This window comes from Ostrea edulis, chromosome 1 (genome assembly GCF_947568905.1).
Source record: "Ostrea edulis chromosome 1, xbOstEdul1.1, whole genome shotgun sequence".
In the NCBI taxonomy this organism is placed as follows: domain Eukaryota; kingdom Metazoa; phylum Mollusca; class Bivalvia; order Ostreida; family Ostreidae; genus Ostrea; species Ostrea edulis.
In genome coordinates this window covers 95,092,653-95,164,741 of record NC_079164.1, presented here as the reverse complement: position 1 = coordinate 95,164,741, position 72,089 = coordinate 95,092,653, and the positions used below count along the sequence as shown (strand labels likewise).

Below are 72,089 nucleotides of genomic sequence, written 5' to 3'. Positions count from 1 at the left end.
TATTATTGTTTACGGGGTTTTCAATAGAAATGGATATTGATCCAAATTTATTATATATATCGCATCTCAAGTATACTTTAGGTAAAATGTGTCATTTAAAAGTTAAAATTTGTGATTGTACAAAATGAAGATGATTTAAATTACAAAATTAACGTTTCACTGGTTTGTTTGTTAACATAAAAAAGACTCGAGTCTTTTTACATAACACAGAATCAAAGCTAAAATATTGCTCTTATCCTTGCATTCAGACGGTCCAAATTTTGGTTGTCAACATTAAAGGAACTATATTTTTAATTTTTAACATCAGAAATGAAAAACATTTCTGTCGAAAAACGTGAACCAGTCCCTTTTTAAAAATGCATTTTGATTTCTAATCATGTTGAATCTTGAACTGTGTGAGATGAAATCACGTAACTACATGTAAATCTGACTGATTTCTGTTGTCAATTTTTGAATTAAAAAAATGTTATTGGGAGGCGGGGGATTATATGTTATGGTTTTCGAAAGACTAGGGTTTTTAAATAATATTTTTAATTTGTATGAAATGGAAACGTAAAATTATACGGAAACTTTGGAAGACATATAAGCCAGCGATACGTGCAATATCTAGCACCCCATGATTCAGCTATATCGTAAAAGATGAATCTGTAATGCGCGATGGATACCACCGCAAAAATTCGGTTGAAAACAGATTCATTAAAAACAAACTAAATGTTTTCCCTTAAATGTTTTATTTTTATAAGGAATGCCTAACGACCTTCCCAAGTAAATAAGATCTATCATACTAACTTTATTGGGTATTTCGAAATGAATAAAAAAAATGTATATCTTTTCAGTTTGAAAACCTATATGAAAATCCTATTTGGAAATATTTTTGAATCAATAATAAGTGAAAGGAATTTTTCTTCTTCTATTTTTGAAAGAATTGACGCAAATCAATCCACAACGAAGAATATTCAGTGCAAGTGAAGAGTTGATGTGTGAACATATGTTAAATATAATGTGTAAAATAATATACATAATTTACTTACGTGCTGATGCATCTTTGACCTTTGGGAACAAATAAATTTCCATCACAGTAAATCGGTGAATGAAAGAGATGATCCATTTCAGCTAGACTTGCTCAAGTCTCTATGTTGTTTTTATTACTTTATCATTTCGTTCAAATTTTTCTGTGTTTCAGAAGTCTAAATATCTGCTCTCTACCATACTTAATGTCATCAAACATAGAAGAGGGGCATATTGGTTTGCACCTGTCGGTCGGTCGGTAGACCACATGTTGTCCGCTCAATATCTTGAGAATCATTCACTTGATGATAATGATATTTCATATGTGGGTTGGTTATGAGTAGAAAAGGACCCCTATTGTTTTTCATGTCCAAAGGTCAAGGGTCAATCTACTCTGGACATAGGAATATAATTTCCGCTCAATATCTTGAGAACCCTTTGCTTGAAAGACATCAACCTTGGCACACTGGTACATCCTAAGGAGTAGATGACCCCTGTTGATTTTGAGGTCATATGGTCGAGGGTCAAACTGGGCATAGGAATATACTGACCATTCAATGTCTAGATAACCCTTTGCTTAACAGACATCAAACTTGGTACACAAGTACATCTTCAGAAGAAAATGACCCCTATTGATTTTGAGGTCACATGGTCAAAGGTCAAGGGTCAAACTATACATGGGAATATACTGTCTGCTCAGTATCTTGAGAACCCTTTGCTTGACAGACATCAAACTTAGTACACTGGTATATCTTCAGGAGAAGATGACTCCTATTGATTTTGAGGTCACATGGTCAAAGGTCAAGGGTCAAACTAGACATGGGAATATACTGTCTGCTCAGTATCTTGTGAACCCTTTTCTTGACAGACATCAAACTTGGTACACTGATACATCTTCAGGAGAAGATGACCCCTATGGAGTTTGAGGTCACATGGTTAAAGGTCAAGGGTCACACTGGACATAGGAATATACTGTCCATTCAATATCTTGAGAACCCTTTGCTTGACAGACATCAAACCTGGTACACTGGTACATCTTCTGGAGTTGATGACCCCTATTGATTTTTAGGTCACATGGTCAATCCACTCTTGACATAGGAAGATATTGTCTGCTCAATATTTTGAATTGATGATACTATTCTCAATTAAATGATGTGTGTGTGTAACCCTTTTCAATTTTGCACCATGGGGGGGGGGGGGGGGGTATATATATGTTTTATAAACATCTCTTGTGTTTTTATCATTTGAAGGACTTCTTTAAGTTTACTGATGCAGTATAAAAACTAATTGCATAAGTTGGAAAAGCAGAAAAGAATGTACAAAAAATGGTGAATTTTGCAAAGTTATTCCAAGGATCATCAAAGACAGAATATTTTGTATTAATTGAAAGATATTACTTGCACATTGACATAAATCCAGACACCCATACTAATAAAGTTTGCCTTAAGTGTGCAAGAAAATTCAATAAGGTGAATGAAAGTGTTTTGAAACTTAAGACAAACTATAAGTGAACAATAGGAAGTCTGTTGCAATCCTATGGACATGGAACATCTAAGAGATTAGTGTCTCGTTGAATTTTAAATCACTTATAGATAACTGATTTAATTCTTATGATATGGCTTTAGAAGATTAGATATTTCTGTGTTCATTTTAATTCAGAGAAGTTTTAATTGTTCAACTTTGTAACATTTTGGAAATCCCTATAGCCATACATCACCTGTCAACTTATCAGCGATTCTGCAGCACCACACTGCAGTATTGTAATATGATCCCTTTACCGACCGTATTCTGGTCGGTGATTTTGCAGGGTTTATAAGTCTCTATGTTTGGCATTATTAAAAGTATTAGAGAGAACAATAGAGACTTGAGCAAGTCTACATTTCAGCTTACAGGGCCTTTAAATAAACAAACAACAAACAGGTTTCCACGTATTGCCTAATTGCCAATCAAGTTTTCCTGCATTGTTACTGAGAAATTGTAAACATTCGACAAAAACACCTCTATACTGTAGGCAGTATGAAAGTATGATTTAGAGCGCGGAGAGAGAGAGAGAGAGAGAGAGAGAGAGAGAGAGAGAGAGAGAGAGAGAGAGAGAACACAAATATAACAATCCTCATTCCAGCTCATAACTTTAAAGTTTAGGGGTCAGCTGATCATATATCCGAGTCTCATCAGATCTCTGTAATTGAAAAAGCTGCCTGTGTTTTTGGTCATTGGGTACTCAAGACTTCGGACGCATGAATTGAAGTAGGATATTGCCGTGTTTATGTAAGATTTTCTATTATCTACATGTAACCGAACAGCAATGTAAATCGGTCTTAATACATGAAATGCACCAATCAAAAGACGTTTTTACAGGATTTCAAATTTTGGGTGATGTTTCTCCATTGAATTTTCAAGTAAAGATTTGTGAATAAAGCAATAATAAACTTGGTTTCATAGATTTTGTCCCCTTCTAAATATGGTATATGATGATAGATTCCCCCCCCCCCCCACACACACATTTTAGGTACAAAAACACTGGTGAATTAATTGTAAATATTTATTCTGATGGTTTATATCGCTCAACACAACTTGATAATATCATGCAGAGTTTTTATTGCAATTTATTGTGGGTTAGTTTTAAAGAGTCCCCCCCCCCCCATTTAGAAATGAGAAAATTTTCATTTCATGTGATTGTGTGTGGTGGCCTACATTTTTGTTGAAATAGATTATGATAAACGATGTTTTTAAGCATATTTTACAAGAACCTTCCTTGAGAACTTTTGTATCTATTCTCCGTTGCAAAAACATATACATATATTTCCAATGTCAATTAATTTGGCAGTAATTTTAGCACAGTTCTATATTTTAAATAATCTCGGTGAATCATCGCCCATGTTGATGTACTTTCATGTAAATCTAGAATTTTAATATCTATGCATTCTCTCACTAGAGGGCGTATTACGCTGCGCTACAACACCTCTGTCAACGTCTGAATGTCAAGATTCTTGGCAAAACTTATTTCTACCTATTGCATGATAAAGTATGATTTTACAAGTTTTAGTGTTAAGCTTAAAATCTTACAGTAAGTTCACAAAAACAACGAATTCCATGGTTATTCTAGTATTATTGGATGAATGAATATTTATATAAAACCTTTTAATTCGCTCAGTTGTTTCATATTTACCAGCTTCTGCATTTATAAAATTCAGACAAGTGTTTGATTTGCTTAGATATGATCATTACAGTTTGATATGCTAAGTTAGTTTTAGTACGTTTTGATATGATTTTTAGACGTTGACAGAGGTATTAGTGGAGCGTAGCGGGAACAATAACTCTGGGTAGAGATTGATATTGAGTCAGGTATCTTAAATGTTACTAGCTGCGATTTCTCCATTTAAAACACAAAGAAATAGATTTGGAAATGAACAATAGAAAACCAATTGTCGCGCAAATGTTTTTCAAGATTTCATTTGAAATGATTACTCTCCAGTTTTGATTATTTAAATAAAAATATCGATATTCCTGAAATGAATATTCCAAAAATATTTTTATACTGTGACACGTTCAACATACATGTTCGAATGTTTTTAATAGAACTAGAACATATACATGTAGATACATGAATATAGGCAAAGAAAGTGTGATTTTAATGCTCGTTTGTCAATTTGTTATTGGTGATTTCTGAACGGTAGAAATTACAATCACCTGTACTATCACAGGCTGTCATATTGTATTTTAACTTTTCACTTAAAAAAAAACAAACCTAAGCTGACATTTTAGTTACAGTTTATGATTTTACTACCAGATGAACGCGGAAACTCGGAAGACGATGTGCTCTCTCTCTGGTGCATCAAATGAACTGAAGCTATAGGGTGCGTTATGCATCTGTGCCTGATAAAAAAAATCACGTGGTACCGGCTTTCTCTTGTACAGTCCCTGTGTATTGCCCGGTACCAAATACTTAGAAGTAACATCATTCATCTTCTTCTACTAAAGGTGCACTGCAGCGGTGATTAATTATTGATAGAGGTAGCATCTGTAATTTATCATAATTTATGCTAATTTCTTGGAAAGTTTACTCTGAAGTTTAATAAATACCCGTACATCGCAATTAAGGCGTTTAAAGGCAAGTGGAAATACGAAAAGGTATGTACATTATGCAACTGTATCAATGTGGGTTTTTTCTTCAAACAATTATCATGCCAAACTAATGAAACAAGAATAAATATCTTTCAAAATATAGCATTTAGTTATGTTTACTCTGTTTTTCCTTAAATTAAAACATGCTTTCTAATTAAAAAAAAAAACACCTAAAAGTTCATAACTCATAAATTTTTAAAATATTAAAATAAGTAATTTAGATATGAGAAAAGTCTTTTATTTTTCGAAGAAAAAAAATATACCTCAAGCCTTTTCATATTACCTATCCACCAACGCATCAGAACATGTGACCAGCGACATGAATAACACGGAATTGTTAAGTTTTCGGGAAGACCCGTCACTTCGTCAGGAGGATAGACTATTTACATAGACGCAAAATCCACATTAATTCAATTAAAGTATATAATAGGGACCATTTTACAAAAGTTTTTGCGATGAAAGACCAAAAATACTTTTTCCAATTCATTCAATGAGTCCTTTGTTTTCATGTGGCAAATGTAGAAAAATGAAGAGAGAAGTTGCATAGAACCACATGATCACATTTTTGACCAATGAAATCAAAGCATTTCCCAACAATTCTTATTTTTATAAATCGAAGTTTCGCCGGGTGTTGGGGGGGGGGGGGTACTTTCGACTCTTCCTTTCATCAGGCATTTTTCTCTTCATACGATATAAAAAATGATAATATTAATCATTGTTCAATGATGTTGAAATCTGGAACCAATTTAACATTGACCCACGGTATGCAATATTTATTATTATAGTTTCTAGATTTGACTACTATCAGCATGGCTAATTGAATAAACTCTGAACAACAGCTGGTCGATTTTTAAATCTTGTGAAATTCACTAAACACGATTTGGAGATGTTAAATAGATTTTGAAACTTTGTGTAAGATTACAGTAATGTATGAATATGTAAGGTTCTTTACACACAAATTATAATTTCGGGTTTCCTCTGCAAATTTACAAACGATAAAAGTAACAATTAAAGACGCAACTAAAGTTGGAAGAGGGGTGTGATGTCACTTGTGTGACCCTGCACCAAGACCATTTGCCCTATATCTGGCTGAATGATAAAAAATCTAGAAATATTTGTTCAGACCATTATTTGTTACGGAGAAACAATGACGTCACAACTCGTTTGGCTCCCCTTTTCCATGTTGCATACTACCCATAGTTCTCTGCGTCTCACAAGTGCGTGCAAACAAAATCTGACTGAAGTTTGCCCATGTTGTTGCTACGGCATTATTGTTTGCTTCATATGCATTCCATATTTTCTTTACAATCGTTCATCAAATTACATCAAGTGCGTTTTACTAGATTAAGGTGCATGTACCTCTACCCTCACGTGACTTTGCCTTATTATGGGTCCAAACGAGAAATATTATATCAATTTCCATTTACTATATTTTAATTTTAACTTCATCATTAACAAAGGAAAATGCATGTGTGGCCACCTTATTAAAGATGTCAGACAAAACAGATGTGCTGTATATGTAAACATAAGAAAATCGCACATTTTTGTCAAACTGTAAAAGGCACATAAAAACTGGTTAAAATGATAAAATTAACAGTTTATATATATATATATATATATATATATATATATATATATATATATATATCAATTGTAGACGTACAATAGACACCTACAGCTGGCGACGTCTCAATGAGTGAAGCATTCTCGACGGGATGTGAAACCAAAAAAAAAAAAAAAAAAAAAAAAAAAAAAAATAAATAAATAAAATAAAATAATAATAATAAAAAAAACAAACCACCAATCAACATACGAGTTATTGTCCTTATTGTAGATAATTAATTATTGATGAAAAATATAAACTCAGTATCAAATACATTACTAATTTTTTTATTATACTCGGTGAATTCCTGCAAAAGATATATTTTCTAGCCTGCATATAAAGTTTAATGAAATAAAGATTTTGCAAAATCTAAAATAAACAAAAAACATATGCCGTCACATGAGGATAGAGTTATCTTATATCTATATTTTATATTGTTTAACGTCCCACTCGAAAATGTTTCACTTATATGGAGACGTCACTACTGCCGGTGAAGGGCTGCAAAATTTAGGCCTATGCTCGGCGCATACGGCCTTTGAGCAGGGAGGGATCTTTATCATGCCACACCTGCTGTGACACGGGGCCTCGGTTTTTGTGCTCTCATCCGAAGGACCGCCCCATTTAGTCGCCTCTTACGACAAGCAAGGCGTACTAAGGACCTATTCTAACCCAGATCCCCATGGGATTAAATAATTACAGGGCATGAAAATAATTTCTACTTATTATATACGATGAAAAAATTGAAGATAGCGAGCAGTGATCAATTAAACAAAATTGAAAGTAGGACAAACACGGGTCACTAGAACACCAGAGGTGAGATCGGAGTAAGCACCCCCTGTTGACCGGTCACACCCACCGCAAGTCCAATAACTTGAGTAGACAAACGGTTGGTTGTTGTCAAAATCAATCAGTATTCACGTTCTTTTATACTTCATGTCCTACAGGTACATACAAGATGAGTGAAACTTGCCTTGTGTGGGAATCCTCATACAATTTATGAATTTTATTGTTATTAGTAAATATATCCATCAAATTGTCATTTACACCCCCAAAAGCTCAGTTTTTTTTTAATGGACCATGTCTTTTCTCAGGGTTAGCTCATAACGTAAAACAATAGGAGATACATTCTGGACACAACGTCACATCTTCTGGTTCTTTACACATGCATTTTGGGTTTTTTGTAGTTAAACTTAAGGATGTCGATGAGGAGTTGTTCTGCCTTGTTTGTTGTTGTCTGTGTAGGAGTGTTTAGATCGTCTTTTGCTTTGTTGAAACCAATTCCGTTTCCGGCGACTCTACAAGAATGCTACGAATTCCGGTCTTACAACATGACACCGTCCGCTGAAGTGGCTTTAGAAATACAAAACTTTTGTTACCGGAATTACAAGTACAAACAAATAGCTGACGGGAAAATTTGGTCCGGTCCAAATATCACAAAAGAGGGGCTGAACTACATAGACAGTTTATTTCGACGACTCTTTATCGAAGCCAGACAAGTCCAAACATTCAAATTGAAGTCTAAACGTCAAAAACGACAAGCAAGATTTCCAGGAAGATACAGACAGGAAGTGCGAAGTCCAGGTGCATTCCGGCGTTTTGCTGACTGTCTTGGGAGATTGAATAATGATCGAAATGTGAGTGTTACATTTTAAGATCGTTTGCTTGTTGTTGGTTTTTTCCCCATTCAAAATCAATATACCCGTGTTTGAACATCACAGGCTGTAAATTTTGACCTAAGCAAGGCGCTCAAAGCTGTAGAAGTGTGTTTTTTTTTAATTAAATTGTGTTAAATTCTACCCCGACATGGAGCCCCCGCTTTTAACGTCATATCCGGAAGACCTGTGACTTTAGCTTCTATAATTTCATTGCGCACATCCCCAATTTCATAGGTGCTCGGGTCATGAATAATGTAAATAAAGTCTATAGAGCTGTAGAAAAAATTTGAATTATGATTGTAAATTTCATAAACGTTTGAAAATTGACTTCACCCACCGTATGAAAAAGAAACAAGGCTTGGAACTAGTTAGTCCCCTTCCGTGCCCCACGAGGAGTAAATCACCAAGAAACCGACTAATTTACCACCTATTCAACTTCGTTGAAAAGTGTCCAATTAAAAAAATTCAAATAAAATCATGCATAACCATCTACTACCGAAATTCGCCTCATTTCTATTATTTCCAACAAGATTTTCAAAATTCGCTTTACCAATCATGGAAGTTGAATCATCACTGAAATGATATCGACCGTTCCGGATTGATCCGATAGTTTCGAGTGAAGCGCGGCCTATGGAAATGAAATTTATCAATTTTCAAAACGTTGTTTTCTTCAAAATCGTCAAAAACATTGACGGATGATATATTTCACCATTCATGAAATCATTGAAAGTTCTACAGGGTCAAACTCTCATACAGAGTTGTCGATCCTTACAGTGAGCACTGTAGGGATCGACAACTCTGTATGAGAAATTGCTACAGGGTGTGTCCTATTTACCTTTTACTACTACATTTTTGTTGATTGTCTTTTTTCTCAGCGTGTTGAGTAGCCTAATGTTGATTGGGGTTTTTCTCTCAGCGTGTTGAGGGGCCTACTGTTGAGTGTCTTTTTTCTCAACGTGTTGAGGAACCTAATATTGATTGTTTTTTTGTCTCAGCGTGTTGAGGGACCTAATGTTGATTGGTTGTTTTTTTTCAGCGTGTTGAATAGCCTAATGTTGAGTGTATTTTTTCTCAGCATGTTGGGGAGCCTAATGGTGATTGTTTTTTTTTTCTCAGCGTGTTGAGGGGTCTACTGTTGGCCGTAATAGATATCAGACACTGGCCGCCTACCACACTGGTGTGGTATTGAGATACGCTCACGGCGGACCTGCTTTTCTGCCGTGGCATAGAATTTACCTGTTACTGTGAGTCATTTTTTTGTTAATATTTGAGCATCAGTCCAGGTATTCTTCCCCAAGTGAATGATCGTAAAAGTACAGCGATGTTTACATCGGAACAGTAAACATAGCGTCTTTAACTTGTAACGCTTCATCATCATATTCTGAAATATTATTGTTAAAACAATTGATAATAAGATAAATTAGATTTCAAGTCTTCATTGTAAATTGTGTGTAGAGAGAAATCTATTAGATAAGCACTGATATTAAAGTATTCGTGCCACTGACGCCTTTCCTGATTTAACACAGCTTGGAAACAGCTTGTGGCGCCCCGATTCCATACTGGGATTCCACTTTAGATCACGACATGGTGGACCCTACAATGTCTATCCTTTGGAGTGAACAGTATTACGGTAATGGTGATGGAGAAGTGTTGAACGGGCCTTTCCAGAATTTCCGGGTTGTACCTTCACGTCCTCTTACACGAGACATAGGAACAGGCATGTATTGAAAAATGATTCGTGTAAAGTTTCTCTCTCTTATCTCTGTATTTGTGTGATGGAACGAGGTGAGGAGAGGAGGGATCGGATTTGAACCATGACTCTTTATTCATTCCCTATCACTTTGCATTTGTTAATCATATTTGTACATCTTTAGGTAATGGTGCCTTGTTTACCAAAGAAGGGTTAGAATTGGTTTTAAGTCGAAGAAGATTTGGAGAGATCTCGGAACCAAAACGTGGACAAGATTACATATACAGCTTGGAGGGTCATCATAATGGTGCACATACCTGGGTAGGAGGTCACCTGTCTCTGGATAGTACAGCAGCTTTTGATCCCGTGTTTTTCATGCACCATGCTTACATTGACGCTGTTTGGGCAGTTTTCAGAGAACAACAGATACAAAATGGCATTAACCCGGAGCGAGATTATCCCCGACAAACACCTCCTGGACATGATGCATATGACTTTGTGGACTTCAGACCATATCTAAGAGTTGTTAGAAACATTGATGGTATGTCTAACTATTTTGCAGATCTCGTGAGATACGAGCCGTTCCCAACTTGTGAAAACAATTGCAATCGTAGCCCCCATATCTATTGTAGTCGACGACGTGCTCGCTGTATATCAGAAGAGCGTCCACGGACAAGAGCAATGGGTACAAGAGCATTTGGAGCAAGAGCAATGAGAGAAAGAGTATCGCCCGGCATGGAAGAAAACTCATTTGCGGGTGCAGAGGCCCTAGCTGTTCCATCAGATGCACGGATGCGAGCTGTATCTAAAGGTCCAATTCAGGGAGGTTCCAAGTTCCGCGCATCGCCATTCAGAGACACTCGCAACCGGAATGAAACCATTGGCAACGCTCCAGTCGCATCCGCCTTGTCAGCTTTCAGTGCCCGTGTGAGAGAGGCAAGAGTTCGACGTGACACCTCTGTACAGCTTAAAAACGTCACCAATACACACACTATCACTCATAAGCAGTCCATCTCTTCCCTTGAACGATCTTTTACAAATACATTTATCCTTGATGGAGAAGTCGATCTGAAACGGTGGGTCTATGCACCTGTTCGCATTGTGTACAAACGATCATTCGATATTCAAGGACATGATCCAACCTCACACACACATAAACACCTAGATTCCGCTTGTCATGCAGTTCAGTCTGGTGCAACTAAAGTGTTTGTTGGTTCCGATGGTTTGGATTATTCAGGAACTTACAAGGAATATGGCATAGTCGACGAACGACAACCTGTTTCCGTCATAACAACAGCTATTGGGGTTAAGAACCCGGATTATGGTGAAGGAAGAGTTTTGCTCACTTCGTATGATTCCTGTGGGAGAGCATGTCGACCTCTGTGTCTGACATCCGTTGATGGAAGACAAACTTATAAGCAGTGTTCTGGGACATTCAAAATATCTTCAGCTCTACCGAAGATGTATAGCGAAACCTACCGAGATGCTGTGGCCTTAAGTGATTGGGAGACCCGAAATGTTTTGGAACTTGAATCTTTCGATGTGACTCCTATTGTAACATTTATATGTGATAACGTAAACTCATGGCCATGGGATTATCAAAATCTATAATAATGATAATAATAATAATAAACGATATATTGCAATAAAACAACGAAAGTCTATTTCTGTGTGGTTTTTCATTCACTTGCGGTGCAAGTTCAGGTTAAAACCTTATCCGAAAGATGCAGAACTTTCACTTGCAGTCAAGGAATTCACCCGGTTGTAGCGAATGCTAGAGCACACTACAAAATGCCTTATATGCTTTTAAATTAAACAAAATCCATTAATTCCGGACTTGCTTTAAACATTCTTTATAAACAATATGAACTGATTTCTATGTAATAGACCAAGAACATGATTGTAACATTTATTGGCCAGTCTAATTGTCCCCTCCCTTCTCCTTACACTCGAGCACAAAGAGAAGCTGAAGGGGTGGTTTTAATTAGAGTCTTTATTTGGTGTCCCCTTCCATTAATGGTCCCGTGGGGTTCCGGGATAGAATAGGTCCTCAGTACCCCCTTGCTTGTCGTAAGAGGCGACTAAAAGGGGCGGTAATTCGGATGAGACCGCAAAAAACCGAGGTCCCGTGTCTCAGCAGGTGTGGCACGATAGAGATCCCCCTGACCAAAGTCCGTAAGCCCCGAGCATAGGCCTAAATTTTGCAGCCCTTCACCGGCAATGGTGACGTCTCCTTATGAGTGAAATATTCTCGAGAGGGACGTTAAACAATATACAGTCGATCAATCAACCTTCCACTATTGTTCTTGGGATCCGGGTTAGAATAGGTCTTCAGTACCCCTTGCTTGTCGAAAGATGCGGTCCTTCGGATGAAACCACAAAATCCGAGGTCCCGTGTCACAGTAGGTGTGGCACGATAAAGATTCCTCCCTGCTCAAAGGCCACAAGCGTCGAGAATAGACCTAGATTTTGCAGCCCTTCACCGAAAATGTTGGCGTCTCCATATGACTGAAAACTTCTTAAGCGGGACGTTTAACAATACACAACCAACCTTGCCAGCGACATTGATTTTTCACGTGTTACCTACGAAACCACGGTCTTTCTACAAGGTACTATTCCTAGAAGTCTATTTAGATTTAGACTAAATATGTTGTGTCGAGCCAATGAAAGTTCATGCAGTTTTTCCTTGAAAGGTGAAGATATCGAATAGTGATCAATCTCATAACTCCTATAAGCAATACAAAATAGAGAGTTGACTAAATACGGACTTTGAATTTGATCATTGCAAAGCAGCGAGATATAGGCTCTTTATACAAATATTCTTCCTGTAAGTTTGTTGGAATTATAAAAAAAAAATAGTATCTGACAATTTCGACGGATTATTATTTGGTTTTGTTTTTGTTTTGAACATATTTTATTGATGAAATCAAAAGGATTGGGAACAAGTTCTAACAACATTTATTGATTAATTATTTGGTATTATCAAAATACTAGTCTATTCTATGATTTTCTAATACGTATTTATGAAGAATTTACGTTTGAGCTGTGTGTGCGTAAGCGTGCGGAAAAAGTATAATTTATCTAGGATTTTGTGTTCGGCGGGTGTGAACAGTCGACAGGGGATGATTACTCCTCTTACGCATCTCTGGTACATCCAGGGTTCCGTATACACTCAACTCTCTATCTTGTATTGCTCATAGGAGTTATGAGATTGATCACTGTTCGTTATTTTAACCTTTATAGGAGTTATGAGATTGATCACTGTTCGTTTTCTTCACCTTTTATAGGAGTTATGAGATTGATCACTGTTCGTTATCTTCACCTTTTATAGGAGTTCGTTATCTTTACCTTTCCATGTAGTCGTTTCACACGTCCATCGCTCAAAGTGGTGTTTCTCTCTACCCCGCTCCCTGTCTCAGTGTTCGCACGTAGAACTACCATTGTAGTATAGATTTATTCCTGATTAAGTGTTGATATAAGTTATGTGACAATCAGTTATTGATAAAGGTGTTACATACTCGTTTGAACTTTCCTTTGTGGTGACGTTCGTCGCCATATTTCCGGGTAATTGATCATGTCAAAGTCACGTAATTCACCACCGTGGAAAGGATTGCCGAGGGAATCGTTTATGTATCTTTCCAACAGCCATACAAATAATGATCCTAATTTGTGAAGATAATGTGCAAGCACCCTGAAGCATGTCTTGTGTGTGGTGGTGCACTTCGCTTTTTCGGTACAATCTCTGTAAACACAAAGTGGCTCAAGTGAACATTGTTGTATATTGGCCCGACAATAAATGTCTGTGAGGGGATAACTTACACAATTTTGTTTTCGACTGCAGCTAACTGAACTGAAATTAAAATTGCGGTATACGGTCTTAAGTAAGCGTTAGGAAAAATACACAAAATTATGAATTATAACTGACAGTGTCTGAAAACACATTTTAAAAAAATATACGAAAATAACCAGGTTTCCCCTATCTTTAAATACGAAGGGCGCGGCTTCCGGTTTCTCTCGTTTTTTCTGTCATACATGGTGGAATGATGTGGAATATACGCAGATATATTAAATTACGCATCTACATGTGTGAGGTCGCTGGGACTATGAATAATTCATAAGTGTACAGAATTCCCTGGGACGTATTTTTGGTAGCCTACAACGTGTAGTGGTGCGACCTTTCAGTTCCGCACTCTCAATGATACATCATTATTAACGGTTAAATATGCAAACTAATGATTCTTTCTGTTGTGTCCGTAAATGATGGAACAAATTTTTTACATGCCTCCTTAAATGATTTCTCCAGCGATGTACTTCCCACTCACAATTACCGACAATTTATGTGTTTACTTTTGTTATTTTGACTAATACATATGGCGTCTTTTCGATATTTACATGGTTAACAGCATAAATAATTTTATTCATTAAGATATCGATATAAACACGGGGAAATGTAAATGAAAGCATTCATTAAAGAGTTTGTGCTTTTTTATATGCGCTGTTTACTTTATCATTACAGATACTAGAAACCAATTTGAAATCACTGCGTAGTAATATACATGGCGGCGTCCGCCGACACAATAAAGACTAGGCCCATAGATAAGTATCATCACACACTTTAGGTTGAATGTTTATAGTAAACATAATTTTTGAAAATGGATATTGTAAATAAACCAGAATTTGTCGGCAGCCTGATGTTTGGGAGAACTAATTGTCGGCAGCCTGTTGTTTGGAGAACTAATTGTCGGCAGCCTGTTGATTGGAGAACTAATTATCGATAGCCTGTGGTTTGGAGGACTAATTATCGGCGGTCTGTTGTATGGGGTACTAATTGTCGGCTTGTGGGCACACGACTTACGGCGGCTAAACAGACGTAGTACTTCGTGTCTTCGCAAACTGATTTATATTTCATTTGATTGATTGACTGTTTTCCGCCACACTCAACAACTTTTCAGTTATCTGGTGGCGCCCAGTTATTACTGGTGGAAGAGAGAATCCAGATACAATGTACCTGGGAAGAGACTACCGACCTTCCGAAAGTAAACTGGTAAACTTTCTCACTTACCGGCGCGAGCGGGATTCGAACCCGCGCCGACCAGAGGTGAGAGCGCGATGCTCTAACCACTCGGCCACGGAGCCACCCCTCCCCCTTCCCGCTATTTCATTTGATCACATGTACTAGGTTTTGAAATTATACTTGGTAGAGCAGAATTCAGTTATAAATAAATGTATTTATTTATTTTTACAATATTCAGTGCGTGTTTTCATTATTTTATGCAATTGATAGATTACCTAAAATGTATAAATAATTGATTTTAACGCCCACTAGGTATCTTGAACTAGACTGTCTACTCGCCTATATTTTTATATATGGTTTTTGATCAGTATGTTTTCCTAGTTCGCCTCATTCAACTTAATGTCGAGTGCCGAGAAGTTCCGATTGATCCATTTCCATTTCCGGCATTATTCCCCGCCCTTCTTCCCAACTTCGGATAATGGCATCAGGAATAGCGGAGAAAGGATATCGTCGAATTCCAGTCATTGTAAATGTCTAGATGAACTTTTTATTCTAAAACAACGAAAACAAATGAGACTTTGATTTTTTCGTTCAAGAACTCATTTTTGTGTAAACGTTAGTGATGATGATTCCATTTGACAGGCGTAAAGGTTTACATGATTCACGGAATGTATATTTCAACCGATTTTGTACAAAAGTCATCGTTTTTCATCAGAGTTGTCGTCCGTTTTTGGAAAAACTTGAGTTCTCCCAATAGAGTAATTCAAGAAATCAACAGATTTTGTCATTTATATCTCCGGGAGTGGAACAAATTATTGCTTCTTTTATCGTTTAGTACATTTTTCTAAACAAGATACCACGATTTACCTTAAATTTGAAAATTTTAGGGGGGGGGGGGGCGCCGGCTGCGGCCCCCTTAAATCCGCTGCTGATGATAGACTGAATTAAGAAAACACGACAAATTGATAGAAAACGAATCATTGCAGTTAACAGCAAGTTTCCATATTCATATATGTAACTAGATGAACTCCCGCACAAGCATGAGTGGGAAATCACAATTAAATAATATTGCATTGAGGCAGGACTTTATGCGTGTTTGAATTGTTGCGAACGATATCTTTAAGAACAATTTTTGAATAATTGCGCGCATTAGTTATTTATATTTATTGATATCACATACAGTAAATATAACTTGATTATTACGAAGTCACTTGGAGCTCCAAATTAAATGATCTCACTTCGTGTTGAAAATTAGATAATGATTTTACGAATACAATCATAATCAGTCATGCCGATAGTTGACCAAAGACAAAATGAACGATCGTTCATAATTTCAAAATTTATTGCTAATGTGTTTAGTAATGGTAGTTTTTGTCCAGTGCGACAATTTAAGGGTAAAATTTTGAATACACTTCGTTTCTTCTCGTCAAACGCAATAATTGAAAACGTAATGCACTATATGAATGCAGGGACGGATCGAGGAATTTTTTAAAGGGGGGGGGGGGGTTCTACCAGTAATTTTGGTTTTCAAAGAGAGGGGAGGGTCCACCTTCAAAATGCGTGATTTTTTCACCCTTTTCTAGAACGGGGGGAGGTGTCCGACCCCCAGACCCCCCGCCCCCTCTCTGGATCTGCCACTGGAATGACAAACAGAAAAACTGCTATATTGTAAACAGTGGCTTGATTTCTTGGACATTGTCAGGTAGTGTACAATCTAATTTCGGTAAAATGTTTTTAGCTATAATGTACAAACTTCCCAAAATACTCCCGGACCATTCGATATCTGACATAATGGATAGTTTTCGACTTATTACTTACTTTTAAAATCTGTGTCATCACAAAACATGCTCAACCAAAATAAAAAAATCTTTTGTTTGTACATACATATATCAGTAACGCTTAATGGGTTATCACAAAAAGCTAGTCGTAACAGTGACTTCTATAATCACGGAAAAATGAAGAACATCGAAAATATCAGATGAATATCGTGTTTAAAAATCTATCAATGTGTAAGATCTTTGGTCTCGGGAGGGGGTCCTTCGTTGAATGAGATGTATATAAGTATTATGATTATTAATCTTCATAAAATGATAAATATGTGCCTACCGGTAGTCAAAACTATTGTAATTATGCATACACCTACATAATTCTATGTTGATAATTTTGTACAGCAATCGGCTTGCCGGAGAGGCTCGAGGATGTGCGATTGGTTGCCTCATTCTGGGCACTTTGTTCTGGAAATTTCCATAAGGCTGATTCAAGACTAAAATCAAAATTGCCATAAAGAAAATGGAATTTTACACTAACACGTAAAATTACAGTATCAATTTCCTGTACGTATATGCATGGTATCGATATCAACCAGTTGCGGAAGGACGAGTTCAGATATACTTTTATGCATCGGCCTTTTGAATGATCTTGAGGGTTTCCGAAGCGAGTGTCCTAACTATGCGTGTGGGGACCGCAATCGATGTAGAGGGGTGAAATAGAATGATATGGCTATGTTACGACTGTTCAAGGTGAAGGTCGTATTTGCCACGTATAGCTTTGTCCCATATCATTATCTTTGCCAGGGCTTCTTCAACATCTGCTTTCAGATGTTGCAACATACAGAAAGATGGAGATTCCAAATGATTTCAAAAGAGGGGACTTGATATCGTGTAAGCATAGAAAAGTCAACCATCTGTATTTTCTGAATGAATAAATATGATTGAATACATAACATTTGAGCAAAGGTACAGTACAATTACTAAGAACCAGACGTGTTGAAGATACTTGTAGTATGGAATTTGCACTACTTTTACTACATGTATGTATAAATACGCATTGGAACTAACTGCATCACTCAAACAAAAACACATATTTATGTTTACTAACAAATCACTGTCAATGATTTACGGACGACAAACCTACTTCTTTTTATTTAATAGAGACTCCACTGAAACATTGATATATGAGAGAATGGCCTTTGGTGAGTTAAATCAATCAAAAGAATATAAAGGTTTCTGGGACGGATCTACGGTAGCGTATCGAAAGGTGATAAATTGCCCCAGTTTACGAAATAAAGATCTTACATCTTCTACAGAGATTTCAATTGTATTTCAGCATGTCACTCACCAGCCATTCATCATCGAAATGGAAGGAAAATATGATCTGTCGCGGGCATCAATGTTTGAGGACTCGTTGCACAGTTGTATTTTTTTTTTTTTTTTTTTTTTTTTTACACTTAAACACTAAGATGTACACGTATTAAGAAAATTATAAACTCTTTCATGCATTGTATCAACTGAGTTCTTTGTTTAACATTGCGTATATGTATTATCTTCTCTATGTTGTTTTGTGCAATATCAGAATAAATTGAATTGAAGAAATCATATACATTTTCACTGTGTCAAGAAATCACGTTTTTGAATAAAGCTGAAAAAGTTGGAATTGGCGTTGATGTGTCGTTAAATGACCGGTCATCATTCAAAAGGGCTTTGTTACGGACAGTGTTTGGTTTTAGATGATTTTCTAAAAATGGTATTCCTAAACCCTTTCACAAGTTAAGAACAGAATGGTCTATTTTTTAGTTACAGGAACAACTTATGATATGTACGTGTGTATGCGTGTGAAGATGTACCAATATGATGAATGTAATATGGTTCAAATTAAATTAATAAATACATTATCATACACTTTGGACAGAAAAAAAATATTTCTGAAATTGAGGCAAATAAACATTCACTTAAGAATTACCAGCATAATGGGTTTCGATTTTCTTGACATCAAAATAAAGCTAAACAGTTTCCTGGCTAACTGTAAAACTTTAAAGACGTTTTAATCATGTCATACACTTTATGATGGGCGTAAAAAAATTGTCGCATCTTTGTTGGTATAGGCCTAAATTAGCCCTTCGAAGATGTAAGACATTATAATTTTACCACCATATTTGACCGTTTCTTGAAATTTTGCGCCAGAAATGCAATCGAACATCAGGTTTAGTTGCAGATCGAGTCTGAGTATTGTTCCGGTTTTTTATTTTGATGGAGTTGTTCCCCTTCAACGTAAGAATTTAATGTTACGACCAGTTTTCCGGACTTTTTCCCCTGATATAGAAGTAATTTTTTGTATACATAGGTACATATATATTGATAAGTTACAGATCGAGACTGAGTTCCAATGTAATTAAATTATTTTAATGAAATTAAATAAATAATTACAGTAAATTGATTTTAGGAAAATGAAATATATAAGTCAAATTCTTAGCACTGTGGCCCAATTTGGGGCCAAATCAGTAATGTTTATTTTACATCCGCATTGGAAAAACCTTGTGTACAGTCCGATACATGACAAATCCATCAGAAGGTGAAATCTCATTGTTTTTACCCACCAAAACTTTCATCATTATTTGTATGACTTTTAAAGTTTATTTTAAACATCATTTTCCACGTCTGCACATCAGACACAGGTCTAATTAACGATAATAAAAAGAAATTGAAAAGAGGCAGGCGTATGTCTCATATTTTAGCTGGTGGTTCCGTGAAAAGTTTTTGACACGAAAAATACTGAAAATTTCCAATTTATGACCTTATAAAACCCACGGTGCTTGTATTCTAGATTAGATGCGCGCAGAATGGGGTAAGAAGGTAGACTGCTGATGTCTGGCTGTTCAAGATTGTGTCATGTTCTGATTTTAGATTGACAAAGAAAATTTTAATTTTGTAATTATGAATTTTGCTAAGTTTTAAAATACGGAATGAGAGTCGTTCTGTTGCTCAGATAATAGGCGTCAGTTTTAAAGATGCAATCAAAAATTTTAATCAGACACTCAAACATTTTCACTTTAGGATTATGAAGGACTTTTGGAGAGAGTTCGTCTTGCCTGTGTTTATATGTCTCACCATTGTTAAACTGTCGTCTGCTCTGTTAGAACCATCTCCGTATCCAGCCACTTTACGAGAATGTTACAACTTCCGGTCCTACAACATGACGCCATCTGACGAGATCGCCTTACAAATACAGAATTATTGTTATAAGCAATATCAGTTCAAGCAGATTGCGGAGGGTAAAGTTTTCTCGACCCCAAACATCACAGAAGAGGGTATGAATTATATAAACAGTTTGTTCCGACAGTTATTCGGTGAGTCAAGCGAAATTGTCAAGAACGAGAAGTTAAAACGCCAAAAAAGACAAACAATGCCGGTGAGAATTAGACGAGAAGTGAGAAGCCCTGGAGCCTTCGCGCCATTTGCCCGGTGTATAAGAAATCTCTACAATAGAGTAAATTGATTATTTTCATTTCTTTCTTATAATTTCTAGATATGACTTTTTGTACCGTTAAATGTTTTGCCAGTATCGTATAAAATTGTAGGAGTACTGAGGTATTGTAAAGAAACTGTCATGAGCAAGGTTTTCTTATAAGCATGTGCATTTGTACCTTAATATCTTTAACTTCGTGAATTTAATTCTTATCGTTTTGATATGGTTACATTGCAACTTGCCGAGTGAATTTGTGTTTTTAACATACATTTAAAGATGATTACGGATTATTCGAACCACTACTCTGTCTCGATCCCGTCGCGGGTTTGATATTTAAAATATCCAACTTTAATGTCTGCGTTAATTTGAGCAAGCACACGTAATTGAAAAAAATAGTGAGATTAGATACGTATTCGTCATTTTTGTAAAGGAGACAGGCGGAGAAAAAGTTTACTTCACAATTGTCGAAAAATTACTCGAAGTGAGGGGGGGGGGGGGGGGATTGTTTATCATTCAGTGCATTCCGTACACGAGTTTAATTCATGGGTTTTATTTTCACTACTATTTACAACAGAAGTATCCATTATAAAACTGATCAGCCAATAAATCAAAAGCTCGCAGACACCAAGCAAGTTTTTGTGCAAAATCTTTGATTCTAGGACAGAGCGAAATATTCTAAGACTTCACCATGTCTTTTAAAGGGGGTATTTCTTCTAAGTAACGGCACCAATTCAAGAATCTGTTTGCAATTTAAGTCTTTGTTCTATTATAGTACTAATGCTGTTGGTTCTATGAAAATGCAATCACTACATGTTTTTTATGATAAGCAAGACCGTTCTATTATTCTAAGAAGAGAAAGACTTTTTATGATAAGAAAGACCGTTCTATTATTCTAAAAAGAGAAAGAAGACTTATTTTGAACCTCCTTGGTTGAGTATATGTATAGAAAGGACCTGGAAAGGAAGTCGTGTGTTTGGTACCCCGATATTCTCTATATCAGACAGATATCTGCATCAGAAATGTATCCTCTTTATCTATCATTAATTTGTATACAAAAGTTGCCAACAGGTAAGTAACGCATATTTTATTTTCGTAACTTTTTTTCCTGAAATTCCATATTACTAGTAAATTAATGTATTAATTTTTCAGTTGATTTCATTTTTGTTTATGCTTACACTCTTTCAATATGGCGGTATCCGTATGTATCTACATGCATATACATGTATATCAAGCTTTTGAGAAATACAGAATGGCGGTATCGAACTATGAAAATCAAGTAATACAATATGTGTGATGAAAAGGTGTATTCTTTATTCACTAAGAGATATTGCAATACATGTATCAACACTTCGCTGAAGTTGCGTCCCTTGTCGGTCATCTCGCGGTTAAAAACGGTGTTTCCCTACGCTGGCCTTTATAATTTTCTTATCTGTAGCTTTGACATCAATCTAATTAAAATTAGACTTGTAAATCCGCTCCTCTACGATACGCTTCAATGCAAAATCTAACAACTCCCCGTACGAGATCATCTCAGTATAACCCAAGATGTTGACCAACCAGAGCGTCGCCTAGATTTTCGATACACCCTAATTCTATCGGGACTATGTACATTTTCTGAAGCGCCCCGATAAATCCGAGTAGACAACATAGTTGCCTCGATGAGCAGTTTATAGGGTTAATGATTTACCGAATCCTTACGATCAAGGAGACATTTGCAAATTTTCCAGCTGTTGAGGCTTCGACTGTATGTTTGGGTACTGAGGACCTATTCTAACCCGGATCCCCACGGGATTGGCTTTGATTGTATGTTTAGCGAATCCGTAACCTTCGCAATAGGCGTAGCCATTTTTAAATGCCGACCGATAATCATATAGGGCCCCTGACACACACTTTCTCATTGGTCGATCCGTGACGTCAATGGTCAATTTTCATTGGTTATATATTTTGAACATAGTTCATGCTGAGATGACCTCGTATGGGAAATCGCTAGATCTTGTATTGAAGCGTATCGTTGAGGAGCGGATTTACAAGTCTAATTTTAATGAGGATGCTTTGACATTTGTTATATTCCCACCATTGCCCCAGAGTGAGGCAACCTATTAACTTGTATGGAACTTGATAATTACATGTAGCTAAATTTATTGTCACATATTTGGTAAGGAACTTGTTTTTTTCACACCGATCGACCTTTGGCTGACCCCGCAAAGAAACGGAACTCGCTGTAAAGTGTAAATACCTGTATATACAATACTAATGCCCTAGCTACAAACAGGCATAAAATGACTCTTTTTAGATGATGTACTCGCTACAAACAGGCATAAAATAACTCTCTTTAGATAATGTACTCGCTACAAACAGACTTGAAATAACTCTTTTTAGATGATGCACTCGCTACAAACAAGAATAAAATAACTCTTTTTAGATGATGCACTCGCTACAAACAGGAATGAAATAACTCGTTTTAGATGATGTACTCGCTACAAACGGGAATGAAATAACTCTCTTTAGATGATGTACTCGCTACAAACAGGAATGAAATAACTCTTTTTAGATAGTCCAAAGGAATCCCCCACTGAATGCCTACCAGGTGATAGCTGCGTTACACACGGGTCCAGTGTTACGATCAGCACATGGCGGAGCGGCATTCCTACCATGGCACAGGATATACCTGTTACTGTAAGTAAAGGACATAAATGACAGTGAAGGACATTAGATGACAGTGAAGAACATTAGATGACAGTGAAGAACATAAGATGATAGTGAAGAACATTAGATGACAGTGAACGACATTAAATGACAGTGAAGGACATTAGATGACACTGAAGAACATTAGATGACAGTGAAGGACATTAAATGATAGTGAAGAACATTAGATGACAGTGAAGAACATTAGATGACAGTTAACAACATTAGATGATAGTGAAGAACATTAAATGACAGTGAAGGACATTAAATGACAGTGAAGAACATTAGAGGACAATGAAGGACATTAAATGACAATGAAGGACATTAGATGACAGTGAAGGACATTAAATGACAATGAAGGACATTAAATGATAGTGAAGGACATTATATGACAGTGAAGGACATTAGATGACAGTGAAGAACATTAAATGACAGTGAAGGACATTAGATATTAGATGATAGTAAACGACATGAGATGACAGTGAAGGACATTAAATGATAGTGAAGGACATTAAATGATAGTGAAGGACATTAGATGACAGTGAAGAACATTAAATGACAGTGTAGGACATTAGATGACAGTGAAGGACATTAGATGATAGTGAAGGACATTAAATGATAGTGAAGTATATTAGATATAGTGAAGGACATTAAATGACAGTGAAGGACATTATATGATAGTGAAGGACATTAGATGACAGTGAAGAACATTAGATGATAGTGAAGGACATTAGATGATAGTGAAGAACATTAGATGATAGTGAAGGACATTAAATGACAGTGTAGAACATTAGATTATAGTGAAGGACATTAAATGACAGTGAAGGACATTAGATACCAGTGAAGGACATTAGATGACAGTGAAGGACATTAGATGACAGTGAAGAACATTAGGTGATAGTGGAGGACATTAGATGATAGTGAAGAACATTAGATGATAGTGAAGAACATTAGATGATAGTGAAGAACATTAAATGACAGTGAAGGACATTAGATGACAGTGAAGAACAGTAGATGATAGTGAAGAACATTAAATGACAGTTAAGAACATTAGATGACAGTGAAGAACATTAAATGACAGTTAAGAACATTAGATGACAGTGAAGAACATTAGATGATAGTGAAGAAAATTAAATGACAGTGAAGGACATTAAATGACAGTGAAGGACATTAGATGACACTGAAGGACATTAGATGACAGTGAAGGACATTAAATGATAGTGAAGGACATCAAATGACAGTGAAGGACATTATTATGTGTAATATGTGATTATTTGGTTAAAAAAAGATAATGATTTAAATTATGAGATTTTCAGAACATGCTCTACTAAATTCATTTCAAAAGCGTCATCGTAGAGTTCATCAATGATGATAGATCCATCGAAAAGATAAAATTCCTATTTTTGCATGGAAACAGCCCATAATTCCTATTCTAGCATGGGAACAGCTTGTACACTGTAATTGCTAATTTAACATGGAAACAGCCCGTAATTGCTACTTTAGCTTGGAACCAACCTGTAATTGATACTTTAGCTTGGAAACAACCTGTAATTGCTATTTTAGCATGTAAACAACCTGTAATTGCTATTTTGGCGTGGAAACAGCCTGTTATTGCTATTTTAGGGTGAAAACAACCTGTACTTGTTATATTTCAGCATAGAAACAGTCTGTAATTGCTATATTTTAGCGTGGAAACAGCCTGTAATTCCTAAATTAGCGTAAAAACAGCTTGTAATTGCTATTGTGGCGTGGAAACAACCTTTAATTGATATTTTAGCGTGGAAAGAGCTTGTATTTCATTTTCTAGCGTGGAGACAGTCTGTAATTGCTATTTTAGCATGGATATAGCATGTAATTGCTATTTTAACTTGGACACAGCCTGTAATTGCTATTTTAGCATGGAAACAGCCTGTTATTGCTATTTTAGCGTGAAAACAACCTGTACTTGCTATATTTCAGCATGGAAACAGTCTGTAATTGCTATATTTTAGCGTGGAAACAGCCTGTAATTCCTAAATTAGCGTGAATTCACAACAGCTTGTAATTGCTATTGTGGCGTGGAAACAACCCGTAATTGATATTTTAGCGAGGAAAGAGCTTGTATTTCATTTTCTAGCGTGGAAACAGCTTGTAATTAATATCTTAGCGTTGAAAAAGTCTGTAATTGCTATCTGAGCTTGAAACAGCCTGTAATTGATATTTTAAATTGGAAACAACTTGTGATTGCTATTTCAGCAAGTAAATAGCCTGTAATTGCTATTTTTCGCGTGGAAACAGCTTTTAATTGCTATTTTAGCATGGAAACAGCCTGTTACTGCTATTTTGGCATGGAAACAGTTTATAGTTGATATTTTAACATGGAAACAGCCTGTAATTGCGATATTCTACCGTGGAAACATCCTGTTATTGCTATATGTGTGGAGATAGCCTGTAACTGTTATTTTCTAGTTTGGAAACAGCCTGTTATTGCTATTATGGTGTGGAAACAGGCGGAAACAGCTTGTAATTTCTATTTTATCGTGAATACAGCTTGTAATTTCTATTTGACTGCGGATAACTCCGTTTACCTGATCAGAATATAGGGCTCACGGCGGGTGTGACCGGTCAACTGGGGATGTTTACTCCTCCTAGGCACCTGATCCCACCTCTGGTGTGTCCAGGGGTCCGTGTTTGCCCAACTATCTATTTTGTAGTGCTTATAGGAGTTATGAGATTGATCCCTGTTCGTTATCTTCACCTTGTAATTATTATCTTAGCGTGGAAACAATCTTTAATTGCTATCTTAGCGTAGAGACAAACTGTAATTGATATTTTACCATGCAAGCAACCTGAACTTGCTATATTTTAGCGTGGAAAGAGCTTGTAATTGATATTCTAGAGTGGAAACAGCTTGGAATTAATATCTTAGCGTGGAAACAGCTTGGAATTAATATCTTAGCGTGGAAACAGTCTGTAATTGATATCTTAGCGTGGAAACAGCTTGTAATTGCTATTTTAGCGTGCAAACAGTTTGTAATTACTATTATAGATTGGAAACAGCCTGTAATGGTATCCCGGTTCCTTTCTGGGACTCAACTGTGGACAACGACATGGCCGATCCTACCTCGTCAGTTCTGTGGAGTGAACAATTCTTCGGAAATGGTGATGGGTTGGTTATGACAGGACCTTTTCAAAATTTTCAGAGTGTTATTTCTGGAGACATAATATCAAGAGATCTCGCAACAGGTTCGTCAGTATATTACTCTCAGTAGACTGGCTTTGAATAGATAAGATTAAAAGTTGGGCACACATGGTGGGATCAGGTGAGTAAGAGAAGTATTCATCCCCTATCCACTGATCACACCCACTGTGAGCCCTATATCTTGATTAGGTAAACCGAGTAATCCGTAGTCAAACTCAGTGTATAAAGAACGGCCTGACAGTCGGTATGAAACAAGTCAGACAGCATTTGACTCAATGATAGGTTGTATTGGCAAACTAGATTGTTATAACGACCATATAATTTGCGAAATGCTGACTTTGAACGAGACTTTTGAAACCCCTGCACCATCAACTTGTTTATCAGTAGCCTGCCTTGATTTAAAAACTGATCATAAGCAGAACAAGCTCTTGTGTATTGAATCAGTTGAAAGATATAAACACTATATGCAGGTGGTGATGGAATGTTGCTACAAAAATATGGGAAGTTGACGATGGAGAAGCTGAAATCATCCAATTTATCATAAAGTTGAGTTGTTAGTTTGCCGTCAGTATCTATTTTCAGTAAAATATCCAAGTATGAAGAAGTGGAGGACTCTGTGATTTCTTTTATTTCGAGTTCACGGGATATATCTAATCGACATATGATTGAAAACTATTATTGTTGATAAGATAAAACGGTGTCGATATATCTAAATGTCGCATTTAAGGCCACAACAAGAGATTTTTTTCTTCTCAGGTAGAAGCATCCGAATTTATAAGAAAATGAATTCTTTATTTTCTAAAATACTAGTATAAACTACCGGTATCACCATTACTTCAACAGGAAAGATATGCTATACTTATTTGTTATTTTGATTTTTGTTTAAGACACATAATATCTAAAGTTTGTTGGGTCATGATTTAAAAAAAATGTTTTCCAGGTCCCACTTCTTTGTTTACCAAGCGAGGTCTCGCAGCTGTACTAAGTCGCGTACGGTATGAAGACATTGTAGAACCAAAGCAAGGCCCTGCTTACATGTACAGTTTAGAGGGACATCATAATGGTCCCCACGGCTGGGTAGGGGGCCATCTTTCAATGCCATGGGTAGCTGCCTTCGATCCTGTCTTTTTCATGCATCATGCTTACATTGACGCCGTGTGGGAACTATTCAGAAGACGGCAACAGCAGCTGGGAAGAGACCCTGAACAGGACTACCCACCATTCAATCCTCCGGGGCATGGCCCTTACGACCTCATATCCTTTCCACCATTTGTAACAATGAGGAATATCGATGCAATGTCTCAATCCATTGCAAGATTAGTAAGATATGAACCTTTCCCATCTTGTGAAAACAATTGTAATTCTAGCCCTGTTTTGTCATGTGAGACGATAAGAGGTGTTTGTATATCACGGGGGCGTCCTACATCAACATTGCAACCAGGAATTGCGGCCTTCCCAGGTTTAGCCAGTCAACCAGGTCAACTGGCCGCCAGCCAAAATGCTCCCTCGGAATCTCGACTTCGAGCAGAAGCACGTGGTCCTATACGTGGAGGAGGAAGATTCCGCGCATCACCGATTAGCGATCCACGTAATCGACCCAGTACTATTGGAAGTGCTCCTGTTGCACCTGAGTTACAGGCAGTCAGTACCCAAGTAAGGTCAGGGGGAATACGGAGTCGACGGGATGTCTCTCATGTACAGCAGAATACCCATAATACAGCTGACAATGTACATGGTCAGACTATTTCCTCACTGGAGCGATCATACACGAATACTTTCGTCATAGACGGGGTAATCGATGCGAATCGATGGGCTAACGTCCCTGTTCGCGTGTTATATACAAGATCTTCAACTCCCGACGGCAACGACCCCACCTCCCATACTAACACGACACAGGAAAAACCAGAGGCCTGTCGTGGAGTTCGCTCTGGGGCTTCAAAAGTCTTCATAGCCTCCAATGGTCTGAGTTACTCTGGAACCTACAAAGAATATGCTATTGTAGATGAAAGACTACCGGTTTCCATAACAACTACAGCTGTGGGTATAAAGAATCCGGATTACGGTGAAGGAGATGTTTTACTTACTGCCTATGACTCCTGTGGACGGTCGTGTCGACCTCTCTGTCTAACATCGCTCCAAGGGAAACAAAAATTTAAGCCTTGTTCCGGAACATTCAAGATCTCGTCTGCAACTCCAAAAATGTTTAAACCCAAATTCTTAGATGTGTATGGTTTAGTTGATGCCGATTCCCTTCAAATATATTCAACAATCACCTTTGTGTGTGAAAATGACAAAACTTGGCCATGGGAATATTAAGTGTTTAATTAAAAGGTACATTAGAATTTCTATTTGTTAGATACTCCAAATCTAAGTATATTTTAAATTGTTCGACTACTCTACTTTCTTAAAGAAAATGTTAAACTATTTGATTTCAAACATTATCCATATGTGTAATTATTCATTAATAATAAAATAGCTGCAATCATGATCTTCTGGTATTCCAAATATGGTAATATGGAAGTGTGTTTTGGATATACTAGTACACATGTATTGATTGCGTACACGTGACGCATCACACATTTGGAATGCGTGCATTCATCTATATTTTGGAGTAGCGTTTACTCACAATAGTTTGCACACGAGATTTGTCGTTTTGTGATCGTTTGATTCTACATCTGGGCAGCAGCAGATGAATTTCTTCTCACAAAGGAGAACGACAGGTTTTAGAACGTCAGACTGAATCGACGAGGGACGCAAAAATAGCTTACACCGTTTTCCCTTTATTTGTAGTTATAATAATGCAATGGAAAAACAGAATCCTGTTCTAAATCCCACTCCCACCTCCCTACAGTAAGCAGGCGACACCCCACCCCCAGCATGAGAGAAAATTATTTCTGAAAAGATCTATATTTATATAATGCACGCTCAGACGTCACAGCGTTTTTGGCAGTCTGCGAAAATTAAAAATCTACGCGTGGTCGTAATTTCCCAGAATTCTTCACACAGTAACATGAAAAAATGAATTGGTATTCACTCAACAGTTGGGTAATAAATATCCGTCACTGATGCTTGTCCATGTAGTACACAGGTACCGGACATAGGAAACACATTTCAGGGAGAAATATATTACCCTCCTTGTCCGTAAATAGAGAATTATAACATATTTATGTCATGTATGTATCTAAATAAGAAAAGGGCAAACTCGGATATATTTCATGGATATGCCGCCATTTTCTACCTCTGTTGTTGCAATCCTTGTCGCGGGAAAGTCGTACCTTGACATGGCGGCGTCACGCCCACTCTTAGTTCCGTTGCCGTGGAATTAATTGTTTGCAAATGATTATTAAAGTACTATTTACAAGTATTTTTGGAGGAACAATTAACTTATGTCTGTAGATTTATAGATTTTTTAAAATACATTTTAAAAATTTCCCAAGGGTGAAGGTAATGTCTGAAATTTTCGGTGTAACGTTGCCACTCACATGTTGTCGCTTAAAATTTTCTATAAATTGTAGGATGTAAATCAAAATATTTACACTTTAGATGTGATCAATCATTAATAATTAAAGAATAAACTAGTGCTTTAGAAAGACATGAATGAATCGTGCAGGAGTCAATCAAAATAAAATTACGTGCATCGTTCTCTGCTGTACATATAACGATACAGTACTCGAGAAACTCTTTGTGATTGGAGGTAAATTTCTTATCGAATAGGTTTTATTCCTTTGCATTAAATTAGAAGAAGAGTTACTGTAAGTTACATTCATTACAATTGTAGCTTTCATTAGTAGATGATTTTTTTCATTGTCTATACAGGGCTAAGACTGGCGAGTTAGTAGACATGTTTAGTACATATCTATTATTGTTCCACCAATATTTTCAACTGGAAAACAGAAACATTAAGAAAATTAGAAAAATATTTTTAATATCTTTACATAAGAATTAAAATTTCTAATTTCAATTGGTTGTCCTGGTGCGACGTTGAACTTTTTAAACTTCTTGATAACTACCTTTCCAATTCTTTTCAAATTTGGTATGAAGCATTGTTTGGACAAGAGGGACATAAATTGTAAATTTCAGGACTCCTGCACCCCTGGGGCCTTAGTAGCGGGGCAAAAACTACCCCAACTTGACAAATTTTCAAACTTCTTCTCTACAACCGCACATGAGTAAACTAAATGTATAGTGATGTAGAGTAGGAAGGCCTCTACCAAATTTTTTAAATTTTATGATCCATGGGGTAGAGGTTCTGACGCCAAAATTATTATAGTGATTATTACCTTTATCATTTGAAAAATTTCTTTATGTTTGCTTTTACGGTATAAACATTAACAACTAACTGCATATACATGTATTTAGGAAAAGCAGGAAATGGTGTACCAAAATTATGAATGTTGCAACCTTAGGGGTTTGACTCTAGGACAAGTCCAAACTAGTCATATCGTGTTAATGTTACATATAATTATGTAAAGCCTTTCATCAAAGCCTTCCGAGGGCATTTAAGTTTTAAGACCATATCTTGTTTTATATTGTTGCTAAATCTTAGATGTGCAGAATGGATTTCATAGCCCTTACTCGTCAAGTGGTACTTTTAACTAATAATCAGGTGACCGATAAGGCCTGTGGGCCTCTTGTTTCACGATATTGTTGACGTTTCCGTGTTACAGAATAGGAAAATGACGCAACTTTTTCAAGTACAAACAAAACAACACACAGTCATTGTGCTTAAACAAGAACACGTTCGTAACAAATACACATTAAATCATATGGCGTTTCCACGCGGTAATGGTGGTTTCACACTGATGAAAGTGCTACTAATAAAAGCAAATCAATTAAGAAACAATTAACCCGTAAAACAAAGGCAGGACGTGTACAGATTAAACAACAGTAAAACACGATTATAGCGAAGCGGTACATGTATATAGATATAGAAGTCTTATCCGAAGATCAGGAAGCACGCCTATCTAAATGTTTAAAATATATTCATGTTATTTTTCCTTGGTATTCTGATAGAATAGTAATCCATGCAAATAATTATGTTAAAGCGAAATGAACAAGCCATTTTCTTAGTGTTTTGTATAAAAAATGGCAAGGGTCCATAAAACATATTTGCCTTTGTTTGCTTGTAATACATCAAGAAAAAGGATTCATACCAAAGGTTCCATGTTCCGTTTTCTTTCATCAGGGTGTATGGATACCTATTTTACATTGATGCATTTTTTTTAATATCTTGAATGAGTGCATTTCTTTTATTTGCATTCTTTATTGATCGTGTATAATCATGTCTATGTTATAAACCAGACAGAACAAAAAATGTTTGTTAATTGATAGCAGACTGTTCTAATCAAAGAACGGATAAACCTTTGAAGATTCACTGTCATTCAGGGGCCTCCGTGGCCGAGTGGTTAGTAGTCTTTAAGTCAGTATTGCCACCTGAAACGAAAAATGGCAATGTAGTTTTTGTTATTATTTTTTATATCACTCTGCAGATTTAGCAGATTTAGACGGAGACAAATATTTCTAAAAGAAAACAAAAAGGTTGACATATCTCACTTATGCAAATATATTTTAAGGCATTACATTTCATCTAATCATTATATCAATTTTGTGTTGCTGAAAACAGAAAAGATATATTCTATAAAAAAAATCTTGTACAAAAATCCTTTAGCCAAAGAAACAGATGATATTTTGATGTTTATGTTTTAAATATTTTGTGTTTAGTTATTATTATGTTCAAGTATATATAGATATTGTATGAAGATTATCAATAAAAGAGAATAAAGAGCATCGCGCTCAAAATCACACGGCCTCTGAGTCTCACCTCTGGTCGGCGCGGGTTCGAATCCCGCTCGCGCCGGTAAGTGAAAAGTTTCCCAGTTTACTTTCGGAAAGTCGGTGGTCTCTTCCCAGGTACATTGTATCTGGGTTCTCTCTTCCACCAATAAAAACTGGGCACCACCAGATAATTGAAAAACTGTTGAGTGTGGCGGAAATCAATCAATGAACAACACTCACTGTCAATCACGATTGCGCATTGGTCAATATTTTTACACCAAATAGTATACATGCATATTTATCTTTGTATATTCTATATTTCTTATTTGTATTCTGAAATTTGGCAATGCATTGTAGACTTGCATTGTATAATAATCCGTTTGTATCATTTAACATATAACTTCATTTATTGCATCCAGAAAATAGATACCATACAGATGGAAAATTATACAATGCAAATTAAAAAAAAAAATTGAAATACAGATGAAAAGCATACTTTACAAAATGGAATATTATAAAATATCACGAAGTACATACTAGTACAATACAAATTGAAAATCATGCACGTGAAAAGTTAAATAATATAAATAGAAAGTATACATTACAATGGAAAAGACCAAACGTTTGTCATGCTATACTTGATTTAATTAAGAATCCGGGAATTTCTGAACCAACAGCAAAAATATTTACAGTTAAGTGATCGTACTGGGGTTTAAATCTAGTCCGTGAAGTCTATTGGATTGACTGTTTCGAGCATTAAAGACTATTTCTACAGAGAGAGGACGGTACATATCCTCTTATTTTCCACGAGAGCAAAGAGGGCTATATCTACATGTGTAACGTTACGTCTGAATAAATCGTAATTATACCCCCACCTTCTGAAGATTTTTGTCATTCCCCTGATTCCCAGAAATCCTCTTACGTTTTACGAATAAGCCCAATCAACTTATGGAAAATGTCCTCTAGAATAAGATCTCGAAATATTTATTTTTATCCTTGGGACTGAAAAACGATGTTTTTCTACAGAAAGGCGGATCTCAGAAGTCCTCTTACATTTTACACAGTAGCTCTTTTGGAATAGGATTGATGGTGTGCAGCGAGGTTCCGTTTTCATCATGGGGGCAACTGGGGAACCTGTTTATCGGAACTCTTCTTACATTTTACATCATCTTTTGGAAATAACTGGTGATGTCCTGTGTGTACGTAACATAGTTTAATTTTCATCTTAGGAGGGGGAGGGCAATTGAGGGTCGATTTACAACGGTATTCAACAAAAACCTGGTTCCCGGAACTTCTCTTACATTTTACGCAATTTTGGAATATATTTGGTGGTGTCTGGTAGATGTTCAATATGGTTTTGGAATTTTCATTTTCATTCTTGGGTACAATTTCGGGGTTAAAAACGACGTTTTTCTAGAAAATCTATGATCCCAGAATTCGTTCATTTTACATCGTGTGACAACACATGATTTCCCTGTACTCTGCTTACAATACTGTCGACATATTCAGACCCAAAAGACGATGAATTGATACACATTATAGCGTATCGCCTTCAAAAAATTAATTTAGGAAAACTAGATTTGTTTTCCGCAGAAAGATACTTCTTTTTATGGATAAAATATTCAAAAGCCATTTGTTTGACAATTTTTATAAACCGTGTTAGGTCACGGTTTGCTTTATGTTCAAAGTTAAGATAATGAAAAGGTTTTTAGCCTATAATTCATAAGTAAATAACAACGTTTGTGAGGTTACATATACCGCAATATAATGAATCATTTTTTTTAAATTCGTGGTTGTTTTTATTTTATTTTCATTTTAGTTTCATTTGAAATATTGGTTTCAGGTGAATGCATATTCCTCAGGGATGCACATGTCCCTTGTAGAAATTTTTATTTTTTAGACATTTTCATGAGTCATATTAACCACATTCCCTGCAGCGCATTGGATTCACACTTTAGTTTAGGTTTCTAACAATCCATTTATTCAAAATGTGCAAGAAGAGTGAATTTTGTAGTTATTCTAATGCCAAAATTTGAATTTAAAAGTAAATACGTTAAAAGGTTAAAATTCATGCATGTTTTACATGTTTGCTCTCATTGAACATTAATCTCTAAATCGAGAAATTTATATGCTTGTATATACGTAGAAATGACCGTCTCATAATTCATCGAATGTTTCCTATTAACTAATAGAATGTCTTCTATAAGAATACATTTTATGATTATTTTACCGGGGTCAATAAACATTTCGGAACAGTACGCAAACAACGAATTTATCACACATTATTGATTAATGGACGATATTAAAACGTTAAACGCAAAATGAACAACCCAACTTCACTCGTTATATCCGTCAATGATTTGTTTTATTCGGAATTCCCCCCAAAAATCTCCGTGTCCATATATAGGCGTGTGAACTATTTAGCTGTGTTGAGATACTTCTGGAGAAGTGGACAGGTAGGTCATTTATAGAAAGTTGTGCACTCCAAGAAAGATCCAACTTTGAATTACCATAGATAATTTCTCAATGCAAATGCTATATCCTATCATTATTTGGGTGGTGGGTGTTAAATAATTATTTGAATATATTTATAAAATATATATAATCATTAGGGATAGTTTGCCATTAACAAAAGCCGGCTTTCAAAAAAGTTCGTAAAATTGATGGCATACAAATATATTTATCTGTATGTTTAAAGAAATTAATAAAAGAAGCGATAAAGTTTTATATGTTTTGGTGAATCATAAGAATTATTTTTACTTATTGCCTAACAGCGATACATTTTTATTCCAGAAAAGGATGAACGCTTGGAGTGATACCGTACTCATTTTCCTATGTCTTGGGCTGTTGGAGTTGTCGTCTGCACTCCTGGAACCATCCCCTTTCCCGGAGGCCTTACGAGAATGTTACGAGTTTCGATCTTTTAATATGACGCCATCTGACGAGGTTACTACCAAAATACAAAACTTCTGTTACCGACAGTACCAATACCAACAAATAGCTGAGGGCAAAATTAATTCTCCAACAAACCTCACTCAAGAGGGCGTTAACTACATTCATGGACTGTTCCGGCAAATTTTCAATGAAGCTCGAGAAGTTGCGAGCTATAGCGTAAAATCGAAACGTCATAAACGACAGGCACTATTTCCGGGCCGATTCAGACAGGAAGTGAGAAGTCCAGGAGGCGCCTTTCGACGCTATGCTAGATGTATCCGGAGACTTCAAAGAGAGGTAAATACCCGTATTCGAATTTAGTTACCCAAATGAAAGATTTCTATTTTATATCATTTTATACACTTTATTATAAACGGGATGACTTCAGGTTCTCCATTTTCAACTTCCCATATTTTTATGTAGCAGTAGTCCATTATCACCTGCATATGATGATTATGTCTCTCAACTGATAAGATACGCAAGAGCTTGTTCTGCTTATGATCTCTTTTGAATCGAGGAAGACTACTGACAAATAAGTTGATGTTACAGAGGGTTTCAACAGTCTCATCTAAAGACAGCATTTTGCAAATTTTATGGTCGTTATTACGATCTAATTATCAAACACAGCCTGTCATTGGGTCAAATGCTGTCTGACATGTTTCATACCATTTGCACCTTCGAACGCCGATTTGATTCTGACGCTGTCCTGTATCGCCTTGTGTGCATAGTACATCTTTGTATGGCATGTTAATGGTTGGAGTTGATTAGTACAACGAGGCTAAATGAAAATGTCAGCCAAAACCTATGTCTTCTCCCCCAGTTTTTGTAGCACGTCGGCTTGTCTTTGGACGCGAAGCACATTTGAGGTTGCAAGTGCTTTCATATTGAGCGGCAAAGAAGGTGTTGCACCGAAGCGGGAATTTTCCCCAATCGGAGCTCTGTGCCAGCACTCGTGACGTAGAACTGACCTTCATTCATATTTATATTCATTGCGTATTTGCCATTTAAATACCTGAAGGATTCCCCCAGTAGTAGGGACAATCCTAAAACATTTTATGTGTCAATACATTATACGTGTAGTCCAAAGATAATTTTTGAAATCGTGAAAATTAAATTGTCTTCTTTTTTCTGAGTATCAGATACAATGTATACGGTTACATGTTACGAGTGTATCAAATATTTAATATTCTATACTACTACAGCCCAGAAGCTCTCATACTCATTGTATTATTTTCTACAACCAACAATTGGCAACTGTACATGACTGACCACAAAACAAAATATGGGAATTTAATACGCATTAATAAAGTTCAACATTATTCGAAGTACATGCACATGTAAAAATTGATGCAATATAGCAATTTGCAACTGGAATACATATAAACTCAAACTGTTTAACGGTTATTTACCTTGCTTGGCCTAAAAGGTTTTCTTCCGAAGCTTTGCATAGTTCACAACGGGTTTTCGTAAAAGGAACCATGCCTTTGTCAACAACTTTCATTCAGAAAAACATACAAGTTCTCGTTAGCAACCTTGACTATTAAAACACAGGTATTGCATGCTGTATTCGGCGTGTTTGTTGAGAGTCCTATTCACAAACTAAACAGTGTCCAGGTTCGAAGCTTATTTTAAACTCGGCACATGGTAATAAACAGAGATTTGACATGAAACATATATAAAAACTAGAAGCGTGTTTCAGTTAAGAAAAAAAAATCTCGATGAAAAACGTAATATGAAAAAAAAAAAAAATTGTTAGTGAGGGAGTCGAACCCGGTCGTTTTAAAAATAGAAAACATCCTTACATATAAGAGTCGACAACCTTACCCACTGGACCACGCAGTAAACCATACATTACTAAAGAAAATTAACGTACAGGTGAAGTTGAGAATAATACCAGTGAAGTCGTTTCGATTTTTTTTAAATTTACAAAAAAATGCCCTCGTGAAACAAAATGTCAAAGCGACAGTTTTTTTTAAAGAGGAGAACATGTTAATGCTAAATTTATTTTGTTTCACGGAAGCAGTTTTTCTGAAATTCGGGGATACCCCTCCATTTTAACGCTAAAAATCATTTAAATCACTTATTGCTTGATTTAAACTCGAAATATTTTGGCTAATTTTGTCAATACACGTCTTTTAAACTTATTTAAAAAAATTATTGAATCAAGAGATACGTTCCAATTGGTTTTATCAGATATTTGAATAACTTAATTTTTTCGATTTTTCATGCAACACCTTTAGGGAAATTAACATGAGACGTACAACACCTTCTTTAAATTACATAGCACGTCATTCACATATGGAATAACAACCTTGTCTTAATATCGAAGGATTGTCTCGGTCGTTCCGAGTCAAAATATCTCATCCCGGTGGAAATTTAAACTTTTGGTAATGGTCACGATCAGACGCGCTTTTGTAAATTACCTAAATACTCGCAAACTCGTGCATTTTGACAGCCAACTCGTGCCAATATTCACCAATATAAGTTCAATAACCCTTTTATTATATAGCTAAAGTATTTAGTTGTTAAATTATATCCCTTTTCACTCAAACTACTCCAAAATAGACGATAATTCATCAATATTGGCAGTGTGCAATAACAGCATGCATTTCTTAACTGTTCAATATTTAACCCGTCATTAATGCATGAAGCAAACTGATTTTGTAAATGGGGACATCATAATTTATGTACAGTAAAACATTTTGCTTAAGTAAATATCGAAATACCGGCTCTGTCAGATTCGGAGGACCGTCGTCTGCCATTTTGGCTTGTTTACGTCGTTACGGTAACGTCAATATTGAACGCTCATACTCGGAATGTTTCGGGCGCATACAATTTACGCAATGCAAAGTTAGCGTTCAATAAATTCTCAGGATATTGAACGCTAACATTCTCTAGATTTTACGCAGATTTTATATTAGACTATTTATTAGCTATATAATAAAGTATAATATGAATCCTGCTTATAAAAGAAATGTTGGAACCAGTGTAGCAAGACTCTTATGATACTGAGTAGCTCAAGAGAGAAAATGTGAAATTATATTACATTCGTTCTGTAAAATATCCTTGAAATTATTTTTGTCCCAAAAAATCTACACGTTGGATTTAACAGGACCTCCAAAGAAGGTAACCCCTACCTTAGTAATTCCGTCTTTGACGCATCAGATATAAACTAATATATCTAAAACCACAGTGACAATTCAACATTTGTGGCTCAATGCTAACAGCCAAATTGTCACCGGCCGAAATATTGTTCTGAAATACTGTCACACACCTTGTTAGACTTGTCTATCTCTATCTCGATGTACAACAATGATTGGTGACCTTGATTGATAGTAATTACGAGTGATTAGTAACTATTCTTGTTTTTGGGTTTGTCCACCTTGTTTTCATGGCGGTCTGTTAATTGATTATCTGTCCGTCGGCGTAGATCACCTAACTTGTCAATGGCCAGGTTTACTTTCTCACTTGACGTAATAATATTCTCTCCGCATTAACAATTACAACATTTCGGTTGATACTTGTACAATTGGCAAAAATATTGACGAGGTCCGCATATCCCTGCAATATAACTGAACAAACTAAACCGATGACCAATTAAAAGACGGGACTTTCGAGATACAGATCTACTCTGACTTTTATCGCGCGTTGAACGTAATTGTAGGGCATGTCACTTCCGGATTACAATAACTAAGTAAACAAACATGGAATATTTCAATTGCTATCAATTTCTTGCATTTAAATGCTATCTTTGTGTCGCCTGCGTTACGCAGTGGCGACACATAGGGATCACTATCCGTCGTCTTGCGTCGTCCTGCGTCGTCGTCTGGCGGCGTCGTCGTCACAAAAAAATTCTGTCACAGTTTTCTCAAGAACCACACGGGGCAACTCCCTGATATTTGGCACAGAGCATCAGTGTGGCCAACTGTATTGTGTAAGACATTTTCGAATCTGTCGCTTATCAACTTCCTGTTTGCCGGGACTTAGAATTTTTTACAGCAAAAAAATTTCTGTCACAGTTTTCTCAAGAACCACACGGGGCAACTCCCTGATATTTGGCACAGAGCATCACTGTGGCCAACTGTTTTGTGTAAGACATTTTCGAATCTGTCGCTTATCAACTTCCTGTTTGCCGGGACTTAGAATTTTTTACAGCAAAAAAATTTCTGTCACAGTTTTCTCAAGAACCACACGGGGCAACTCCCTGATATTTGGCACAGAGCATCACTGTGGCCAACTGTATTGTGTAAGACATTTTCGAATCTGTCGCTTATCAACTTCCTGTTTGCCGGGACTTAGAATTTTTTACAGCAAAAAAAATTCTGTCACAGTTTTCTCAAGAACCACATGGGACAACTCCCTGATATTTGGCACAGAGCATCACTGTGGCCAACTGTATTGTGTAAGGCATTTTCGAATCTGTCGCTTATCAACTTCCTGTTTGCCGGGACTTAGAATGTTTTACAGCAAAAAAAATTCTGTCACAGTTTTCTCAAGAACCACATGGGGCAACTCCCTGATATTTGGCACAGAGCATCAGTGTGGCCAACTGTATTGTGTAAGACATTTTCGAATCTGTCGCTTATCAACTTCCTGTTTAGTGACAAAAACCATTTCAATAATTTACTTTTTCAACATTATACGTGATATATTACATATAGAATGAACTAGCAGGCGACACATGTCTTCCGGGGAAGACTTAATACTGCGTTGAAAGAAAGGAATCACTACAACCATTTTAAAGGAAAATACAATTGATTAAATTATGCGAGTCGGCGCGGGAAATCAATCTAGGGAACATCTTGTGGATATCGGTAAAACTTCACGCTGCATCCAATGGTGCGCGTCTAAATGCGCCTTTTCCCTTCCATCTAATTTACACCCAGGTACTAGCACCAATAATGACTTGGATCGTCAGTTAGCGAAACACCATATGTATCGATGTCAGCTTTGCCCTACAATTGGTTATTATCACGTGACCGTGATGTATAAACGTCAAATATAATCGGTCGTTCCGGCATATCCCGAAAATTCCGTATTAAAAGTAATAATCTGAACGAAATGAAGATCGTGATACCCCCGCAACCAAAGTGCGGGATATATTTGTTTCGCTCTGTCCGTCCGTAGATGCATTAGATACTTTCTCGGAGGCTGTTCATTTACTTTTTAGCTCACCTGAGCCGAAGGCTCAAGTGAGCTTTTCTGATCAAAATTTGTCCGTTGTCTGTCGTCGTAAACTTTTCACATTTTCATCTTCTTCTCCAGAACCAATAGGCCAATTTCAACCAAACTTGTCACAAAGCATCCTTGGGTAAGGGCTTTCAAGTTTGTTCAAACGAAGGGCTATGTCCCTTTCAAAGGGGAGACAATCACAAAAACACAAAAATAGGGTGGGGTTATTTAAAAATCTTCTTCTCAAGAACACTGAGCCAGAAAAGCTGAAATTTACATGAAAGCTTCCTGACATAATGCAGATTCAAGTTTGTTCAAATCATGACCCCTGGGGGTTGGAGGGGGCCACAATAGGGGATCAAATTTGTACATACAAATATATAAGGAAAATCTTTAAAAATCGTCTTCTCAAGAACCACTGAGCCAGAAAAACTGATATTTACAAGAAAGCTTTCTGACATATTTCAGTCCTTCGGATGAGACCTCAAACACCGAGGCCCCGTGTCAAAGCAGGTGTGGCACGATAAAAATCCCTCCCTGCTCAATGGCCATAAGCGCCGTGCATAGGTCCAAATTTTGCAGTACTTCACCAGGAATGGTGACGTCTCCATATGGGTGAAATGTTCCCGAGAGGGACGTTAAACAATATATAATCATTCAATCTGCCAGTGCCCCCCTCGACAACTTTTGGTTTCCTTTGTATATCAGTCAGATTTTTCATCCGCCTATCATAGGAATTTTGGTGTAGCCTGTAACTGGTACCGCTTGAATAATGGTAAATGTTAGAACTCATGCTTTTCTGGTCTTCAGGTAAACAACACTTCAAATGTGTCCCAATAGGGTTGAATCTCGAGAGTTATTTCCCCGTTAGGGCAGGTTTAGTTTCACAAGCCGCAACTACTTGTTAATTATCAAATAAAGGAACTGAGATCAATCTCATAAATACCACAATGAATATGGAATTGAGAGTAGGGCAAACACGTTTAACGTCCCTCTCGAGAATATTTCACTCATATGGAGACGTCACCACTGCCGGTGAAGGGCTGCAAAATTTCGGCCTATGATCGGCCTTATTCACTGCATAAAATAAGAAATTTGGTAAAATACTGATATTGAAAAAGTTTACATTTTCCATAGATAATCAATTATTTATGATTTAAAAAATGTTGTCAAGGGCAATAACTCCTATGCTGGTATATCTTCTACTGTATGTCTATTATACATGATTTCCCTAATATCCACAATTAATTTATTCATATTTATGAATTGGCATTTTTTTTTTACTGTTGACATTTAAAATTGTCAGTTCAAAGTTTTTATCTATTTTAATTATTCTGCAGAACGAAAATGTGATTTCTAATGCTAACATATACTTCTGTTTTTGTATGTCTGACATCTTTAAAACCGCCACAACATAAACATCATCTTTGGTTATTAATTAGATTTAACCATAATGAGTGGAAATTAATACAGTTTTTCCACTTTCAACCATTGATATTGATAAGTTACATGAGGATCGATCAACCTTAACAAAGTAATTTTTTGGATGACTGGTCACTAGATATGAATATTTCTGTTCCATTTTTGTTGAAGAAGCAACTGTCTATGATGTCAAAAAGTCTAGTCTTTAATTTATCGTGAGGAATGGTCGTGTAAATTGTTGAAAAGTCATAGTTTTTGATGTTATTGATTTGTGAAAAGTTTTGCGATTTAAAGTTTACTAAACGTTCTTTAGAATTTTTTAGAATCCACATTTGATTTTCACCACTTCTGGTAAATGTAGTCGCACAGTAAGTTGGAAGTTTCTCCTTCACAGCTGTTAATATTTTCGTGAGGAGCAAAGATAGGGGCTTGGTAGAGCACTTACTGGGTCCCGCAATGCATTTTTGTAAGGGTATTTATGTAGATTAGGTTTGGGTATTTGTAAGTAAGTTTATTATTTTATAGTGTAGGCCCACAGTAAATCACAGTTGTTTTTTTTATGCCCCCCTTTGAAAAAGAGGGGGCATATTGTTTTGCACCTGTCGGTCGGTCTGTAGACCATGTGTTGTCCGCTCAATATCTTGAGAACCATTCACTTGATGATAATGATATTTCATATGTGGGTTAGTTATGAGTAGAAGAGGATCCCTATTGTTTTTGAGGTCAAAAGGTCAAAGGTCAATCTACTCTCGACATTGGAATATAATGTCCGCTCAATATCTTGAGAACCCTTTGCTTGAAAGACATCAAACTTGGCACACTGGTACATCCTAAGGAGTAGATGACCCCTATAGATTTTGAGGTCATATGGTCAAAGGTCAAGGGTCAAACTGGGCATAGGAATATACTGACCATTCAATATCTAGAGAACCCTTTGCTTGGCAGACATCAAACTTGGTATGCCAGTACATCTTCAGAAGAAGATGACCCCCATCGATTTTGAGGTCACATGGTCAAAGGTCAAACTGGACATAGGAATATACTGTCCGTTAAATATCTCGAGAACCCTTTGCTTGACAGACATCAAACTTGATACACTGGTACATCTTCAAGAGAAGATTACCCCTATTGATTTTGAGGTCACATGGTCAAAGGTCAAGGGTCAAACCTGACATGGGAATATACTGTCTGCTCAGTATCTTGAGAACCCTTTTCTTGACAGACATCAAACGTGGTACACTGATACGACTTCAGGAGAAGACGACCACTATTGATTTTGAGGTCACATGGTCTAAGGTCAGGGGTCACACTAGACAGGAATATACTGTCCGTTCAATATTTTGAGAACCCTTCGCTTGACAGACATCAAACTTGGTACACTGGTACATCTTCAAGAGAAAATTACCCCTATTTATTTTGAGGTCACATGTTTAAAGGTCAAGGGTCAAACTGGACATAGGAATATACTGTCCGTTCAATATCTTGAGAACCCTTTGCTTGACAGACATCAAACGTGGTACACTGGTACGTCTTCAGGAGAAGACGACCCCTATTGATTTTGAGGTCACATGGTCAAAGGTCAAGGGTCAAACTGGACATTAGAATATACTGTCTGCTCCATATCTTGAGAACCCTTTGCTTGACAGACATGAAACTTGGTACACTGGTACATCGTCAAAAGAAGATGACACCTATTGATTTTGAGGTCGCGTGGTCAAAGGTCAAGGGTTAAACTGTACATAGGAATATACTGTCCGTTCAATATCTTGAGAACCCTTTGCTTGATAAACATCAAACTTGGTACACTGGTACATCTTCAGGAGAAGATGACTACTAATTATTTTAAGGTCACATGGTCAAAAGTCAAGGGTCAAATTGGACATAGGAATATACTGTCCGTTCAATATCTTGAGAACCCTTTGCTTGACAGACATCAAACTTGGCACACTGGTACATCTTCAGGAGTTGATGACCCCTATTGAGTTTTAGGTCACATGGTCAATCCACTCTTGACATAGGAAGATATTGTCTGCTCAATATTTTGAATTGATGATACTACTCTCAATTAAATGATGTGTGTGTGTATAACCCTTTTCAATTTTGCACCATGGGGGGCATATGTGTTTTACAAACATCTCTTGTCTAATAATAATATACATCTAATCATTAGAAAATCATATCCACGATTAAACGCAAGGTATGCTCATCTTTCTTTATTATAATGAATATTTCTGGCATTTTAAAAACTAGCTGTCATCTAAACATTGTTAAAGAACGTCAGATAACTATTATAACACTTTAGATGCAATATGCTTTCAGTCAGTAGAACCGCCACAGGCTGGTCGCAATACCTACCAAACCTTGTCCGTTCTACATTCCGGACAAGTTTTAGCCACTGCCCACGGGGGTCCTGCCTTCATACCTTGGCATAGGATATATTTACTACTGTGAGTATCATTTCTATATACATGTATATACATCACATTTATTATAGCGAAAATGTCACAATGTGCGTGATAAAATTTCGAGTGTTACGGGGTTATAATAGATGGTAATGCACTCATCATGAGAGAGAAAGAGAGAGAGAGAGAGAGAGAGAGAGAGAGAGAGAGAGAGAGAGAGAATTGACTTCAGGTCTTTAATCTTCAGTTTAGAGACGGCTTGTGGTGCGCCTATTCCCTACTGGGACTCGACAGTTGACCACGACATGACGGATCCTACCATGTCCGTTCTTTGGAGTGACATGTTTTTCGGAAATGGTGACGGCGATGTTATGACCGGACCGTTCCAAAACATGAGAACAATACTGGGAGATCCACTTGTAAGAAATATTGGAACAGGTACGAAGTTAGTAATAGTTCTAATATACAGTTGAACCTCAGTATCTCGAACACCTATATCTCGAATATCATGGATATGTCGAAGTGATTTGGAAATCCCAACCACTTATTTATTCTTTAAGTATTTTACCATCGAGGAATATCTCGAAGTTTTTTCTCATTCCGTCGAGTTCGAGATAACAAGTTTTGACTGTATTACAATCAAGAGTTCATAAAAATGAAAATAAAAATCAAACGTTCAACGTGAAACAGAAATGTTAGAATTGTTTCATTTTCAAAATTCTTCCTTCCTGTAGTCTTTCGTTAACGACCAATAAACTTTCTTAATAGGTGACAGTTCCTTGTTCACTAAAGAAGGTCTCTCAGCTGTGTTGAGTCGCAGGAGATATCAAGAAATAGTAGAACCCAAACAAGGCGCCGACTACATCTTCAGTCTGGAGGGTCATCACAATGGCCCACACACATGGGTAGGGGGCCATTTAGGTCTCACCAATACAGCTGCATATGATCCCATATTCTTCAATCATCATGCATTTATTGATCACGTGTATGAAATATTTAGACGAAAACAGTTGCGTTCTGGCATTAATCCGAGAATGGATTATCCGGCTATGACTCCTCCTGGGCATGCTGCCAACGATTTCATCGACTTCCGACCCTACTCCAGACCATTGAGAAATATTCAGGGTCTATCAAGGTTCATAGCAAACTTAGTAAGATATCAACCCCTCCCAAAATGTCGAAATAGATGCAATCGTAGCCCCCATTTATATTGCGATCAAAGTAGGTTTGTCTGTGTATCACGTACCCGCCCAACGTCGATGTTGCCTGCAGGGGCTCAAGGCTTTGGTGGTTTTAGCACTCAACCAGGTCAAGCTCCCGCCAGCCAAAATGTTCCATCAGAATCACGTACTCGAGCACAGAGCCGTGGACCAATTCCTGGAGGTGCAAGATTCCGCTCATCGCCATTTTCAGATAACCGTAATCGTCCCGATACAATTGGTAGCGCTCCCGTTGCTCCCCAAGTAGTTGCTGCTGCTTTCGCTGCCAGAGCCGGCCAGTCACGAAAACGACGCGATGTGTCTGCAACTCAACAAACTCACTCATCACTAAACACCAACGTGCGACCAGTTTCTGCACTCCAGCGATCCTTCACGAATACTTTTCTAATTGATGGTGTGGTCGAGCTCAAACGATGGGTCTATATACCAGTCCGTGTGTTCTACAACAGGTCTACAAATTTAGAGGGTAGTGATCCTACTTTTCATGGAAACCATCCAAGAGAAACCTTAAACAATTCTTGTCATGGAGTGAATTCGGGAGCTTTTAAAGTGTTTGTAACCTCAAATGGATTAAACTATGTTGGAACGTACAAGGAATTTGCCATCGTAGACGAGAGAAAACCAATTTCTATCACTACGACAACGGTCGGGATAAAGAACCCGAAATACGGTGAGGGAGAGGTGTTGTTTACCGCGTATGACTCCTGTGGACGGTTGTGTCGACCTCTCTGTCTAACATCAGTTCAAGGGAAACAACTCTACAAATCCTGTTCAGCAGTATTTAAGGTTTCGACTGCATCACCTAGAATGTTCTACTTTTCATATCAGGATGCGCTTATTAATAACGTACAAGCCAGTAACCTGATACATTCTCACGACAATGACTCCGTTCCTCCTCTCACATTTGTTTGTGACAATACAAAATCCTGGCCATGGGAATATTAAGTATTCATATACGAAATATACATATAGAAATAAAATAATTTGTGTCTATGGAATTTTGTTTGTTACTTTTATGTACCTTCGAGAGTTTTCAACTAGTATCGAGACATGATCCCGTGAAGGTGAAGTACCACAAATTTAGATAAATGAATGACGCTCAAGGCCGTAGCAGTGAGGGTTCTTTATCGTGCTAACGCCTGTCGTGACCTCAGATATTAAGGTCTCATCCAAAAGATCTCTGATTTAAAGATCATGTCCGAAAGACCCAAGATCATCATTTCCAGCAGCCGAGAGTTTGGCAAAGGAGCAACCACTATCTATATTTTCATTTTAGGTCGACGTGGTCTGGGCAGGAATGAGACTCGAACTACGACTTCGCGGTCGCAAACTCTCTAACCAAAGAGCCACGTAAAATTCACATATAGTGTAATGTATAATTATTTTTAATCAGAAAGTTCATTTTATTCAATGAGACTCAGAGTCAGTCAGTGTGACTGTCCTTTAGCTTAAATTAAAAAAATATATTATGAAAAGCACTTTATGCCTTAAAATTTCTTAGGGCATCATCCAAAAGGTCGTAATCATGAGGTAATGGTTCGGTTCTCGTTCCCAGCTCCGTATCTGGCGTCAAATCTATGATATGTAGTGACTGTTCCTTTGCCAAGTGCCCGGCACTAGTGTCGTTTAAAGTCCTCTACCGGTATTTATTGACGACTCATACGAGTGAAAAAATCTCGCAAGGGACGAATGATCAAAAGGTATCTAATATGTGTGACCTTGACTAACTTTCAAGGTCTAATAATTCATTAGATAGCTTGTTCATAGAAACTTCGTCTTGATACAAAAATGTCTATGCCCAACTGCCCTAATACCAGTTCAACGTTTGTATATATTTAAAATCTTTTTGTAAAGCTAATATGACGAATTGTTGACTTTTTTATCATCACAGTTTTTATGGTAAAGGTAAACCCGACAATGTGTGAAGTACTATTTATCAGTGACGTAACACCCCCAATGTGACGTAGTCATCACGTGTAACAACTTTTTCAAAAGTAAAGACTCAGGCTGTCAAGACCTGTTTCATTCTTGGTCCAAAGTAGACACTATCGTATCAGTGTAAGATCAACCTTCCGCACAGTTTTAAATTTGATTATATTTCACAATGTATGCCTAGACGGACGAAAGAAAGGCATTTTTCGAAACAGTGCACGAAGAAGCAAGGAATGCAGGAAAAAAGGGATGGGGAGCACTAAGTTTTCTTGTTAGACTCAAAGGGCAAATTTTTACGAAATATCCTCTTCCAACAAGCATACCTAATATCCCAACTTCGAATATTCGAAAAGATGCTGTTTCCTCAGAGTTTTATCCAAATGATGCTCCTTCTGAGCTTATCCCGATTTAGATATATGGTGATGGGAATTGTTTATTCAGAACTCTCTCTTTTTTTTGTGTTTGGACATGAGGACAATTTTAAGGAAATGAGGGTACGAATTGTGTTTGAACTTGTTTCAAACTTGAAGCGCTATACGAATGAAAACACTTTTGTGACCATGTCCACAAACAAAAGTTCACTTCAATATGTCCTTGAAAGTTCCCTGTCAGAAAAGTGTTTAATTACTGGTGATTTGATTGCTTCGTTACAAAAGGAAACAATAAAAACAACCCAGAACGGTTACTATTCAAGCCTTTTACATATGTTCGTAGCTTCTAACGTTTTACAGAAACCAATCATGTCGATTTTCCCCGAGGTGCAAAACCCTGGTGTAAACAGACAAGATCATAATCAGCTTATTGTTCCTCTTGACCGTGCTGATGCTAAAGAATATCAGGATGCTATCCACATCATGTGGACTCAAACAACTGCTACAAAAATAGATGTTTGGACACCTAATCATTTTGTTGCCTGTATTCACAACCATAAGGAACCTCTTTCAAAGCGTTCGAGGTTATCCTTTGAGGATTCTGAACCTCATCGCTCATTAAACCAAAACAATCACAAGATAGTCCTTCCCCACTCTTGGAGTCTAACACAAATGTGGAGTCTATTGAAACAGGTAAATTGGGGGAAACTGCAAACAAAGAAACAGACAAACATGTTAAGGTTGCTTCCTTTATTGATTTTTCTTCTTCTTCAGAAGATGATATCTCAGAAATACCAGTTCAAAAGGCCCAGGTTGTATATGAAAAATGGCATACACCAGAGATCGGTAGTACCCCAAATCAGCCACGGAATATTTTATTTCCAGCAAAAAAGGTTGGTAAAAAGATGAGATCTTTCAATGCCTCCTGGTTTGATCGGTGGTCTTGGTTTCATTATGTAGAAATCAAAGATGTTGTACAGTATTCTGTTTTCCTTGCATAAAATCATTTTCAGAAGTAGACTCTCAGTTGTCACAAGAAAGAAAAAGCTTTCATACCCAGTGGTTTTAAAAACTGGAAAAAAGCAACCACAAAATTCGCCGCACACGAGAAAAGTGATTGCCAAAAAGAGGCAATGGAAAAGGAGTTTACGATAAAGGAGGAGGTTAAAAATGTTGGAGAATGTCTTTCAAATACGCACGAAGTCGAGAAGAAGTCTAACAGAGAGAATTTGCTTAAAATCACAAACATTTTGAAGTTTCTTGCTCGACAGGGAATTGCTCTTCGGGGTGACAAAGACGAGAAAAACTCGAACTTTAATCAACTTCTCATGCTAGAGGCTAAACGCGATCCCCAGCTTCAGGAACGGCTACAACGCAAGACAAATAAGTATGTTGCTCCAGATATACAAAATGAAATTTTGCAGGTGATGGGGTTGCAGGTTTTGCGACAAATTGTTGCTTTCATCAAATTGTCTGAATTCTTTTCAATAATGGCAAACGAAACACGAGATACTTCCAACAAAGAGCAACTTGTTTTATGCATTCGATGGGTTGATCAACATTTTACCGTTCATGAAGATTTATTAGGGATGTACTGTCTTTCTGACATTGGGGCTAATTCAATAACCCTAGCAATTAAAGATGCCCTTTTGAGGTTCGATCTGCCTATCAACAAAGTACGAGGCCAGTGTTATGACATGGCTGCTTCTATGGCTGGTTCAAAGACAGGTGTTGCAACACAAATTCATGCACTTGAACCTAGAGCCCTTTACATACACTGTTATGGTCATGCTCTTAACCTAGCTTGCAGTGATTCTATTAAGGGATGTAAGTTGCTTAGAGACACCCTGGACATTGCAAAGGATATAACAAAGTTGATTAAAGAATCTCCAAGAAGGGAGATGATTTTCAAGACATTAAAAAATGCCCAAAATCTAGAGAAAACGTCAGCGGGAATAAGGGTTTTGTGTCCCACAAGATGGACAATAAAAGCCGACACATTTTTGAGCATTTTGTCAAACTATGAAATTTTAAGAAATGTTTGGGATGAAAACCTCCAATACGTGCGTGAGGTAGAAATGAGAAACAGAATTAGGGGAGTGGCTGCTTATATGTGCAGGTTTGATTTCTTCTTTGGGTGTTTACTGAGTGAAAAACCTTTACGTTATAGTGATAATTTGGCAAGGGCTCTGCAGGCTCCAAATCTCTAGGCGAGTGATGGTCAAAAAATGGCATCAACGACAATGAGTGCTTTGCAAAGTCTCCGAGATGAGACAATCTTCACTCAGTTTTACGAGGAAGTTGTTGAAAAGCAAAACGGATGAACATCGATGATCCTGTTCTTCCTAGAAAACGCAAAATTCCTCGTAAACTTGATGATGGGACAGCAGCACATACTTTTTCATCGTGTGCAGATATGTATAGGAAAGATTTCTACGAGGCATTAGATCTGCTTTTAGCTGGCATAAAATCTAGATTTGACCAACCAGGTTACAAAACTTATGTTAATCTTGAAAACCTCGTAATTAAGGCTTGCACAGGTCAAACGTTTGAAGAAGAATTCAATTTTGTCACGACCCTATATGATACAGATTTGAAGCCAAAGGATCTTCACTGCCAGCTTATAATGTGAAAAAGACTGTTTTGCCAAAAGACTTTACGCCAGATATACCAAGTGTTGTTGAATTTTGCAGACATTCAAATGAAAAAAAGTCTGTTTGCCGAGATCCTCAAAATTCTCAAACTAATTTTGGTACTTCCTGCAACTAACGCTACCAGTGAGCGCTCATTCAGCGCCTTGAAATGATTGAAAACATCACTGAGATCAACAATGAGCCAAATACGAACAAACAATTTGCTTTTATTGCATGTTCATAAAAATGAAACTGATGAACTGAATCCAGAAAAAATAGTTGAGGAGTTCGTAAGTGAACGTAAACACAGACTGGCGATTTTTGGAAAGTTTACCGAGTACTAAATACCTTATGACTTAGAAATGATTGATAACAAAATGATAAAGATATAAAAAAAAAAAAAAAAAAAAAAAGATTTTAAAAAAATCCTTAACATCCCCCCTCCAAAAAAACCCAAAGAAACAAAACTTAAAATTAAAGTTGAGGGGTTTTCTGGGAAACTAATTAGATTCTATGTACATAATTAGATTTATGTACATGACGTATACCTCAATGCTTGCACATATCTATGCAGTTATCTTTTTACTAATGGTTTTGTCGATATCACTTTTTTGTCGTAAATTACTTTGGTGTGTTCCCCCCCCCCAAAGTAAAATTGCTTCCTACGGGCCTGTAGACATTTGACCTTCGAATTACATTGTCCATGTTGAAGGTGTGAATTCATTGAGCAAACATGTATCATGCTATGTATCTTTTAAACATGATGTAAATACGTTGATACATTGTTCTGTTGATAGGTACAGCTTTCTATCATCATCGTACATAAAAGCAAAAGACAGAGATGATCAAGCCACTTTATTTTCTAATGCTCAAGTAACAACTGACAGGTCTAACAAAATAAAACCCATGCGGCGACCAACAAATAACAAATCAGTCTGGAATTAAAATCCCTTGATGTCAAGTAAAATACAATCATGCCATTTTATCTCTTAAAGCTACAGTAACAACTATCACATCTAAGTATACAAACGTCATATGCAATATAAGATTTTTTTCTCTTTTTTGATTCAAAATGAATAATATTTTTTGTATCTAGACTCGTAAACAATCCTCAACTTTCGCGTTTTAAGTTTATCCCAAATGGAAAAGTACAGGTGAAAAAGGAGATAACATTCCATGCGCACGCGCATGTGCAGAGTGTTTCAGAAAACAAATGCGACCATTTATAGTATAGATGGAATATTTTGAAAGCTTATTTGTTACTATCTGGTTGTTAATCTTAAGGATGGATTATTGTCATCATTGAACAAGAACTGCAACACCCATTTTTGTGTGCATCAGTATATACTTCATTGTTATTTCGGATTTCAAACATTTCGGTTGAGCATCACTGAAGAGACATTATTTGTCGAAATGCGCATCTGGTGCATCAAAATTGGTACCGTATAAGTTTTACATATATGCCCATTCTCTAGTTGTTGCATACGAAATGCAACACCTCAACATGTCCAATAAAAATATGAGACGAACCATCCTTGAATAAAGATAAATTACCATTCATTAGTTGTTTGATATTGAAAAAACTAATAAAATTTGAATTTTCAACAACTGGATTGTCCTACATGAAAAGCACACACGTTTAATATTACCAAAATACTACTATTATATTACTTACAGTTCCCTGGCCAAGTTCAAAGAAAGGAGAAACATACACCCAAAGTTAAATGATGTATATTTCACCTTTTAAAAACTGACAACACTATAAATAATACAAAACTGTTCAAAAACCAAACGTTTTAGAAATATGTTTGCACATTACAAACAAAATGAGGAAAGCATGGTGTAGAAGACAAACCGAAGTATTGAAAAGGCTATTACTACGAGTGAAAAGTCAAATTCTTCAGGAAAAGAAGAATATCGCTTATACATCGAATTTCAGCCAACGTGAATGCAAGACTTGTAACATATTGTGTACATGTATATCGAATAAAGTTGACTTAAAATAAAGTTGCATACATGTATAACAAGGTGCCTCCCGTGTTATTCACCTGCAACAAAATGATTTTCGGGGAAAGGTATGATGTATAATTCGGTATTAATGCCTTAATCACACTAGACAACTGGTATGCTGTAGTTACTCGTTAGAAAATGATCAATACTGTACGCTTCTGAAACACCCTGTATCGCCGTACAGAATGAACAATAGAGCATTATGTGCTTGTTAGAAATCTAGAGCACCTTAGGATTGAAAAAATATGCAAATATATATATATATAACATGCGTAGTTTTATCGATGTTGTTTTCATCTAGTTAATTTTTTGTGACTCTGTAACAATTATCTACTCTTTTCTTGAATGTACGAACGATTTATAGCGTAAATTAACCCGGATGTGTGTTCAATCCTGTGCGGGCAAGGGAGGCGGAAAAATTCGCATACACAGTGACTAGGCTTATCGCAATGAACAGTCGTGCCCATTCTTTTTGCAGGCGCAGAAATGTCCTTATCCATTTTCTTGGAGAAAAACCCCGCGCTTTCTAGTTGGAAAGCGACAAGATCTAGGTCTGAGTCTTTTGGAAAACAAGAAAGCTCATCCAACCGTGGAAGGTTCCGACAGAAATCGTTACACTGGTGATTAGCAAAGAAATTGTCGATCCCCATTTGTCCCAAATCTGTTCGACCATATTTTCTTTCCCGGGAATGAATTACGGGTATAGTTAAGAAGTAGTTTTCGAATTGTGTCACGCCTTTTATTCCCGTTATGACGCATTCTCCCTGTGTACAGCACCACGTGTAATGCGAATATGCGTTCATGACCATAGAATCAAACATTTTCGTTTTGGAACTGTTGAAAGTTTGGAATTTACCGTGAAGGTAAGGTTCCACCGTCACGTATTCAAGCTCTCTCATTTTCTTTCTTGGTTTGCCCAAAAACAAGGCGACACACATATACGAGGAAACTTCGTCGATTTCAACCAACATTGGTGTATGGAAGACAAGATTCACGCGCTCTCCTATCTCAGACATTTCTCTGTTAAATTCTAATGCGAGAGCTTTTGCCATTCTCCCTCGTTCTAATTCGTGGTTCCAGTCCTCTTTCGTAGCACAACCTTGCCGGAATGCCTTCACGATACACCGATCGCCTCTCCGGGGGCCTTCTCCATTCAGGATCCCCATGTAAGAAAGCTTTCGAGCACCAACTCGGAATGGATAAGGTTCAAAACTGCTCCAATATCGCCCTCCCAAGTCTTCATCCTGTCCACAGAGCGTTTCTACGCTTATTTGTTGACCCATGTTCTGTTTAAAATAAAAACAATGTTCACATCAATACTTGTAACATCTTGCATATACAACATATTTTTCCGATAGAAACTCATTACTTACCGTTATCATCAGATAAACCGATTAACTGAATTTAAAAGATTGATCTGCAGCCAAGGCTATTTTTGAAGTTTATTACTTACCTCCACACTTAAAAAACACAAAATTCTCTTATTATTTCACACACTGAAAATATTACTACATTGAATATCACGTGTAAACAACAAAAGCTGGTATGTTTACGTGTAAAGCACATAAAAGATAGATTTTTTTTTTTTTACACAGGAACATGAGTCTAATTGAATAGACTTGTTATCACGCAATATTCGATCGCTCTATCTTCTAAGTCTTAATTACATGGCCGTATTAACCAATTTTAAGTTCCATTTTCTTTTTTAAAAATATGAATTGTAAACAGTGCTTTCAATTTATAATAATTTATGATTTTTCTAGAAGGCCTTATTAATGAATACAAAGACAACCCGGGTTTATGTAAAACACAAGGTTTATTTTGAATCGTGCTTTCTCTCTTTCTTTTTTTTTTTTTATTTTTGGAGTATGAGTTTGACTTTTCTCCTTTCTTCAGCACTGGTTGAGGGAAATAAGTTTACATTGTTAGTTTTGAATTTTTTAAACTTGAATGTAATACATTATGTTCTCCGATAGCGAATAGTAATATCTGTCTATTTTAAAGTTGTTTGAATCACTACATATCAACACCTTTTCTAGAGATCTTCGAACGCATTCCCTGTCGACCAGTCACACCCGCCGTGAGCCCTATATATATCTCAATCAGGTAAACGGAGTAATCCGTAGTCAAATTCAGTGTGTAAAGAACAGCCTCAATTGGTAAAAAAAAAAAACCTGTTAGACAACATTTGACCCAATGACAGGTTGTACTGGCCAACTAGATCGTTATAACGACCATAAATTTTGCGAAATGCTGACTTTAAATGAGACTGTTGAAACACCTGTAACATCACCTTATTTGTCAGTAACCTGTCGCGATTTTCAAACTGACCATACATAGAACATGTTCATGCGAATTGAATCAGTTGAGAGATATAATCCAGGCCGCGACAAACCCAAGTCGTTAAAACAGGTAGTGATAATTCCATCGCCAAACGCTCGGCATTAGGTGTGAATGTCACGGGTCCTCCGAGATGACCTTAAAACAGATGTCCCGTGTCACAGTAGGTGTGGCACGCTAAAGAACCCTCACTGCCGTAAGCGCCGAGCAAAGGCCTAAATTTGAAGCCCTTCACCGGTCTTGGTGACGTCTCCAAATGTGTGAAAAATTCTCGAGAGAGACGTAAAACAAGATCAAATTATTGTACGTCGCGGGTTTTGACGTTCACCCAAATACACGTGACCATTCTTTGTTCTTATTAAGTTGTGTGGAACGTAACAATATACTTTTAACTTTGATGTTTACAAGGAAAATGTCCAAGAGAGTTCATGGTTTTTCAATTGGAAACAAATGTAATGCATAGCTGAGATGGGAATTAAACACGATATTCAACAGGCTATCATTATTCTACGAGAGCCGAGTTGTAATTTCACACCCAAATCAGTAACTGCGAGAACAAACATATATTGATTTGATAAGATGTAAATGTAAAAATCTCACAATTTGGTCATTCAAGAATCAGCCATCGGAAAATAAGGCATTTGATTTAAAATAAAAATATTTGGACCTTTTCACTAAGAGTGGTATCGGAAAATAAGGCATTTGATTTAAAATAAAAAATATTTGGACCTTTTCACTAAGAGTGGTATCGGAAAATAAGGCATTTGATTTAAAATATAAATATTTGGACCTTTTCACTAAGAGTGGTTAACGTTGTGTACTTTAAACAAAGAATGCCTGGAATAACAGAAGACAACAGTTTGTATATAGATATTGGTATATTTACATTTCCAATGGTTTCGCCTTTTGAATTTTCTCTGAACGCTGTAGAAATATAGTTCATCTATTTTTACGATTGGGAATTCCGACAGAAATGGAAGTAGAATGTAAATGTAAGAAATAAATTTTACTTTTGAAAATATATGAGGGTATGAACTGCGACGATTCAAAATAAATATCTTTTCCTTCTCCCAGTTTGTTTGTTACTTTCAAAATAACATGTCTTTGGGTCAATTGCTGTCTAGCATGTTCATATCAATTGTTAGGTCGTTTTTATACACTGATTTTGGACTACGTATTACTCCGTTTACCCGATGAAGATACCGGGCGTGACCGTCGACAGGGGACGCTTAGTCCTCTTAGGCACCTAACCCCACCTTTGGTATATTCAGGGGTCCGTGGTTGTCCAATTTTCTATTCCTTATAAGAGTTATGAGATTGATGACTGTTCGTTATCTTCACCTTTATAGGAGTTATGAGATTGATGACTGTTCGTTATCTTCACCTTTATAGGAGTTAGGAGATTGATCACTTTTCGTTATCTTCACCTTTATAGGAGTTGTGAGATTGATCACTGTTCGTTATCTTCACCCTTTCATGTCGTACTCTTTAAAATGTCTCATTATTCTTTGATACAAATAAATGAGACAATGATATTTAAGATGATTGCAGAATTGAAAGCTGCTTGTCTAGTGCTAGGTTAATCATCTTTCAATACGAACAATCAGTCTATTCTTCTTAAACTCACCGCTTAAATTCAACAATGAGCAAACGATGGTGACCAAAACCACTTTAAATTGTGGGTCTTAGATCCCTGAGCTTTAATACAAGTAGCCGTTTGAAATATTTTTGTCAAACTTCAGGTCCTTTCATTTTAAACATAACGTAAGGAAGTAGGGTATCCATGTTTTCTTTCGCTTGTGTGGTCAGGTGGTTTGGCGTGAAAACTAATTACTTAAGGTGAGGATAGTAGTCTAAGGTGATTGCATGGAAAGTATATCATACACTATTCAAGCATAAAAACCTCATGTTTACTGACAAGTCATTTTCTATCAAAATATGTTGCGAGTGACTTCTTTCAGAATGGTAAAAGCGTTTCGGACTATATTTTGCGGTAGATAGATGTTTTAAATCTTGCAATTTTTAAATGGATAAAGTACAGTTACATTTTCACACTGCGTAAAAGTTTTCACAAATGTGTATAAACCATAGCAGTAAAGTGAATATACATGTAACACGATTCAAATAATAATATAATAAACCATTGGTTTTGAATTGCTAACTCCTCCTAGGCTCCTGATCTCACCGTGTTTGCCCACCTCTCTATTTTGTATTGCTTATAGGAGTTGTGAGATTGATCCCTGTTCGTTATCTTCACTTCATGCATGTTTGTCATTCGATTGGAAACAAGAGGCCCATGGGCCACATCGCTCACCTGAGTCACCTTGGCCCATATCTGAAGACTTTCCATATATATTTGCATGTAAAACCTTAGTCCCTATTATGGCCCAAACTACCCTTTGCAAACTTGAATCTACACTATGTCAGAAAGCTTTCATCTAAATGTCAACTTCTTTGGCCCAATGGTTCTTGAGAAGATTTTTAAAGCTTTTTCCTATATTTGTATGTAAAACTTTGATCTCCCTTGTGGCCCCATCCTACCCCCGGGGGTCATGATTTGAACAAACTTGAATCTGCATTATGTCAGGAAGCTTTCATGTAAATCTCAGCTTTTCTGGCTTAGTGGATCTTGAGAAGATTTTTAAAATTGTTCCCTATATATTTGTATGCAAAACTTTGATCCCCCCTTGTGGCCCCATCCTACCCCCGGGGGCCATGATTTGTACAAACTTGAATCTGCACTATGTCAGAAAGTTTTCATGTAAAAATCAGCTTTTCTGGCTCAGTGGTTCTTGAGAAGATTTTTAAAGATTGTTCCTATATATTTGTATGTAAAACTTTGATCTCCTATTGTGGCCCCATCCAACCCCCGGGGCCCATGATTTGAACAAACTTGAATCTGCAGTATGTCAGGAAGCTTTCATGTAAATCTCAGCTTTTCTGGCTTAGTGGTTCTTGAGAAGAAGATTTTTTAAAGTTTTTCCCTATATATTTGTATGCAAAACTTTGATCCCCCCTTGGGGCCCCATCCTATCCCCGGGGGCCATGATTTGAACAAACTTGAATGTGCACTATGTCAGAAAGTTTTCATGTAAAAATCAGCTTTTCTGACTCAGTGGTTCTTGAGAAGAAGATTTTAAAAGATTTTTCCTATATATTTGTATGTAAAACTTTGATCCCCTATTGTGGCCCCATCCAACCCCCGGAGCCCATGATTTGAACAAACTTGAATCTGCATTATGTCAGATAGCTTTCATGTAAATCTCAGCTTTTCTGGCTTAGTGGTTCTTGAGAAGAAGATTTTTAAAGTTTTTCCCTATATATTTGTGTGTAAAACTTTGATCCCCCCTTGTGGCCCCATCCTACTACCGGGGGCCATGATTTGAACAAACTTGAATCTGAAATATGTCAGGAAGCTTTCAGGTAAATTTCAGCTCTTCTGGCCCAGTGGTTCTTGAGAAGATTTTTAAATGACCCCACCCTATTTTTGCATTTTTGTGATTATCTCCCCTTTGAAAGGGACACGGCCCTTCATTTGAACAAACTTGAAAGCCCTTCACCCAAGGATGCTTTTGGCCATGTTTGGTTTAAATTGGTCCAGTGGTTCTGGAGAAGAAGTCGAAAATGTGAAAAGTTTAACGGACAGACAGACAGACAGACGACGGACAAAAAGCGATCAGAAAAGCTCACTTGAACCTTCGGTTCAGGTAAGCTAAAAAGTGTTTCGGATCTTGGAGATAAAATTTATACATGTATATGGTTATCTTCAATTATGTGTATATTTACAACATGGATATAAATTGTCTTTTAATCGAAAATATTAGGAATCGCAGAAATCCCAATTAATTGTTGAAGTCATTTTACGCAAAAAATAATGCAATTTTTAAAATTGAAAATTCTCGCATTATCATAAAAATTAATACAATTTTGCGGCCCATACAGGAAAACATCATTCAAAATCATGATCATGATGTAATTATTCATTTTTAAAAAGTCCGATTCAGAGCGAAGAAAACTTTGAATTCCGGATTATCTTCAAAGTGCAGTTGAGAACGAATTTATGCATTCAAATTGTTAAAAAATTTCAGCATGGATATGATTTCTATCATTCTACCGATACATAGGTAAACACTACATACAGAGCGTATACTTTTACAAAGGTTTTATCTCTGGGTGTGAACTGGATTGTACCCCCCACCGAAACTGATTTTGGAGGTGGTGCGGAAAATCGTAAAAGAGAAATGCAAGTGCACTTTGTTAGGGCCCGAGTGGAAATCCGCTCCCTTCTGGACAATATAAATGAGGAAAATGAGCTATGTCTCTTTTAAAATAATATGTAAATATGCATGAATGAAATATTTTCCTTTTACATACAAAAAGATCTAGTATATTTTATAAGTGTAATTGTTTAGCCTCCTTTGTGTATGCAAATCATGTATTAAAAAAAAAAAAAAAAAGTATGTATATATATATATATATATATATATATATATATCTATATATTTATATCTCGAATGTGGTAATATTTTCGATTTATCAAGTTTTAAATGCCGAATTATTTTTTGATAGCATCTCCTTAACAAAATCATAAATGGATTTCAAAATTCTTTTTCAAAATCAAATATTGGGTAAATTCTAGTTCTTATTTCAATAATATAATTTTACGTAAAGATGATTACTTGCAACACTGCTCCATAAGCCCTTAACAGTGGACATCATTTGGCCATCTTGTTTTATATCAAAGTAACTTTAAGATACTACTAAGCTAACCATGTCTCTAAGAAAGATAAAGATAACGAATAGTGATCAATCAAGAATTGTGATATAAAAGACGTGAGAATGGCTGGTGGATACTGCGAAAATATCTTGAATTTTGTGGTAGAAATAGACATTTTCACACACTTTAATTATAAGCATATTTTGCAAGCATATACAAATAGGAATCAGAAGTACTTCTATGTACTCACCCAAGTGCGTGCTCTCTCATGCGCCCTTTTTACATAACTGGCGTGCCTTGCTGATGAACCTGAGGATGAGAATTAAGACATTGCTTAGTTGATGGAGCTGGAATTGTGTTTCCATTTATCCAATCATCTGTTGACGCGCTCTAACGCTACATGTTGTGATGTATCGCGAAGTCGTGCAAGTGTGACTAATGGCATTAATAAATCACAGTCTCCAGCGATTGGCCAGTTTTCTGTTTCTGCCACTTTTCGGTGACTACTAATTGTAGGGGACCGTCAACTGAAAATAGAATTTGGCTTTTTTTTCGAAAGTTAATAAATTGAGAAATCTCGGGGGCAATTTTTCATCAGAATAACTTCTTTGCTAGTAAAGACGACTGACAGAACGGAATTAACTATTGGAATAGTCCGCAACTCACGCGCGAGAGTAGCAGAGATTGGCCAATTATCCTATCATTTCCGATTTCATCCCTTCATTTGAAATTTAGATTAAAAGGAAATTGTTCCGTTACATGATATCGGAGGTTCTGAAAATAACCCACAAAGACTAAAAATTTACTGGAGAAGTATAAGATGGGACAAACGAGTGCATGTGTTAGGCATATTTCTCGACATCAATACCAGTCGCCGAGAAGCAAGTACTGGACAGTAGCCCCATTAACAAGTATACGTCTCCGTCCTATTTGTAACGCTGTGTGAATGCTGAATTTGGAGAAGAAAAAAAACTGCAATTTCTTGAGAATGGTATTTATGAAAATAAAACGTTTCGCGTATAACTTTTGCTTCTAAAAATATCAATAAAACGTTTGAAATCATAGTGACAATATACATAATACATACTCCTTCCCTGAGGAAAAAAAATCCATCAAAATAACGAATTACGACATCAAGGGTAATATAATATCCTCTCACATAGTGCGATTCTACGGGAGGGTTGCGGTATTTTAGTGGTTAGGGCACAACCGGAAGGTTCCGTTTCGAATCTCGATCTCGATGCCGCGTCAAACCTATGACTTTTTTTTTTTTTTTAAATCAAGTTTTTATCCCCGAGCGCCAGATAAGTTTGACCGAAAATCATGACGTTGAATTATAGCAAATTGATCACGTGACCAGTGATATTCAAAGCTCTTTTGAAATACATGTTCATGGAAGTTACTGGCAAGGTAATAGAGTTTCCACGTCTGTGTTGGGTTTGAAAATATTTACTTTTCGAGCAGTAATTTGGCATTCATTACTGAATTTCCAGAGGTTTGAAACTGCATCGAAAATTATAAAGATGTATTGACATAAAAAATTACGATTAATACCCGTATTTTAAAAAAATCACAGTACATGTATATCTAGTGCTAATATTGACAGCCAATCACTTCCATAGATTTTTCTTTAAGAAGTACAATAGAAATCGCAATCAATACGCGAAGAGCTCTTTTGGATTTCAACACAAGATGCATGCATTATTCATCCCCTGAAAAGGAATTGAAAGCCTGCATTTGTTAATAAATAAATAATAGATAGACATTGATACATTTCTAAGACTGTTTCACAATTCTTTAAATCAATTACCTTTTCTGTGTTCTTTACAAAACCCGTGTTTCCTTTAAATATGATTATCATACCATAAAATATGCATACGTAATCCAACAGACCAAGTTTGTTTCTCCTTGGGGAAGACGGCTTGATCTTAAGATACCACCTAGAGGGCCTTAATTTTCTGTTCTACTACACTTCAACCCATGCTCCAGCGAGAGATTTGGATGATTTTCTCTTTTGTTATGGAACATGTTTAAGTATATTTAAGTGGAGGCAGTGAAATGTTGATGCCTGTAGACGATAAGTATAATGATAAGTACATTTATGTATAATGACCCCCTGGTCTTTTGTTTCCTTTCTGTACGTGATCATGTCAAGATAGAATTTAATGTTTTGTTTGCACAAAGTATTTTAAGTTCGCATATGTAGTTTGTAAAATCCAAGCTTTCATAAAAGCGCCGTTAATTAAGAAATATGTGACAATGCGTTTTCGATTCCGGGGTGCTCCGGAGTATTTACACAACTGATTATAAATATACCATTGACACATACATTATATCGATTGAAATATACATGTACTTCTCGTCAGCGGAACACATTTGTAACAATAGTGAAATCGTCTCGCAAATTTAATGAGGAACATATTTTCTTTATAGATTATTCACTTGTCTATCTATATTTTATTCCTAAAATTCAAGAGTTTATTTCTATTTCCTGTGATGCAACCTGTGAAACTTATACATTTTACAAAAATAAAAAAAAAATAATAACCCTGCAAATTTATTATGGCTTCAATCTAAATATACACATAACACATTGTATTATGGAATACATGTACATGGTGCTGTGTGACATTTGTTGTTTGAGCTGCTTAAAGGTACATATACATGTATATGTGTCGTATTAAACAGTATTTTTTTAACATTGGAAACCAGACCAAAAATTTGCCAGTATGATAATAGCATTTGATATTTTCGACAAATTATTGATTGGTATTGACGAAGTACTGGTCAAAACGGTGGTTTTATAATGCATATTTATGACATGTACGGTAGATGTGCGCTAGCTGCAAAAATAACTGTAGCTCTCTGAGAAAATGTTGGGACAGATCATAGCTACTGATCTACCCCTTATAAAAACCTTTGATTTAAGGCGCACAAAAAGATGCATTATATCTCTACATGTCTTATAAATTCATATAAGAAAATTTACTAACATATATTCCGAATGTACTTGTGTCCAAACATACCTTCAAGTATTCATTAGTCTGTACATGGCAACATTAATCTGTACATGGCAACATTAATCTGTACATGGCAACATTAATCTGTACATGGCAACGTCCCCTAAGTATCATTCCGTCGTTTTTCCATGAAAATTAAATTATAATCCAAATTGTCGGCTATACACACCATCAAAGACGCGAGTCTGGGACGAGTAAGGGATTTTCTTTTAACATAAATACCATCTAGATCTGTTAATTAGGGTTGGATATTGACGATTAATTATTTGTGAATGCATATACAGAAGTATTGAATTCCATTTTGAAACACAAGTATGAAGTGGACCCAGGTTTATGATTTCAGTAAGGAGTGGACCCAGGTTTATGATTTCAGTAAGGAGTGGACCCAGGTTTATGATTTCAGTAAGGAGTGGACCCAGGTTTATGATTTCAGTAAGGAGTGGACCCAGGTTTATGATTTCAGTAAGGAGTAGATACAGGTTTATGATTTCAGTAAGGAGTGGACCCAGGTTTATGATTTCAGTAAGGAGTGGACCCAGGTTTATGATTTCAGTTAGGAGTAGATACATATTTAGGATATTAATATTCTAAAAACTCGATATTGATTTTCAAAAAAAAATCTATTAGAAATTTTGAGAAATATCAAAACCGAGATTAGATAGATAAATCAACAACATCTAAAGCGTCGGATCTAATTATACACACGAGGTCAAATAAATAAGGGTATACAACACTAAAACTGACCAACGACACGAACAATAATCATTACATTGAACTGTCAAACTTTCGTAACGACCTGTCCCTTCTTTAGGGCGATAAAATATTTTACATACATATAAATGTAAGAAAAAAGAAACACTAGCACTTAAACTAAACTATTAAAGCCTGAAAAGAAAAAAAACCCACCTACGTCTACATATTGAAAATCGTCACGTTTTTCACTTAGATGTTACACACACACACACACACACACACACACACACACACACACACATATATATATGCATTTTTGCAAACAAGTGATATGTGATGACCGGACGTTGAGATCGTCAATTGTGAGGTCATCCGTATCGCACTGTGCAGAAATGGTAAACTAATTACTAAGATACTATAAAAATAGAATATTACATACTAAAATCCATATCATATCAGCTCGAGAACTGACGTGATGTTGGGCCACTCAGAAAGATATGACACATGATACGGAATTTAACATGCAATATTCTCTACCAAAACACCATATTATCACTTTAAAATCTTCAATATGGCGTTTACTTAGAAAAAGAGGAAATCCAATACGTTATATCATTAACACCGCTATCAATGTCCTTTAGGGACTCTGGCTATACAGTAGAAATAGATGTACTTACTGTTTAAAGACTGGCTTGATGTGAATCGAAAACTTTTTAAAAGTACATTTACATAAACCATTAGCCATGACGTCACGATTCTGAAACTTGGGACCTAGTTAATCGTTTGTAAAGTATACTGGTAAATTGTCTCAGATAAAAAAAATACATTTATCTTTCCCAACTATCTATTGAGCATTCTTTGATTTTGCAATCTAATGGGGTCGTGATATTCTCTGCAGTTTTAAAATCTAAATCAGATACCCAAGACGATACGTTTATACACTTAACCAGCTATTTAAGAACTTTGCCGGAGTTTTGCACTCGCATACCTCTGATTTAATTGGTCTTTAATTAGTAACAATGTATTATCTATATCGGTAAGTATGTGTCGAGGCGACCCAGTCGCACGATCTGATTTTGAGATCGTCACGAGTTTAAAAGTTTGTCACAATGACAATGTTGAAAAAAAGTTCTATCACACATATTTGTTCTTAATATATTCCCGTGGTTTGGAATTGTACGACTCAGAACTGAATCTCCCCACAACGAAGAGCAGCAATTGGACAGCTTAATCTATGAGAAATTTCATATTTTAAAACCTTTAGATTTCATGCATATTAAACTTCAATTCTTGTGTAATAAGACCATTTTCATGCTATTTCTTTTAATTAGTAGATAGCATGAAACATTGTATCGTCTGTCTTTTATTATTATTAGTGAAACGTCACTTTCAGTTCTTTATTAAATTCACTGAAGAACCTTGATACACGTGTGATCACAATCTAAATTAACCCGTGTTTGCGGAAACAAAAATGGAACCAAAATACGCGCTTATTCATTATTTGTTTCAAAATTCAGGAAAAGTCGTACATCCATGATGTTATATCTTGAAATCACCAGCACTTTTCGATAAATACTATACCCAGAGAGATCCAGGTAAGAGTAGGTCCTCAGTACCCTTTGCTTATCGTAGGAGGCGACTAAATGGGATAGTCCATCGGATGGGACCGCAAAAACCGAGGCCCCGTGTCACAGCAGGTGTGGCACAATAAATATCCCTTCCTGCGCAAAGGCCGTATGCACCGAGCATAGTCCTAAATTTTGCAGCCCTTCACCGGCATTGGTGACGTCTCCATATAAGCGAGATATTCTCGAAAGGGACGTTAAACAATATTCATTCAATCGATCGTTAAAGCTGTATGACCCGATGTTCATGTATTATTTTTGTACATTATTACTTTAAAGCAGATTAATTACTTTATAAAGTTATTAACTTTCCCTTAATTACATGCTTGAAAACATCTGCATGTAAAAGAAAACTGCGAGAATATTATTTAGAAAGTAAATATAGTGTGGTACATATATAAATCATCCCATAATAGACTTTTATCAATAGACCCACGCGCGTCAGGACAATCCAAACATGATGTATTAACTCATACGCAACTGTCTAGTTTTAAGGCTGAAAGAGCGTAAAACAAGGAATTACTAAGAGGTATTTGATATTTTTATTTCTATTAAACTTATGGCACGGCACTGTTGTAACAAAATACACAGCTTTACACAGATAAGACCACCGATGATCTGAAAGTTTGAACTGGTCACGTGACTGTCACTTGAAATGGCAGAGTGACGCGGTTATTTGTAAACATCGATTTAAAATCAAATAATTTGGGTTAAAACAGATGAAATAATGTATGATATGTCATACAGCCTCATACCTACATACGTGCAATGATTTAATAGCGTTTTTACCAGATGGAAAAAAATATTGCAATTCGGACCATAAAGCTTTAAAGATTCTCTGGAGCTACAAGCACATGGTGAATCAATGCGTGCATACAGTACCTAAGTACTTCATTACTAGCTTGAAAATATGGATGTATATTTAATTGCTGTGGTAAAATTTAGAAATTCATTTCAAAATTAAGGATTATCTCCCTCATGCATAGCACTTATCTTTAGACGAATTTGACTCCAGTTTTTTTGGCACTCTGTTTTCCCCTAAAATAGCTCTTACAAGTTTATTGTTATTTCGGATTTCAAACATTTCGGTTGAGCATCACTGAAGAGACATATTTGTCGAAATGCGCATCTGGTGCATCAAAATTGGTACCGTACTTCAAGATTCATCAACAGACGAAGTTTGAAGGAGCTAGATTTAAAATGGTCAATACATGTAATATGACCAGACACTTTTTGACTATATATAAATTTCAACACGAGGCCACAATGACCGATTTTTCGTTCACGACATATCTTCTCCTAAGATATTTAGATGACTAAGTTTGATAGTCCTGTGTCTAATGCCAGGTTGTACCATAGAAGTCGCGAAATGCTGGCTTTAAACGAATCTGTTGAAACCCCATAAACATTAACATATTTGTCAGTAGCCTGCCGCAAAGTCGATTTAAAAACTGATCATACGTTGAACATGCTCTCGCGTATCGATTCAACACCATATGCTGGTGATAATGGAATATTGCTATGATCCTGACACAATTTGAGTATATAAAGCCATAGCATGTCAGAAGGAGGCCACATTGACCTATTTTAGAATATAATGAGAATTACGTTATGACATTTTTAAGTGAATGGATTATGAGATGTTTTACACAATACCATTATTGATAAGACTTAAAAAAAATAATATGTACACCACTATATCTTTTTAAAAAATAATTTCACATATAAAACTAAGCATTGTTTCTTTTTTACGCTAGTCTTGTTTCGAACTCGTTTTCGTAGATAAAAACTCCGTGATATTGTCATTAGCTCGCAAAATCCACCATATGCACATTACACCAATGCGTCTAAAGAATTCGTTTTATTCAAGGACTTTCAGCTGAAGGCGAATTCAAAATTAAGTAACTTGACGTTAACCCCACGGGGGAAAGAACAGGTAAATTAAATTGAATTTGCACAAATGCAATATGTCATTATGAAACATATAATATTCTAAAAGCAGATATACCTACCTTGTCTTTTAAATGAACTCTATCTGTTGAACAGACCTATCTTATATCTGGAGATCCAAAACAATGATGCAAGAACACAATATTTTTCATATTGCTAGGCTCACACTGTTTTTGAGTCATTTGCCAAAATCTAAGCTCAAAATGACAAACAAATCAAATCGTAACTTTTAATTTCGAAAGATCAAATTGAAAAGGATTTCAAATCAGACGAAAGGTGTATTTCAAACTCAATTTTCAGAATAAAAACACCCACAAGACGCAGATTTCTCGTAAATAAGTTATAGTATTCTATTAAATACGTTGATTATGGATATAAAATTTGAAGATAACATAAAAGTCGTGATTCTAATTCTAAAAACAAAATGTTTTGCAGTTCAGTTCATAAAAGTTCTGTTTTGAAGAGGCGAGCACTTTTAATAAACCGATTACACCGAGCTGTTATTTGTTTAGATTTAACCGCCAGGTCAGATTAATTCAAGAATGGGGCTTAAGAAAATCTTCCTATTACTTTTTATCAAAAATAATACATCATAACCGGAGCATTATAAAATCAGCTGAAAAATCTATAGGCTAGCAATTGTCACTTTGAAATATCTGAATCCCTTCAGATATACACTTGGTATCTATCAAGATATTTGTTCCTCTTCTGTCTAGTGTTTCTTTCACAATTTACTAGTTGTTTGGTTTATGGAGAAGACCTTGCTTTCCCTGTCTTATGACAATAAATTAACGACAGGGTTAGAGGAACCATGCTGCCGTAATGACAAAATGCTGTATTGAATATCGTTTCTTGTCCCATTACTGACGACATTACAGTAATTATTTTTTCGCACAATCGCCTTTCAGATAGATTAAATCACGTCTTCGTTGATCATTATCCACATCAGAGAGAGAGAGAGAGAGAGAGAGAGAGAGAGAGTAGTGGACACATTTTGATGTTCGTGTCGTTTGATTAGAAACAGATATGAACAATACAGAAACAAATGACGAAATACACGTTCCACACGAAGGTCTCCAGAGCGCAGGTGCGTGAAACACTACAGCACGACATTCTATTTTTGATTTGCTTCTTCGGTCAAATAAGGCTTTGATGGCAAGGGGAATATGGGAAAGAGGATTAATTATATTCTGATCTAAAACCTAATCTTAAATTATTTACATATTAGACTAAGCATATCAAAGTCTAAATTAAAATTTAAAACTCTGAAAGAAAATCTAGACACCGGATACTTCATTTATATTTGAAATCAATAGAATATTTCTACGTCCCCTATGTGACCCGTGACGTTATAAATTGCCTGAATATTAGACTATATCTGTAAGGATCAACACGTTTGAAATATCAAATTTCCACTGCACTTCACAATAATAATGAAATTGCTTTATGCAGTTTGCATTTCTAAATAAAAGCATATGAAACATGTACAACATACTAAGAACTTTCAACACCATATACAGACGGTAGGTTGAATAGTTTTTAATTATCTTTTTTTTTTCTTGTCCAAAATTATTTGCTGCAGGTTTTATATTCTTTAAGAAATGTCGGTGTAAAAAGCTTCATAATCAAAGAAAATAAAGATGTAAAAGAAACAAGTTTAAAAAAACACGCCAATCGATGAAATTTTGCACCTTTCAGATTTAATCGAAACTCATGAAAATCATCATAAGATATAGCAGTAAAAATCACTGTTGTATTGAAATTTTCGGAATTGAAAATTACAAGCACCAACATTTAATGCAGGATTTGCGTGACTACGTCTTCCCGCCTTTCACGTGACTTGTAAAACCGGGCGTGTACGGCCAAGATATATAGCCAGATTATATACATGTACTTACTATACCATCCCCGTGTAACGGTCGTCCAAAACTTTTGTTGGATGAGAGAATGAAGAATTCACCTGCCAGAAAAAAATGCTAGGAGGATCTTAATTCCCTCATGTAGTCATAATGTTGTACGAACCTTAGCGGCGCAGATTTCACAATATTGATATTTATATAGGAAATCAAATATATATCCACATAATGAGATATTTTGCTGGTCTAGGTCGTACAGTGAGCGGAATCAATTGATCAGAAGATAAACATTAATTCTTCCATGACATTTAAATTTAAAGCATTCGAGAAAAAAAACTTATATAAATATGTTGGACCTTTATGGGAAACGATTAAATGTTCATACACACAGTCCCAATGCACCCTACCTCTAACATTATTAAAAGACAAGAAGTAATCGATCCTTTGTAGAAGACGTGATTACAGTGCTATTTTTTTGTCGGTCAGATCAAAGCATACGGTACAAAACGGTGAGTGATAAATCATTATGGCATGTCAAACGTTGCAATATTTGATCTTTTCCATTTGCATTGTATAATTATCCATTTGTATTCTATATTTTCCATTTGCATTGTATAATTTTTCATTTGCATTGTATAATTTCCATTTGTATTGTATGTTTTTCCATTTGTATTGTATAATTTTCCATTTGTATTCTATATTTTCCATTTGTATTATACAACTTTTTCGTTTGCATTGTATAATTTCCATTTGCATTGCAAAATCTTTCATTTGTATTGCATCCGAGGGATTGTTTATTTTGATTTGTTACGAAGGATTTCATTAGTTTAGGTCCCACTTATGTTTAGCTGTCACCAGCTGCAGGTGACGTACCACAAATAGACTGTACGGGCACAGTGGCGTAGCAGTGGGGATTCTTTAAACAATATATATCTATTTGCCAAATACTCAGTACATGAATGGAATTAGGTAGCAGAAACAGCCTATTTTAGTTTTCTCCCAGGGTTTTAAGGTCACATTATCCGAAAGATCCGTGATTCTCACTTTTAGATATGCGTATGGGAAAGTATTAACTAATTTACGTGTAAAGTTTGACACGAGTAGAATTCGAACATGCGACTTCACGGTTACGAACCAAAGGGTATATCACTGAACTACCGTGATCGGTTCCATATTTAAGGACTAGTTGAACATACATGTTGCTAGCAATGAGGAATCTTGCGCCTGGAGACCCCCTCCCTCCCTTCACAAATATGATATTTTGTATATAGATGTCGAAAAAAGCATGCATGTACGTTTTATTTTGTCAGAACGCACTTGTTCCAGGGGCGGATCCAAGAATTGCGGTTAAGGGGGCGCCACTTTATGAAGCAGGGGGTCTGGGGGCCGCCTTGAGGCGGCCCCTAGTGGGTCCAGGGCCAAACCCTGGTAGGGGTCCAGGGGGCGAAGCCCCCGGAAGCTCCCAGATTTTACAGGGCTTGAAATGTGTCATTTTTAATATTTAGTGAAATTAGTAAAATGACGCAAATTTTAAGGGTTTCTGGGAAAATTAAGTTCTCTCAATAAAGTAATTCAAAAAATCAAAAGATTTTGTCATTTAATTCTCCGGGAATGGAAGAAATTATTACTTCTTTTATCCTTTAATACATTTTTCACTAAACAAGATAACAAGAGTTACCTTAAATTTAAAAATTTTAAGGGGGGGGGGGGCGCCGGCTGCGCCCCCCTTAAATCCGCCACTGACTTCGCCCTCCCCTGCAATCCCCCCCCCCCCCCCCCCCCTCCACCAAGGATTTGCACTGGACTCACTAGGGATCTTAAGACAGTCCCCAGACATCCAGCAGTTTACTGCATCCTTTCATTCAGAATTATCTAGATCAGCCAGTGGTTAAAGAGGAGACTAGTTTGAATATGCTGATCACATTAGACGCATAAAAGCGATCAATTAATTGGGGGAGGGGGGTACGCCATTACACTTAGCAAATACGGTACATTCTTGGGAAACGTGGCTCCTGAACTTTACCTCTTCAACATCTCGCGCATTACCAAATTCGATAAACGATAACTTAAGATTAATCCATTGAATAGTTGTAACAATCCAAACTCGATGTTAACAATGGGTGGGGACCCAAGAGCCGAATTAAGTCCCCCGAATCTACTGAATTTTAACTAAATAAAAATGTGCGTGCTTTTCTGGACAGTTCTATTTTTTAAAAAATGATCAGGGTGGGGGGGGGGGGGAGATTCGCCATTACTAGAGCTAACTACGTATTTTTAAAAATAACAAGTCCTGCATGCATGACCTGGTCGCGGTAGCTCAGTATATCACTTGGTTTGTGGGCGAGAGGTCGTGAGTTCGAGAACCGTTACTGTCATTGCCGCATCAAACCTAAGACATAAACAAAGACAGTGATTGCTCCTTTGCCAAACACTCGGCATTTAGAAGTGAGAATCACGGGTCTTTCTGTAATGACCTTAAAAACAGATATTCCGTATCGCTGCACAGGCGTTGGCACGATAAAGAACCGTCATTGCTACGGCCCTGTGTGCTAAGGACGTCAACATTTGTGGTACATCAGTGACGTTAACTAATGAAATCCTTCGTAACAAATCAAAATAAACATTCCCTGGATACAATACAAATGAAAAATTATACAATGCAAATGGAAAATATAGAATACAAATGGAAAATTATACAATACAAATGGAAAATATAGAATACAAATGGAAAATTATACAATACAAATGGAATTTATACAATGCAAATGAAAAATTATACAATGCAAATGGAAAATATAGAATACAAATGGAAATTATACAATACAAATGGAAAAGATCAAATATTGCAACGTTTGACATGCCATAAATCATAAGAAAACCTTTTGCGAATTTATAAAAACATACAAGTATAAATTCTGTTTTCGTTGCATTGGGCAGATAAAAAGTGATATATGAATATTTTCCAATTCTTTTTACGTGTAGATCCGAGTTAGAATAGGTGCTCAGTACCTCTTGCTTGTCGAAAGAGGCAACTAAATAGGACGATTCTTTGGCTGAGACTGCAAAACCGTGTCGGTGAAGGGATGCAAATTAAGTCTTATGCTTGGCGCTTACGGCCATTGAGTAGGGATGGATCTTTATCGTGCCACACCTGCTGTGACGGGGCCTCGGTTTTTGCGGTCTCATCCCAAGGACCGCCCCCTTCGTCGCTTCTTACCACAATGAAAAGGCCTTGGAATAAACTGACGACAGGGTTGTTTTTGATGAAGGTTTTTGTTATGTGGCGTGTCTTTAATGTTTGTAGTGTGGTATCCTAGTATACCCCTATCAGCAAACTAAGTTTCAAATGGTGTTTAGGCCACTCGGTACTTTGCTTTCGGGCCAAAGATGCAAGAAAGTAAAACTACGAAGTCGAGAAGCAGCAAAGGCGAGGGAGTAAAAGTACACGGTACATGACGGAGTTGCGAGAGTGAAGGAACGGAAGTCGGAAGTTGCAAGGTCGATTTAGGAGCGATACTACTACGGTCGGAATTTTTTTTCGTACGCTTAAATAAAACTAGGGAAAAACAAGCATTTTGAGAGTAGCAAAACATGTTTCCTAACGGTACCTTGATTTATTTGAGGAATGACAGTATATGCAGACCATTTATATCTGGACAAGCGGGCGTTCTCATTTTTTCAATACCAGGAAGCATTATAATTTCGGTCACTTTTAAATAGATGCGACGAATTAGAAGAACTGTCTCACTGGGTAAATTATTTAGAAAACAAGGATATCAGTAAAACTGATGGATACTCCCCGAAACGCATCTTAT

At 36.5% G+C, this 72,089-nt stretch overlaps 4 protein-coding genes across 7 annotated transcripts; 3 read left to right on the top strand and 1 right to left on the bottom strand.

Moving 5' to 3' along the window:
* The first annotated feature begins 4,968 nt into the window (after nucleotides 1-4,968).
* LOC125672960 (uncharacterized) lies at nucleotides 4,969-11,745 on the top strand. Its single transcript, XM_048909164.2, has 5 exons — nucleotides 4,969-5,139; nucleotides 7,921-8,370; nucleotides 9,508-9,635; nucleotides 9,918-10,108; nucleotides 10,266-11,745. Exons 2-5 carry the CDS (start codon nucleotides 7,933-7,935, stop codon nucleotides 11,690-11,692), a joined length of 2,184 nt encoding a protein of 727 aa, XP_048765121.2. The 5' UTR covers nucleotides 4,969-5,139; nucleotides 7,921-7,932; the 3' UTR covers nucleotides 11,693-11,745.
* Nucleotides 11,746-19,928: 8,183 nt separating this feature from the next.
* Nucleotides 19,929-28,683, top strand: LOC125653720 (uncharacterized). Its single transcript, XM_048883656.2, has 4 exons — nucleotides 19,929-20,357; nucleotides 22,888-23,012; nucleotides 26,050-26,246; nucleotides 27,143-28,683. Exons 1-4 carry the CDS (start codon nucleotides 19,929-19,931, stop codon nucleotides 28,516-28,518), a joined length of 2,127 nt encoding a protein of 708 aa, XP_048739613.2. The 3' UTR covers nucleotides 28,519-28,683.
* A 6,093-nt stretch (nucleotides 28,684-34,776) lies between these two features.
* LOC125654431 (tyrosinase-like protein 1) lies at nucleotides 34,777-46,072 on the top strand. The gene is made up of 4 exons (XM_048884732.2): nucleotides 34,777-35,208; nucleotides 43,825-43,952; nucleotides 44,155-44,345; nucleotides 44,676-46,072. The coding sequence occupies exons 1-4, from the start codon at nucleotides 34,777-34,779 to the stop codon at nucleotides 46,070-46,072; spliced, it is 2,148 nt and encodes a 715-aa protein (XP_048740689.2).
* A 4,831-nt stretch (nucleotides 46,073-50,903) lies between these two features.
* On the bottom strand, nucleotides 50,904-68,450 carry LOC125672971 (alpha-protein kinase vwkA-like). 4 transcript variants are annotated; one of them, XM_048909203.2, is made up of 3 exons: nucleotides 68,317-68,450; nucleotides 59,381-59,439; nucleotides 50,904-53,359 (listed from the first exon to the last, which is right to left on the bottom strand). In XM_048909203.2, the coding sequence occupies exon 3, from the start codon at nucleotides 53,354-53,356 to the stop codon at nucleotides 52,400-52,402; it is 957 nt and encodes a 318-aa protein (XP_048765160.1). In that variant the 5' UTR covers nucleotides 53,357-53,359; nucleotides 59,381-59,439; nucleotides 68,317-68,450; the 3' UTR covers nucleotides 50,904-52,399. The 4 variants fall into 4 exon arrangements, with proteins under 4 accessions (XP_048765160.1, XP_048765141.1, XP_048765151.1 ...); XM_048909184.2 differs by lacking the exon at nucleotides 68,317-68,450 and adding an exon at nucleotides 63,521-63,597; XM_048909194.2 differs by lacking the exon at nucleotides 68,317-68,450 and adding an exon at nucleotides 60,941-61,178.
* Nucleotides 68,451-72,089: the final 3,639 nt, after the last annotated feature.

Bases quoted from the DNA above. Each gene is read 5' to 3' on its own strand.
- LOC125672960 (XM_048909164.2), top strand. From the start codon at position 7,933: ATGTCGATGAGGAGTTGTTCTGCCTTGTTTGTTGTTGTCTGTGTAGGA. The intron at 9,636-9,917 runs GTGAGTCATTTT...GATTTAACACAG, and splicing joins CATAGAATTTACCTGTTACT to CTTGGAAACAGCTTGTGGCG. The intron at 10,109-10,265 runs GCATGTATTGAA...GTACATCTTTAG, and splicing joins TACACGAGACATAGGAACAG to GTAATGGTGCCTTGTTTACC.
- LOC125653720 (XM_048883656.2), top strand. From the start codon at position 19,929: ATGAAGGACTTTTGGAGAGAGTTCGTCTTGCCTGTGTTTATATGTCTC. The intron at 23,013-26,049 runs GTAAGTAAAGGA...TTACTATTATAG, and splicing joins CACAGGATATACCTGTTACT to ATTGGAAACAGCCTGTAATG. The intron at 26,247-27,142 runs GTTCGTCAGTAT...AATGTTTTCCAG, and splicing joins ATCAAGAGATCTCGCAACAG to GTCCCACTTCTTTGTTTACC.
- LOC125654431 (XM_048884732.2), top strand. From the start codon at position 34,777: ATGAACGCTTGGAGTGATACCGTACTCATTTTCCTATGTCTTGGGCTG. The intron at 35,209-43,824 runs GTAAATACCCGT...ATATGCTTTCAG, and splicing joins TCCGGAGACTTCAAAGAGAG to TCAGTAGAACCGCCACAGGC. The intron at 43,953-44,154 runs GTGAGTATCATT...TTTAATCTTCAG, and splicing joins CATAGGATATATTTACTACT to TTTAGAGACGGCTTGTGGTG.
- LOC125672971 (XM_048909184.2), bottom strand. From the start codon at position 63,581: ATGGTTTATGTAAATGTACTTTTAAAAAGTTTTCGATTCACATCAAGC. The intron at 59,440-63,520 runs GTAAGTACATCT...TCTCATCCTCAG, and splicing joins ATCAAGCCAGTCTTTAAACA to GTTCATCAGCAAGGCACGCC. The intron at 53,360-59,380 runs GTGAGTACATAG...TATTTTAAACAG, and splicing joins ATGAGAGAGCACGCACTTGG to AACATGGGTCAACAAATAAG.